The sequence below is a fragment of the Emys orbicularis genome (genome assembly GCF_028017835.1).
Source record: "Emys orbicularis isolate rEmyOrb1 chromosome 1 unlocalized genomic scaffold, rEmyOrb1.hap1 SUPER_1_unloc_1, whole genome shotgun sequence".
Classification (NCBI taxonomy): domain Eukaryota; kingdom Metazoa; phylum Chordata; order Testudines; family Emydidae; genus Emys; species Emys orbicularis.
In genome coordinates, this window is record NW_027045122.1 from 82,798 (window position 1) to 154,886 (window position 72,089).

Here is a 72,089-nt window from a genome sequence, read left to right on the forward strand (position 1 = left end):
AATTTGCTCCAGTGTCGAATTTCTCATTCTCTCTGCGTCATTTTGAATTTTGGTTCAGTCCCTCTCTCAGTTTGCCACACTTTCCAATGTCGGTTTAATCTGAAAATCTGCTCCTGGTTGAATTTATATAAAATAAAAGCACTAAAGAAAGAGAAGAAACTGCCTTGGAGAATGCACAGTGACACTTGAGTGTGGTTGGTTGGTTGGTTGGTTTCCTTTGCTTTTTAATTTGGTTGATCAAAAAGCCAGATGAAACCTTATTGAACTGTATTACAAATATTGATTTTTATATTGTTTTACAATGAATTGAAATTTATACTTCATTTCCATGTCCTGCCAAACAAATCAACAACATTAATTTTTATTGTGTTTAATACAGTGTGGTGTCATATGTATGGCCATATGTAGAGCCAACACTTGATTTTGGAAGTTATGTTGCCTTTAAAGCATTCAGAGTGATGACACTCTTTGCAGTAAACCATATGGAAAAAGAATTCCAATTACATTTGTCCCTTGCTATGCATAACTTATTTTGTGCCTTTCTACCCTTTCTGATTTTGTCCTTACACATATATGCTATTCTTTTGTACTCCACCTTAGTAATTCGTCCACTAGTGCACATTTAATGTTGAGACTAATCACACATATGCACAAGATATCACCTACGATGCAGGACAGGTAGTGCAACTTGTGCATTATTCAGTTACACCTCTTACTGTAATATAAAATTCACCTGTTATCACTATAGGTCTCGGTGAGAACATGCACAACTGGTAAGCTGTGACTCTTACTGATGCATGCTGTCTCTGTGTTTAGCACTTCAACATGCAAGTTCTACACTAAAAAAGCACACTTTTGCTGGAAAAATGAAAGACATGTTTTGCTACCAACTTCAACCTAGGACATGCAACATCTGTACTGGTGCATACCTGTTTAACTGGAATATTCATGCTAATACAAGTTGATTACTGTAGCATTCAATAGTTGCACTAGTACAGATCCTGTTCAGAAATATGCAACACCTTTCTTGGTCAAATGAGTCCTGTTCTAGTTACAAGGTTTATAGGCTTGTACAAATTTTGGAACTGCAGTGCTGATTGTTGCTTAAACATAAAGAACATACCATTCCTGAGTTTCCCAGGTATGAAATACAAAACAATGGTGTGTTCATTTTAGAAAGATGCTGCAGAGTGCACAATTACATCATTCACAGGCCGCATGTGCTTCACAAGCTTGTATTCCACAGCATTTGGAAAATAACTTAAAAGAAGATGCTAACGTTAATACTTTTTGAATTTCCCACATAGTCAATAGCCCCGTTGGAGGGGAAGGAAGATAGAAAAGTGTATGTTTGTACAGGTAGTCGGTTATTTTTATAATGTACTGCATGATAATATAAAGAATATGCCTAAACAGTGTCAAAGTTGTGGGGACACAGACAGCAATCAAGAACATTAAATCTAAGGATGATGTTTTGTCTTTAGCTCATACTTAGAAAAGCTGGGCCCAGCAGAGCCATTCTAGTAGCTCTTCCTTGCTCCTCAGTATAAGGGGTCTGGGTGGGGTGGAGTGGAGTAGGCTCTGGCTGTTCTTGGATGGCTCAGTGCAGCTAGAATATAAATTGAAGCACCTCTGAGGCTGCTCTTTTGTATAGTGGGGACTGGCCAGGCCTGTGAGTTTGGGTGGCACAGAGATGGCACAAAGATCTCTTAGGTTTGAGACAAAACATATACATGTTTTTTTTCTTATATGGAATTTAAAATCCGTATTAATGACCAAACAGCTCTGAATTGCTGTCAAGTGAACCTGAGTTAATGTTTTTGAAGTGATTATTTTTTTGTCCCGTGGTTCATTCAGAAGTCTTGCCAATTTGTTGCATAAAAAGTGCACAATGCAAGACCTTCAGAAACTCTCTTGGAAAGTAGTGACTCTTGTCACCAGCAGCAGCCTTTACTTCAGTTTAATATTTCCATAATTAAACAAAAATCATTTCTTGATCAGTGCCATTTTTATTTGGTGATGTTTTTACAGTGATATAAGCTAGAACAGGTCCGTTATCTTCCATTTACGAGCACTCGTAAAAAAAGTACAAACTAAAATTTCAAAATATGAAACAGAATGTGATTCCAAGATGGATTCCTGGACAAAGTATAACCCCTGTAAATAGAAATTCATAATAGCAGTGCTGCTCACAAGACAGCAACAGCTAGTGCTGCCTTACTGCAACTAACCAAGACATTTTCTGCACCTTGTTTAATCTCTTTCAGGTGGGAAAGGGGGCTGAGGTCTGTGGAGGCTCCCTTTCTTTGCCAGCATTAGCAACCCGCCAGGAGTAAAAAACTGCACCAGATTTATGAAATGAAGGAGGATTTTGCCCCAGAAAATGACTGCTCTCCGAGTGGATGGTTCATCTGGATCTGAGCAGACTCCAAATACTGATACTTATATCTGCACCTTAAGTCAGGGCAGCCCTGGGCAGAAGTAGCACTAGGCCAAAGTTTTAGGTGGGGGCTGTAACTTGTCTCAGCTCTATATGCTAGTAATTCTCCTGAAGTCAATGCAGTTACTCTGGATTTACACAAGTGTAGCTGAAATCAGAAATTGCTTCTGTGACTTCATGTTGCGAGTACCCGTTTAAAATTTCCAAATGGTTGGTGTAAATTTTACATGGTTAGTTTTGGAATAGTTGCTTTTACTTGATCCTGGCCACCAACTAAAATGTTTAAACTCCAGGCTTTTTGTGAAGCCTAAAAATATTCACCAATGAAAAGCTTTTAAACTGGTGTCTTTAAAAGAAGAGTAAAAAAACAAAAAACTGGGGTCAGTACTCTTGGTGCCTTTTCTATAATTGTACCTGGTTTTTAATTACTTCCTTTCACTACCAGCATTGAATTACAATGTATGTGCTATATAGCTCTTTATCAGAATTCTGTACAGTTGTGAACTGCTGCTTTATGACCTGATGCAATAAAAAAAAAATTGTCTGGCTCCCACGCTGTGACCGTGGAAGCCTCAATCTCCATATATTTAATTGAAATGGAACTTTACACATTAAGTATTCCACACAGAAAGAATGGGAACAGAATTTGAAAATAAACTCCTTTGGAATGAACTGGAATGCTCTGTATTAATACTGGAAATACTCTAACATTTTGAAATATAAATGTTTGTCCCATTAACTGGCATTATGACAAATATAATTGATCTTTTCCCAACAAGAGTAATGACCTCAGTGGAAACATTTTAACCTCTTATATTTTTACTTAAAATTTTCAGTAAAATACAGAGCTATTTCAAGTTACCCTTCCAGATCCATGGGCCTGGTGGTGTATCTACTGATAAAGACCCTGATAAAGCAAAATATTTACACACATGCTTAATGTTAGCCATATGAGTAGTTCCATTAACTTAATGGGAATACTCATGCTTAAAGTTAAGTATATCCTTAAGTACTTTGCTGAAGAGAGTTGTAACCTTTCAGTGAATGTGACCACTGATTAGTTAAAAATGTTCTCCCATTGAAAAAGCTTTTCTGCTTACCCCTTTCTTGACTGTGGAACTTATTTCTGATAGAAGATAAGTAAGTGCAGCTTTCTTGGATAATCGGGATTCCCAAGTGCCAGGAGCAGGATGACCTTCTGCCTCCTCAATATGGAATTGCTCCTTTGTGTAACACATTTGACATAAGTAATACCGTGTGAAAGAAATAAAGACTATAACATGACCTCCTTATATGGTTGCACGCTTACAGCAGTTCCACACAGTAGTTAGTGCCCAACAGGGGGTCCCCAAGACTTGCATGTAAAACTAGTATAGATGTCTCTTTTTTGTAAGTTTTATTTTTGTAACTGTGCATGTAAAGCATCACTGAATCAATGGATCTGTTGAAGAACTCAGCTGCTGGAACCATGCAAAATGTTTTGAATTGCCCTTAAAATATGGAAAATGTTTTCTGAATGCTTTATATTCTTTCTGCTGTAAATTAACAACAAAAAATTTCCCCATACTAAGTGTATTTCTTTTAACATTTTCTCTTCCATTTTAATCAAGAAGGAGCTGAAGATTCCTCAAGTAATTATATATATATCCTTGTAAAGTATGGATCTGTGTCACACACTTAGAAGACCTACTTGTAAACTCACATAGTCTCTTAACTGACTGAATTTCAAAGGTAGACAATTTTTTAAAACAAGTTCTGCTTCTAGTGTGTGTACAGCTCCCACTGGATTCGATGGGATCCATGTACTCATGTGAGAGGAGAATGTTGTCCTTAAAACCTATAGTTAACTGTTTCAAACGAGGAAGCTAGGAAATAGGGAACACAGTTATCTAATCAAAATGATCAACAAGAGTGAAAAACTTGAAGTCACTTGGACCTCTCAGCCTGGGTATTGATGATGTACATTATATAGTCACAGTCTTGACTCTTTTCTGTGGTTTTTAATTTATACTCTTAATCAGGCATATTTCAGAGAAGGGACCAAAATAATTTCTAGACCACATCTTTTAGAAAAACATCCAATCTTGATTTTAAAATGGTCAGAGATGGAGAATCCACCACAAGCCTTAGTAAATTGTTCCAGTACATTTCAGAGCTATAGTTGCACTTCAAGTAGTAAAACGGACTTGGCTTTCAGATTCAGGCCTTCATGATAACCCCAAGCTGCATTATAATTACTCAAAAATGCACTGCCTATCCTTTTATTGTTTTAGTTTAAGATGTTTTAAGCTCAGCCCAGAGACTCTCATCATAGTGTTCTGCACCTACCACATGGGGGACTCAGGTACAACTCAGTGGTTCCCGCGTCTTGCTTCCGAGTCTGGCAGCAAGAGGCAAATGCTATGTGAGGCTCCTTTTCCCTTTTTTCTTTCCTTTTCCCAAGGGAAAAGAAATGTTCTTATGACAGTTAAACCAGATTTTACAGCAGAAAGGTAACCAGTTTCTCTCACTCTGGGGTCCCCTCTTGTTCATGTTGCAAATGACAATTTTTAGCAAGATGGATACAATTCACAAAAGCTTAGAAAATCCAACTGTATTTAAATGTAGGGGGGCAAATTATCCCCTCTCTAGCTCAGTGGTGGGCAACCTGTGGCGCATCAGGGTAATTCCAGCCACTGGGAGCTGCGGGCGGCCGTGCCTGCGGATGGTCAATGGAAACACTGTCTCGCGGCCTGCCAGTGGATTACCCTGACAGGCCGTATGCGGGCCACAGGTTATCCACCACTGCTCTAGCTCCTCTAAAGCTAAGAAAATTCAGCAGAGCCTTATGCGAAGATTAGAATCTGTCAAATAATTTATTTTAAATACGTCACAAAACGCCTTGAATAAATCATGATATAAATATATTTGTGAATTATTTGACCAAATGTGTAAGATGATAGAATACCAGTAAAAAAAGATGTCTAATAATGTTTTTGGAAAATAACTCAAAACTGAGCAAATAAATTATTCAATTTATATTATAATAAATTCCCCTAAGGATGAATTTGGCCATTTTAACCCGAGTATGAGAGTCGTACTGAGAAGTGCAATTTCTGTGTGCACTTACAAAATGCTGACCAGGGGAATAGTTAGTTTTCCATTAAACAATAACGCTCCTTCAGAAAAAGGCAATGAAATGTTACATCCAGGAAGATTATAAATGCACAATTTTTATAACCGAATAAAATTAAACAGAAAAAAATAGAAGAACACAAGAAAGTAGGAAGAAATATTTGACCAGCACCTAGCTCAATGGAGCCCCAATTTTGATCAAGACCTCTAGACACAACTGTAACACAAAGATATAATGAAATATATTTCATCAAGCTATTTTCAACTTTCTGAGAGCACAATACTTTCTGTACTTCTTAAATAAGGTACTGTCTGTGAGGGCAGAGACTAAGTCCTGAGTTTCCAACAGAATCCATGAGGCAGTGTGTAATAAATTCCAGAACCCTACGTAGAGGAACAGAATAAAAAGTAATTTTAAAAGTTCCATGAGGCCTTTAGAAACAAAATCCAAAAAGTCATGTTTAACAACAAGGCAGAATTAATTTCTGGTTAATGCATTTAACAGGCATATAAATGGCTTTGAACCAGAGCTGGATAATGTTGTAATATAGTAAACAATTCTTCCTGTCTTTATAAAGCTATTAGAGCGCGCACACACACAAATCTATCTGTTGTGTAAAAGTGCGTGTCATTAATCTCATGATTAACCCATTCAACATATGATAGTAATCAGAGTAAGAACAGTTCCAGGTCAGAGTGTGGCATTTGGATCCTATATTTACCCTAAATTTGCCAACCACCTAGTGGTTGTCATGTGTTCAAGGTAAAAGAAGCTTTGCTATTAACATCGCCAGAAACAGGAGCAGGCCCTTAATGATTCAGTGAATGGGACGTAGGCTCCTAAAAGACCTAGGCATCTTTGAACTTTTTACCCCATTACAATCCATATCCAGCACAAGAAAAATGTAGAGGTCAATAATAAAAGATACAATTGGTTCGTCCCAGAAAGTGAGTGAGTTAAAGTTCCAGCCGCATCCCCCACTTCCTGAGCTGTCAGTCTGGGGAACTGCACAGTCAAGCTCACGAGTGGTAGCTGGACTCCCTTAGTCAGCACCCACCAATTTTTTGAGGTAGTGGCCTGAAGTTGAGGGATGCCACAAACGCTTCAGCTAGAATCAGAATTTGATTTGATGTTGCTATTTGCCTACTGCGGTTAGCTCCAAAACACTTTAGAAAGCCAGTGACATATGAAACTGTTCTTGTACTGATGTTGCCCCATCCTTCCTCCTCTACCATTCTCTTATTAACATCTCCTTGTGTCATGTTAAAAATTAGTCTGTAATCTCCTTGGGGCAGGAATCATATCTTTTGAGTGAATTAGGAGGTGCCTAGTACACTAGTGGGTGCTGATTCTGTGCTCAGCCAACACTCACAGCCTCATATAACACCTGGAATATTAGCTTTCTTGAGTGATGAATTAGGGGCCAGTATCCCACAGTTATCCCTTACTCTTTCTAGAAAAATGACTGAACAAACCAGCTCAAATAGACAACAACAGAAAAGCACCAACCTTGCTTTAGTATCTCTTTTAAATAATCTAGTAATGAAAAGCTTACAGTGAAGGCAAAAGCATGATAGAATGCAAAAAGAATTGATAAAAGAGCATGGAAAATCCTGAAGTTCTGTGTTTCAGGGATCACAGAATCCTAGAAATGTAGGACTGGAAGAGACCTCGAGACATAATCAAGTCCAGTCCCCTGCACTGTGGCAGGACCAAGTAAATATTCTAGACCATCCCTGACAGGTGTTTCCAGAGCTTAACTACCCTAATAGTCAAAGTTTTTCCTAACATCTTATCTAAATCGCCTTTGCTGCAGACTAAGCCCATTTCTTTTTGTTCTACCTCCAGTGGACCTAGAGACCAGTTGATTACTGTTCTCTTTATAGCATGCCTTAACATACTGAAAGCCTATTACCAGGTTTCCCCCTTCAGTCTTTTTTTTCTCAAGACTCAACGTGCCCAGGGATTTTTTTAATCCTTTTCTAATAGGGGAGGTTTTCATATAATTTTTGTTGCTGCCCTCTGGATGCCTTCCAGTTTTGTCCACATCTTTCCTAAACTATAGTGCCCAGAACTGGACACAGTACTCCAACTGGGTCCTCAGCAGTGCTGACTAGAGCAGGAAAATTACCTCCTGTGTCTTACATGCAACATTACTGTTAATACAAACCAGAAGCATATTAGCCTTTTTTGCAGCTGGATCACATTGACCACATATACAGTTTGTGGCCCACTATAACCACCAAATCCTTTTCAGCAGTACTATGACCTAGACAGTTATTCCCCATTTTGTAGTGGTGAATATAGGATAGGATGTGCTCTTAGAATATGACAGGTTTCAGAGTAGCAGCCGTGTTAGTCTGTATCCGCAAAAAGAACAGGAGTACTTGTGGCACCTTAGAGACTAACAGATTTATTTAAGCATAAGCTTTTGTAGGCTACAGCCCACTTCATCGGATGCATAGAATGGAACATATAGGAGGAAGATATATATATACACATACAGAGAACATGAAAAGGTAGAAGTTGCCATACCCATTCTAAGAGGCTACCTATTTCCCCATGTTAAGTATCCTCACACCTTCTTGTCAACTGTCTGATATGGGCCATCTTGATTATCACTACAAAAGTTTTTTTTTCTCCTGCTGCTAATAGATCATCTTAATTAAATAGCCTCTTAGAATGGGTATGGCAACTTCCACCTTTTCATGTTCTCTGTATGTATATCTTCCTCCTATATGTTCCATTCTATGCATCCGATGAAGCGGGCTGTAGCCTACGAAAGCTTATGCTTAAATAAATTTGTTAGCCTCTAAAGTGCCACAAGTACTCCTGTTCTCTTAGAATATAAAAGTCTTCTTTCTGCAACCAGGATTGAAGTCCTGTCAGCAGCCTTTTCTTGTAAGGTGAGTGATTACTCAGTTACATAAACTGGGATGAATCTTAGTCCAGTAGGCTAGCCTAGCTTTTATAGGCACATCCAATCAGTTCGAATGACTAAATAAATAGATACGGTAGATCAAGAGAAGAGTTAGCGCTGAATTAGTCAGTTGGCAAAGAATAATTCATATGATGAATTAACACAATGGGAAAGCTTCAGCCAATAGCCTGGAATGAAGACAGATGCCTACTTACAGCACTAGTGTCATGAACAATCTCTTCATTTGCTGTTTTGAGAAGGGTCAGGCCAGGAGAGAAAATGTCGCTATTGTGAATCTTGTCAGGAAATTAACAGTTGTTGCTGGTGCTTTCTTTAGATGCACGTCCACCAGCAGCTGCCATGCTGGGAGAGGATGGAGTCGGGGCCTGAATGCTGGATATAAGAGAGGTAAGAGAATGGTTTGGCATCAGCATGATGTAAGGTTCAGCTGCATAGCCGTGCAAAGACCAACATCACTGTAGCCTAACTCTGTCCCCGCATCTATGCCCATGAGGCCTCGCTCCATCTGTTGGCACTTCCTGGTAGCCACTCCTGAGAAATGACCTGGAGCAGCTGGATGGAGGATGCCTTGGCCTCCGGAAGCAGGTATGGAGAGATTCAGGTTGCCCTGGTGTGGCTCTCAGTCCCCCCAGTGCCATCCAGGGTAACTTTTATAGCCCTAGACAAAGCACCCACAGATTGCTGAGAGGAGGCAATAGGTGCGACAGGGCACTTTGGAGCTAACTCAGTATGGATTTATTTTCCGAGCACCAGAGGGGGACAGTTTTCTCACAGGGACATGCAGAAACCCACCGTGCCAGAAAAATACACAGTCACCTGCCCTGGAAACCTGCTGCACCCTGTCTCCAGGGAGGCATAAGCACCCACCCCTCCAATGTGCCCCCCTTCCTGCTCCGCTCCCTAGGGACACACAGGAACCTGCCTCCCCTCCCATGGAGACTCAGCAACCTGCCCCTCCACCTTCCCCAGGGACAGCCAGGAACCTGCCCCCCCACATGCTCCCCTCCCTAGGGATACATAGGGATGCCTAGGAACCTGCCCCCCTCCTCAGAGATACACAGGAACCTGCCCCACCCCCCACCATGGAGACCCAAGAGGAAACCAGGCCCCTAAGCCCCGCCCCCAACACACATAGAGCCTCCCCCATGCACCAGGGGGCCGGCAGAAGCGCGCACGCCGTTACTCAAGCGGGTGCGCAACGCGCGGGAACAGGCGTTGTGGGCGGGGCCTGGCCAATCCCCACCCCTGGTCCGTTACAGCTGGGCAGCCGACTGCGGGAGTCGTGGCGGTTTGTGGTTTAGGGCCAGTCGCCCAATTTCGTCCTGCGCTGCCCTCCGCGGAGAGCCTCTCACCTGCCGCCGCCATGTGAATACGGGGGTCCGGGGACGTCTCATGCCAGCTGCCGCCGCCGGGCCGGGCCCACAGGGAGCTCGGGGGGTCAGGCCCCAGGGCGCTGCCCGGTGCCCTCTTCCCAGGCGGCCCTGCGAGGGACTGCGGGCGCCAGGTGGGCGCGGGGCGCGGCGGAGTGGTGAAGGCCCCGTGACAGGCCAGGCCTGGGCGTGTCCCTGAGCCGCTGCTCAGTGCACGGGCTGGGCAGGGTGTGGCCAGGACAAGGGTCACGGTCTGCAGCGTGTGGGCATGAGCCACGGTAGCCCGCAGCATTGCCCGCTCCCCCCGCTGCTGCCAGGCCAGCCGCGGGTGGGCATGGCCGGGCATGGGGACCGGGCACGCACCGCCGTGCGCCGCGGCTGGGCTCGGGGACTGGAGCCAGGGTGGATCCGGACTGGGTCAGGTGGCCCCAAGTCACAACCACTGTACAGACAAAAAGAACAGGAATACTTGTGGCACCTTAGAGACTAACACATTTATGTGAGCATAAGCTTTTGTGGGCTACGGCCCACTTCATCAGATGCATAGAATGGCACATATAGTGAGGAGATACATATACATACAGAGAACATGAAAAGGTGGGAGTTACCCTACCAACTCTAAGAGGCCAATTAATTAAGATGAGCTATTGTCAGCAAGAGGGAAAAAAAACTTTTGTAGGAGTAAAAATGGGCTAACTCCCACCTTTTCATATTCTCTGTATGTATGTATATGTATCTCCTCTCTATATGTTCCATTCTATGCATCCGATGAAGTGGGCTGTAGCCCACGAAAGCTTATGCTCAAATAAATTTGTTAGTCTCTAAGGGTACATCTTCACTACCTGCCGTATCGGTGGGTAGCAATCGATTTATCTGGGATCGAAATATCGCGTCTTGTTAAGACGCGATATATCGATCCCCGAACGCGCTCACCGTCGACTCCGGAACTCCACCAGTGCGAGCGGCGGTAGCGCAGTCGACGGGGCAGCCGCGGCCGTCGATCCCGCGCCGTGTGGACCCCAGGTAATTCGATCCAAGATACTTCGACTATTCGCGTAGCTGAAGTTGCGTATCTTGGATCGATCTCCCCTCCCCCCCCAGTGTAGACCAGCCCTGAGGTGCCACAATTACTCCTGTTCTTTTTGCAGATACAGACTAACACGGCTGCTACTCTGAAAACTGTACAGACAGTGTGTGGCGCGGACCTGCTGCTGCTGCGGGCATGTGGCAGTTCAGCTGGAGTCGGATTTGCACACCCGAGTGTGTCACACAGGGTCCTGCCACCACAGCCAGTCTCTGCTTCCTAACGTGGCAGCTGCTGTCATCTACTTGCTGTGGTCTCTCTTCTAACTCTCGGCAGGAAGCCTCACATGCAGCAGCATTAATTTACCTCTCTGTTTCTTAGTGATTGTTGAGTTGAAAGGGGTTTACTAAGTCACAGAAAACTCATGCTTTTTTGCTGTATGCCTCTTAAGGGTGATAGATGTGACTTCTGTAAGGGCTGCCTTTACACGTTAGGAAGGAGTAAAAGATGAATGGCACTAGAGCTTTCAATTTTTTGTGGGCAGTGTGTTTGGGGACCTTTTCCCCTATCAAAGGACCAGTGCTGCTTTTTTATTTTTAAATGTCTTGTCTCTCAAGGCTATCACCAGACCTCCCCTGAAACTGGGTCAGTAGCCCAAAATAGTCCTCAGTGTCCCAAACACAAAGTCCACCACAGTAACCCCATAGTTCCAACCCATGTCTAATGCTCCTGCTTACCACAGAGCCTTTATTCTTCCAGCTCTGCCTTTCTTCCTCTGTCAGCACATGCCCTTCTCTGAAAGAAAAGGTGGCATATATCCTACCCTCCTGCTAAGCATCCCTCCCGATTGGCGGAAAGAGAGGGGAGTCCTGCCCCCTTCCCCCCCCCCCCCCCACACACTACAGGGCTTCTGATTCAAGGCCCTTAAAATAACAGTGTCCTGGGATCTTCCCATCCCACTGTTAATTCCCCAGGAGTGCTGCCTTTCTTCCAGTTTTGGCTGCTTCCTGAGCCTGGGCTAACACTAACATACCCCTGGGATGGCATCTTCTGCCCCCCTTTAGGTATAAAGGACCAGTACCCCCCATTACAGCTCCTTTTATGAGCAGAGGTGAAGGGGTGGTGTTCTGCTCCAGTGCATTCAGCTGCCATATTGCATGCTTCAGAGCAACTCTCATGCTGTGATTTAGTAATAATATCCAATGCAAAGGTGTCAGTCACTGCACTACCGCAGTTCCGGTTAATCGGTACTGGCACTATGAAAAGAGAACTGAAACGTGTAACAGGATGTTAACCATCAGCATCAATCACAGTTGTTGCAACTGAGGGGTCTGCAAAGCTATTGTTTTCAGACTGAAAACTAGAGCTGGGCAGAGAAGCTGCCTTGTGGATCCCAAAAAGTTAAGGCTAGCTTAAGGTTATAATATCAGAGAAAACATGCAAGCAAACCCCGACTGAGATAGGAAGCTATTTTTATTCATACTGTTTGATTTCCTCTTCCAATTCATCAATCAAAACCAGATGGGAGAGTATGAGCTCTACTAATTCTAAAAATTTGAAAGCTATAGAGCCAGATTTTAAAGGTATTTAGGCACCTAAAGATGCAGATAGGAGCTAGTGGGATTTTCCAAAGTAGCTGTCTAATACCCATTGGTTTCATTGGGGGTTAGGTACCAAACCTGCTTAGGTGGTTTTGAAAAACTCACTAGTCCCCTCTCTGCATTTTTAGGAGTCTAAATGCCTTTAAAAATCTGGCCCATGTTGACCAGAAACAATCTGTCACTTGGCTAACCACAGTTACTACTTCCTTTGGTTAATAAAAGTTAATATTAAATGCAAAACATGTTTTGATAAATAGACTTTTGTTGTTATGTATCCAATACATTTAAGGTAATTTTAACTAATAAAAAAACAATTTTAAAATGCTGGTTTTGTGCATTTTCCATTGAATTCCAATTTGTAATCAAATACAGCTAGCAAATAAGAAATGCATCACTCACCATTTTCTAACATAAAAACAATATAAAAAAGAATCCAAATTATTTTTTAAACTATATAATTGGTTAAAGAGAGATTAATCAATATAGTGTATCCTCATGGTTAGTAAAAAGAAGTACCACATTTAGTGTAAAGTTTATATCTGGTTGCAAATCAACATGTTTTAATGGTTATACCAACCAATGAAAATTAGCCTGTCTTTGGGAAAATAAAAATATACATAAGATTAAAATCAAGTATTTAATCTAGGGTTCCTGCTTGTTGATTTAAATCATGATGAAAATTGGTGACTTAATTCAATCCCCACTGCATGTGTAGGAGTAAAACCTGATTAAAGGTTTTACAACAGTGCAGAGAAAGCTTCCAAATGAAATTTGAGTCATCCAGTTTAAAAAAAAAATGGATATGATTTGACATTCCTGGTTTTTCTAAGCAAAGAACATGCACAAAAAAACTTTCCAGGTCATGCATATACCTCATAAAGAAGCAAAAAGAGAGATGCTATTTTCTTCTCTCTTTAGAGGTCAGTTTTAATCAGTAACCACTTCACCATTTCTGGAAAGACTAGGCAATTGGGAAACATTGAATTATAGAAATGTATTAAATAAAACGTTATGCAACACTTCACAGCCAGGTATTTCCCTTGTGAATGAGTGGTCACTTCTGACCCTCTCACCCTGTCGCTATCTTTGCCAAATAGTCTCTCTTTGGTCTCAGATTTGTCTTTCTTAACTGCTTCCTTCTCCCATATTTACCTTCAATCTCTTGCCACCTAACTTTAAATGTCTCTACCTAAAAGACACTCATCTCAAGTGCTGAAGAACTTCTGCGAAGTTTTACAGAAAGTGCTTAATGAATCTTCCAACATACCCACCTCATTCCCAATGCCCGTATTCTTTTGTGGGTTTACAAAGGCGCACAAGTATTGCCATACTGGATCAGACCCATGGTCCCTCTAGTCCAGTATCCTGTCTTTGACAGGCAAACACTAGATGCTTCAGAGGGAAGCTGCAAGGAACGCCACAGTGGGCAGATATAGGAGAACTTGCTGTCCATGAAAGTCTCATTCTAGATGGGCTTAAATCCTGAAGTAGGAGGGTCAATACCCCTTCAAAAAAATTGTTAGCATTGACTATAATAACTGGATGTTCTTGTGATCCAGAGAAATGCCCAGCCCTTCTTTGAAGTGTGTATATTTATAATAGCATATCTACTTACAAACCAAGTATTTCACGTTCCAGGTCACATTAATCACCCCGGTCCTTTTTTTACCCATCTGTTGAGCTCTTAGGAATTATCTTTTAATGGCTTTTTTTCTTGCTTCACTGAAATCTCTGGAAGCCCATTATCTGTCTGTGGTTACACCTTCATCAGACCAGTCAAACAGGCTTCTTACTGGTGAAACCTTCTTTTACACAAGCTCTATAGGATGCCTTCCACCTAATTAGCATTTCAGTGTTTGACAGGGATGTAACATAGATTCTCCAGAGTGAAATGAGTGGTCAAAGACTCACCTGTGAACAGTACTACAATTATTACAACACGTGCAAAATAAAAATAAGTACAGATACAATCTTTGTGAGAAGCTTTGAGCTGTTTTACAGTGTTCAGATCACTGGCTGATGGAACTAAAATACAGCTACATCTGGCTTTCAAATATCACCATCCACATTAAAAGTGCAGACCTGGGGATGACTTTCATTGGAAATGTATAGGTTAACTAATTCAGACATACGTGGAAAATACATAGAGTTGAGATTCCATCTACTGAAACAATTAACTTAGGCTCTGCATATAGAAATACATGTTCATAACAATGATTCCTAATAATGTAAATATTTTCATTCATAAATTTGAATGGTGCATGATCTACTGCTGGAATTATAGAGCTCAGTGAAGCTGTTGAATTATCCAAAGTATCTTCTTACTCTTGCAGTGAAACCTGTACTTGTGCTCACATGCTATGCTTGGCCATCAAAGGTTAACTCCCTTATTATTTACATTATGGTAGCAGGCCCTAATCAGGAGCCAGGCCCCAAAGCACCTAGCAAAACAGCCCCTGCTCCAAGAGTTTATAATCTTAATTAAGCAGACATGACAAATGAATGTAAGCGACAGTTAGCGCAGAAGTGGCTAAGAATGAGAATGATAATACATGTTTGACATTCACCACACTATATTGGCCAGGCACCTCTTAAAACAGCCAGATCAACTGGGGTGAAGTCCTGCCCTTATTGAAGTCAATGGCAAAACTCCCAGAAGAGGAAGTCCATCAAAACCGTAGAAAGTTCCCCAAAGGAACTTTGGCTGCTTCTGCCTCTGCCAGCTGGAGTCTCTGGCTGGCTCTTTGTAGCTGCTTTCCTCCGAAGCCCACGTGATGGGGGAAAATGGAGACACCTGGTCCTAATGCCCACAGATACATGTTAATGCCTTGGACCCATTCTGTCCAAGCCAAGCATTTTCCAAAGTTATCCCCAAATAAGATACACAGAGCACCATTTTCAGACTTGTTCTAGCTGCTATATGCCCATAGCTATCTGGGAACTCTTCTGCTGCAAGAGGAATCCCGTGCTGGCACAGAGGATTTACCTTGTCCCCTAGTTTGGGGATGGAGCCTGGGAAAGGGGGACAAGTGGCCTCTTGTGTTCAGGTTATTCTCAGCTGCCAGAGTGGACTGCTGTGATAGGGCCCAGAACAGGCCCCAGTGCTGCCAGAATCCAGGGCCCATACAGGTGGCAATTGACCACTTTTGAACATCCCTCCCAACTTCCTCTGCATTGTGCCAAGCACAATTTACATGCGCCTCATCATTGGAGTCTTGATCTCTTGGTGGCAGCTTCTGCAAGAGAGCTTTTCCATTACAAACACTTATGTAACAACAGCCTCTATAACCTTGTGTAGAACTGTGACAAACTTCTTGGCACCTTCTGTGGTACATAGCAGGGAATATAACAAGTTACGCCTAGTCATACAAGTCTACGGTTTACAGTTTGTAATGGGATAAGTTAATTACACTCAAGACAGGTTAAAATGAAATACTTTCAGCTCACATGCTCCACAGACAGCTGACTGGGCATTTTCAGTCCCTCTTTCCATGTTAATTCACATCACCTACAGCTAACTCCTTTTCTTATTTTGTCTTGTCTCTCTAACATGACAGCAACGTTTGGGGTTTACTATGCTAGTGTTCTCCGTTTCACGGCTTTGTTTCTTTGGGTTCAAAATACCAATAGCAAAAAAGTATACTGGGTTTATTTGAGCAGCCCCCTCAGAAAACGCATCTTATCAACCGGGTATCACTAAACAAACTGTGGGGGAAGTTTAGCTTCCCCCAAAGCCTCATTCCAGCCATGGCCAAGAGACAAATGACTATTTACTAAACTCTTGTGAAGGTCTTAGGGCATAATGTCCTGTTGGGGCTACTTGTTCCAGCAACTCTTCAACACTAGCATGAAGTAGGACAGTGAACAGACACAAATATTTCAGTAGGGTTTGATACTGTTAAAAACAGCCCCATACACAGCCAATTCCAAACAAGACAGATTATAAACACTGTAGGGTGCCAAAGATACCCTTGACCATTGGAGAACTTTACAGGGCCTATGAATGACCAAATTAACAAAGAGTGAAAGACTCATGCTGTATCCCCAGACATACACACTTCTAATTTAAAGAAACATAACATTTATTTGGATCTGCGCTTCCACCAAGCACGCGAGCCAGGATACTACAGGGGATTGAGGTATGCGCTAGTCCACTACAGAATTTCAGCAGCTCCAAAAGAACAAGAAAGATGAAGGGAAGAGCACTGTAGGATATGAATGTTCTGTGGTTATATAATAAATAGGCTAAGTGAAAAAACTGGTAATGATTTTTTTAAACACGTTTACCCTCTGCCTCTTCACAAGCTGTCCACAAGTAGCTTGTGATTTTCAAATTTATTCAAAGGCCTTTTTTATTGTTTTTAAACTCAACTTTTGATAAAGTTTGAATTCAAGTGGTGATGCTTAGCAATGATTGGTCAGGTGATTCAAGTGGTATTCAAGTAGCCCTTTTAAAATTAGCATAGGTTATGTGTGTGCACGTGCACAAAACAAACTCATGTTAACATTCCTCTTTCTGCAAACATTTGTGCAAGAAAACTCATTCATTAGATTATTCACGGAAAGCACACACAACCAAATAAAGTTTAAGTGAACATTTCCCCCTTATTCAAACAAACCCAGTAGTCCTGCAAATTGTTCTATATAGGGATTAAGGCAACTTCTTTCATAAAATGTAAATTCCTATAGCAAATCCATTAAGGTGGCTTATTCAGTTTTGTGTATAGATGAAGCAACGAACACTTGCATCACATTAAATGCAGCCAACTCTGTAGGTGTGTCCCATCACCAAATCTCACCATTTGACATCACTCACTTCTCAGCAGAGTTTCATGTCTGTTTGCAGATCTTAGATAACAGTAATAGATGATAATCTTACGTCTTTGCAATAAGCAGTTACATTTTGTTTATAGCCACAGGAAGATAAGAACTGTATATGAAGTGTCCCCACTTGTAATGTGTATTGTGAAAGATTTTCAGCTTGGAAGTGAATCGCAACAGATAGTTTCAGAGTCCCATTCTCTTTTAGTATAGCGATAGTGTTTGAATGGATATTTAAGAGGAAGGGTGTTTGAAAGTCCCATAGGAAATTAGACATTGAATGACAGACGCAGATCCAGTGTCTTAAGTCATTTAGCTAGGGAGAAAGTACCTTTGGGACATGCTATCCAGATCAATGTCTACAATAACTCACAATAATCCTTCCTGTAAGTTTTGGGGATCTCTGTCAGTGGGTGTCCATTGGTGTTGCAGTGAAGCTTGGACCATGTGTGCTGTCACTGCTGAGACAAGTACCACAGGAGTAGGAGCGATACAGGTTCAGGCAATAGCTCAACACTTCTATGTGCATGAGCTGCTTCCATGGCTGGCTTCATTAGAAGCATCTGCAGGAGCAGGTAAGGAAAGCAGTCAGTTTTCAAAGAGATACCCAGTACTTGGCCTGTAGGAGTCAGCAAGCCTGCAGTGATGGACAGAGTGGATTCAGGGTCATGGACCTCTCTCCCCCTCTCTCTACACACCCTCCCCAAGTAGCCTGGCATCTCTCAGGTTGGAAAGTGCTGCTGTAGAGATTAGCGCGGGTCTCTTTTTAAAACAAAACTGATCCACCATTTTGAGTTAGGATGCTTACCAGGATAACATTTTCAGGTTTTTGTTGTTGTTTTTTAAATCAAACTCGCAAGTCAAGGCATTTCTGTAGTATAGTTTCAACAGAGGAGAGAAAATTCCTCACATTTTAACACTTCTTGCTTGTAATAAAAATCTGACAAGGTTAAAAGAGTTTTTCAATCTTGTTTATTGTCTCTACATTGCATGCAAAGTTACATATGGGAATTGTCAACTTGTCAAATATAAAATAACAATAATAATAATAATAATAATAATAAAAACTTAAGTTCAGAAACAAGAGTAAAAAACCAGTAGCAGCAAAATATTAATGATGGCATTAACATACACTTAAACTGATCACATTAAAAACTATTTTCTGTCAGGATAGGTATTCAAGCATAATATTCAAACCTTATTCTTTTTTTAAAAAGTCACATTAAAAAATGTTAACATGGCAGGATGATTTAAAAATACCAATGTTTAAAACAACATTATCCAACCTGTAGACAGACACCATATGTATCTGTATCTAGTTTCTTCAGAGGTATACACAGAAACCTGCGTGCCTCTTCATAGTAATCCAGTCTCACATCGCCACAGATGGAGCTTCCGAAAACATCCTCCGAGCAGCTATTCTCAGACATTTGGGGCACTCTCCAGACTTGAAACACTGATTGTGGAAGCACGCTTTGCAAACTGTTTACACACACAAGCAGGTGGGAAAAATTGCATCAGTAATTGTATTCCTTGTAGGATGGTAGTTTATCCAGATATGAAAGTAACTGAAGACAACTCATGACCAGGACAATGAAGCACAAAGTAACAAGGTTAATTCCATATTTTGATCGCAAGCCAATGAACCTTGAAGTCAGTTGGAGTCTTTCCATTGACTTCAATGGGCACTGGATTAGGTCCAGAAAAATCCGATGTAACAGTAATACATTTGCTATTTCAAACTCAAACTGAGATATGTAAACCCATACCAAGAACACACTTGAATTTTGTTTTAACTTACATTCAGACGACATAGCCAAGTTTTCAAATATACAATAAACTCACTGCGACAAGACAGTTTGAAATCAGTGGGACTAGTCACGTGCTTACAATTAGGCACGTGCTTAAGCACCTTGCGGAATCAGGGCCTGAAACATTATACATGCATGCGTGCACACGCTCACAAGAAAGCAATAGATTTGGGCTGGAACATACCTGTACATCTTTTACATGTGGCAATCTGAAATGGGAAGAGTACATCTGAGCTCTGGCAAAATTCACAAATAAATCCCTTGGCTTGACAAAGCTAGAAGAATTGAAAGAGTTCATTACTTTTTTGATGTTTATTAAAAGTTTATATTTATAAAAATATATGGTCGGTTGTGGCTATTCTTCAGGCTATACACCAGACACAGAGATTTCCTTACCTCACAGTTTTCTACATGAGATATGGAGCTTTTTAGAATATCCCTGAGAAGAGGCACTAACAACCCTCGTTTAATCTTCACCAAGTCATCCATTGAGAACAGATGCAGCTCTGTCGTCAGGTGGCTGGAGACCTGTTCAAATTCTTTCAATACACTACAGATTTAAAAAAAAATGTTAAATTATGAAGTGACATGTTTATTGAGAGCATGTTTAGCAAAACATGTAAGTAAGTGGAGACAGCTAAGTCTAATCAACCAGGAAGAACATAAAATTGATATCTCTATACACAGCAGAACTTAGTTTAACGGAGTTAAACTTGTGAATTTTGCAAAAAGCCTGAAAGTTATAATTCCCCCCCCCTGCTTCTTAACTAACCTTAGAAGAAAGAATATTAAGTTTTGCCTACCCAGTTTCTGCTGGAGTGTTCGTTGGAAGGCTACAGTGAGAACTTTCTTGACTTGTGGGCGAGGGTGTATGGGGGTCATTATTTAACATAGCTTTTTCTCCCAAAGTTTGAGTTCAATAAGTATTTAAACTAAAAAAAAAATCTGTTCTCAATTGTTTAGGCATCAATCTTGTCATATGCAATAATCCCACCAATTCACTGATCATCCATAGAATGCTCACACAGAAACAGCATAGATAACTTGCTAGTTTAATGCATAAAAAAGCAGTAGGTTGTTGTTGGTTTTGATTTGTTTTGGGGGGGTTTGGGGGTGGGGGTGTATTAAAAAGCCTTTTAGACTATACAGCCATTGCAACAAGCGCAAGATGACCACTATTGTACATTTTAACTTTCATTTGCTAACCATAACTGGATGGAGAAGGAGTGCATCAAAAATGCTTAGTTTTGACAATAATATTTTCATCAGTCATCGAATCATTATTGTCCCTAGCCCTATAGTAGAGAGAGAGAGACTAAAAGTTTACTTTAAAAAAAAAAATATTTACTTGCCTGGTTTATAAAAGACCTCTAATTCTGTGGGTGTAAGCAATAGCATTTAGATGTCTTGCCTAGAACTCAGCTCAATGTCCAAGTGCTATCATATGCACCCACAACTAATTGCAGGTGCAAAACAGAGGTCCATTGTTTTTCCATTGTATAGTTATTACATTAAGCATTGCAGGCAAGCGTTTGATTTAGACAAAAAATAATAAAATTTGCTGGAAGAACATCTTACTTTTCTTTAAACGCACCAATGTTCCCTAAAACCACAGAGAAGTTAGGCTGATTGTGCAATGAGAGAAAGTAGTCAGAGCTGCCTAACTCAGGCAGAATATGCACATTTTCTACAGCTTGGTTTGTGTCATTAGTTAAATGAAGATGGAATGAATACAGTCTACTAAAGAGCCATCATTTGAGCAACATATGGAATAACAACTCTAGTCACCTTAGAAAAACGTTGAACAGAAATTACATTGCTGAGCAAGGACACTCACATTGTTCCTCCAAGAGGAATAGTATCAGAAGGATGAAAAAAAATTCTGCCAAAAATAATTACACACATCTAATCATTAATCAAGTCTCATAGGGGTTTCTACAAAGGCACTGGGGGGAAAAAACAAGCTGCCTTATACAATACACTATCACTTGACATTTGCAATAGATACATTTGCGGGAGAAAGGAAGATGATATCAGAATATTTGATGATCATATGGAACTAACGTCCTTAAAAAGTGCGTGATTAAAAATTTTTCTGGAGGGGGAAGCTCCATGAACAACTATTGTACTTTTACCAAGTATTTACTATGCTTAATCATGCTCCATACCTTTCAGCAAACCTGCAGGTTTTCAGTAGTTTTTTAATATGCAAAAGCTGTTCCTGTATCTCCTAAAGGATGAAGGGTAGGAAAATGTAGTATTTAAAATGAAAAGCAGAGCAGCATACTTAAACATTCCGAAGTGTTTAAGAGCACTCATTTAGACAGTGATATTTAAACACTAGCATTTCACCAATACAGCAGGTTTAGTTTAAAATTAGGAAAAATACAGCAGAGGGTTAGACAGATCAGCTATATAATGCACCCAAAGGCCTGCCCCACAAGTGAGTATGCATGGCCAAAATATACAACCCGAAGCTGCAAGTTGTTCCTGCAGGATCAAAGACTATATAGAACCAATTGCTATGCCCCAGGGAAGGGTTTATAAGCCCTTCCCTTGGGTACACAAGAGCCAATAGACTTGTGCTGCACCCTTCTGTCCAGCCACAGAGACACCCTCCTCTCCCCAACCCACAGGGAGGTCAGTGTGCCCACAAGAAGGGCAGGGGGGAGTGTGAAATCCTTAGAGGAGCCAACTGTTTTCTTTCCCCAGCTGGCCAGACACAGCTGCTTCATGGGCAGAGAGCGGCAGCCAATCAAACTGCTGGTGTCTCCTGGTGGCAGGTACTTGTTCAACAGGGCATCCAATTCCCTGATAAACCGAAATTGGAAGTGGATTAGGAGAGGGCATCTCTTAAACAAGATGGGAAATAGGTTTGGGGCTCCTAATGTCTGGTACAGAAAGGAGAAAACCCCCTCTTCCCCATCCCTTTAACCCTCATAGGAGTGGACGGTGCTAGTACCAGGTGGATTGGAACAGCGGGAGAAAAGGGAGGCTGGTAGCAGTCCTCCTGCCCCGCAGGTGGTACAGCTAACAAATGAAGAATGGCCTGCACTGGATGAGTTATTGCCAGATAGTTCCCAGATATGTTACTTAATAAAGTGGCAACCTAATTAAACCAGATTCCTGGGGTCTAGTCATTCTTCTGGCAGTGTGCAGGACAATGCCACACACTTCAATTACAAAGAAGCTGCACTTACCCTGACTCTGTTCAGTTCCTTTGCTTTTGTATAGAGGGTTTTGTTGATACACGACACATTGAAGATGGGGTTTTGCCATATGCTGAGCAGGAGGTGTTTGGAGAAGTTACAGACATAGTACTTTCTGAAGTCCCATTTCATCAATATTCGGGCAGGGATGGAAGTTTGCGCATAACTATGGCAACAGTCGCAGAAGTACTTCCCCAGGTAATCACAATAGCGGAGTCTCCTGATGTATTCTGTGGAAGGTCAACAATGAAGATAGTTTTTAGAAGAATGGTTCTTTAAAGAATTACGGTATTGCCTTTTAACTGCGTCAATCCAGTAATAAATAATTCAGATCTACAGAAAAACAGGCTGGGGGGGGGAGTTGTTTTTTTAAGAGGTAGACTCATGGTCAGATTTAGTATTCGGAATTAAATATGGAAACCTCTCTTTTGCCTATGCAAGACTGATCATAGTTATCACCATCAAAATTTACACAGATCCTTACTGGAAACACTTTTGGCTGCTTCCCGCAAAACAAGTTCAGGACTGGGTCTTCTGGTTACAGGTGTAACCTCACTAATTCCTTTGCATAGTTATTGTTAATGATTCTCTGAGTCCCTGATGTCAACTCAAATATTAATTTTGTTCTGCCAGGCATGAGCGAATGCCTCTCTTTGTATAATGGACCCAGTATAGGGCTTTACACTCATTTCAGAGATTTCCCATGCAATGAGACCCGATGAAGTGGATACATCTGAACATTACAATGCATTAAGCAGTTTGTGAAAAAAAGTATCCCAAAGTTTCTTATAACTTCAACAGGGTTTTGTGGTCAAGCCTTTAAAAATAAGAAAACTACTTATACACCCCCTTTCTTTTTAAGACCAGTTGACAGTATCAATTGGTAAGGATTACGAATTCGATTTCAAAAGAATTTTCTAATTAAGATTTATGATTTGCAGCTTAGAGACTTATATTTTACTATTAGCCTACTTTAAAAAAATCAAGCTATTTTACAACATCATAAATAATGCTTCCAGTTTTATTGTTGAAAGTCACCACTTCTAACTGTGGATAAGTAGGAGTGCTATGAAGTAACCTACAGCTGATGGAGAAGGGCGTTGTGTTCAGGCTGTAATAACATTTCAGGTGGTGATATGATCCTATTGTGCATTGTGCTACGTGCATCCCCAACCCCTGGAGTGCTTTCTTCTAGTTAAGGTATTGCCAGAACTGCAAAATATATCCTGTCAACAACTGGGGGTTGCTTGGTGTGGTATGTCTGGAGGGTTGTGTTTGTGTTTCAATACTTACTGAGTTCTATTGGGGTTCCACAACCAGCACAAGTAAAGTTTTGTGCAGCTACAACGGCATCTCTCCTGTACAGACAGACAAAATTAAATCAGACTATCCAAAAGCATATCTGATCAGTTACATTCTCCCAGAATGACAGACAGCTGCACTAATACTTATGAATATTTTCAACTTGGAAGTCTGATCATGTTTCTCAAAAAAAACCCACAATGTAGGAAGAGAAGTCAGTTGTAAAAGAGAAGTTCTGTATGCTATTTTACAGTGGAACTCTAAGCTAATCTTTGTAGAATATGCAGACACTGGTACCAGAGATCATGGTATGCCAGAAGTATGACACTTCCCTATTCTTTCTTTAAGAAAGCTTAAAGGGATACTGTCGACCCGGAAAAAAGTCACATTTGTCTGAACATTTTGTACCCGTTATTAATTACAAGTAACACCCAAGATTGTTTTAACAGAAGTTGGCAGAAAAAAAAAGTTATTAGTTTGTTTACTTTGTGCATTTGACAGCACTTTAAGTAGAGCGAGATTCATAATTCTTCTGCGTAGTCTTTTGCTTGCTGAAAAAAAGTCTTGAGCCAGCAGGGAAGCAAAAAACCAAAACCCCACAACCCTCAAAAAAAGTAACTCACCATACTGAGTAACAGTATAAGACAGTGTTAGTCAGGACATAATGACTCAGCAAAAGTAGGCATTACTACATAACTTCCAATGAAACACTGGAGAACAAGGTACTGAACAATAGGCCTGATCCCAAGCCCAATGAAATCAACAGCAATCTTTTCACTGATCTCAACAGGCTTTGGACTGGGCTTAGTGTATAACAGAAACAAAATGACTAGTCCCACAGACAGACAAGTACTTGAGACTTACTTGAGTGATGGGTGAATACTAAATATTATTTGAAACCTAGGTGGGGCCCAGTCTGCGGTTCCTCTTAATCTTGCTTTGACCTTTATTTCTTCTGCCAGATTCCCACTAGACTCAAGTTCCTTTGGAATCTTTTCTTTATTTGCATACGATTGAAGACAGAAAGATAGACTTAAGTGTGGAATTTAACCTGCAACCTAGTAGTTGAACAGAAGCTAACATGCTTTGCAGACTATGCAATGAAATGTCACCTTCAACACTCCAACAGCTGTCAGTACAATCACAGTTTTGATACCCAAAGTCATGTTTAGTAGCAACTCTTGAAGGACTTCTTGTGTTCACAGAGATCCCGTTTACATGATTGTCCTACATTGCATTAAATGCATTACAGTTTTCTAACCAAGACAGACTCCCCCACTTCCCCCGCCTCAAATTGCTTAAAAATAACCAAACCCTGAACACACATTTATATCATTCTAAGCATCCTCCTTCTCCCCATGCCAATGAGGCAGCTGCACTGAACACTCTGAATAATAAGCACATTGTTTTCTGTTCAAAGACTTACTTTCGCCTTAGTTTTGTTCAGGCACCTAGACAGCTGAACGTTAGTTTCTGTCTGTAACCAATGTTTCCTGAACTCTCGGTAAAGCTTCTGTGCTGTTACTTCAGCAGAATTGTAGCCCAGATCAAAAGATAACCTGAAAATTAAGCAAGCCAAATGGCAGCATTTCATAAGTAGATTTGTGTCCTCCACATCCCTGAAGATTCCTCACACTTCTTCCCTCCTCCCCCCCACTTTGATTCACCTACGCCCTTTAGGACCCTTGTGCCACAGCCATCAAACAAACTATGTTCCCTTCCTGCCTCTCTTAGGAGAATCACAATATGGCAGGGAAGAGTATTGCCACCCGGCTATGTACTAAGTTATGAGAAATACAAAAAGTTACCTTTTATCTAGAGATGCTGCAATATTTTCCAAGTCTTCAAGTTCTGCAGAAAAGGAGGAAAAATTTGTTAGCCCTACAAAAGCAAAAACCTCCACCTCCTACCATTGTATTCTATCTACTTTAGGTTCTTATATGGCTCCCATTACCGTAGTATCTGAGCACCTGACAATCCTTAATATATTTATCTTCACAAGAGCGCTGTCAGGTAAGAAAGTGCTATTATCCCATTTTCATCAATCATCATCATCACTCCCATAACCGCATTGGTCGTTGGGGCACCATCACTGATGAGCAATCAACCAATTGTCTCCACCCCTGATGATTGTGGGTCAGTGCTTGAGTCTCCCCAAAGTCCATTCCTGTCCACTCTTTTATGTTGTCAGTCCATGTCTTCTTCTGTCTACCTCTTCTCCTCCTCCCCTGTACTGTCCCTTGGAGGATGATCTTGGATAGGCCAGATGATCTTGTTACATGGCCGTACCACTTCAGCTTGTGCTTCTTCACGGTTGTCAGGAGGTCTTCATATGACCCAGTGCATTGGGTGATGATGTTGTGGACCTCTTCATTAGTGACGTGGTTGAAGTAGGAGATGCCCAGGATTTTAGGGAAGTATCTCATCTCTACCACCTGTATTTTCCGTTCAAGTTCTGCCATAAGGGCCCATGTCTCGCATGCATACAGAAAAATGGAGATGACCAGTGCGTGCAGCAGTTTCAGTTTGTTTTCCAGGGAGATGTTCTTATTCCTCCAAATTGGCTTTAGCTTTGCCACTGTTGCTGTTGTTTGCGCAGTTCTTGCCAGAATTTCTGCCTTTGATCCTTCATCAGTGATGATTGCCCCCAAATACTTAAACTGTTTCACTGTCTCCAGCTCTTGTCCACTGACAGTGATATGTGAGCTGATCCCAATGTCATCAGCAAACCGAAGATTTGAGATTGTTCGCCCCCCCCAGTGCTGACTGTGCATATGTGATCTTCTAGGGCATCAGTCATTATGCGCTCCAAGTAGATATTGAACAGTGTGGGCAAAAGAAGGCAACCTTGCCGGACTCCAACAGTGGTGCGAAACCACTCTCCTATTGTGCCATTGACGAGAACTGCACTGCTGGCCTTGGCATACAGTTGTTTAATGGTAAGAATAAGCTTACAACCAACATTGTATTTCTTCATGGTTGCCCAGAGCGCTTCGTGCCGTACTCAATGCTTTCTTGAAGTCAGCAAAGACATGGTAGATGTCCTGCTGGTGTTGTAAGTACTTCTCACATAGAACACAAAGATTGAAAATCTGTTCTGTGGTACTTCTTCCAGCACGAAAGCCAGCCTGTTCTTCAGCGATGATATTCTCCACTTCAGTCTGTTCAATATGACTTTCAACATCACTTTGCTGGGATGGCTAAATAAGCTTATGGTCCAGTAATTTTGATACAATTGCCTTTCTTTGGCAGAGTGATGATTAGTGACTATGTCCACGTGGAAGGCCACTCATCGGTCTGCCAGATCTTGTTGCAGATCTTGGTGAGTACATCTATTACTATTTCTCCTCCGAATTTCATCAGTTCAGCTGGGATATTGTCAATACTTGTAGCCTTTCCATTCTTGAGTGATTTCACAGCTGTCTCCACTTCTTCACGCAGTATTGGAAAGTAATCCTCCCCTGTTGAATCTAGGCTGTCTACACTAGGATCTCCATTTGTCTGGTGGTTTTATAGATCAGAGCAGTAATTTGTCCACCTATTGATGATGTCCCTTTCTTCTGTAAGACTGTTCCCTTCTTTGTCTTGAATTGCGTTAGCTTTTCAGATTTTTTACAGATGGGTAATGGAAGCACAGAGATGCTAAATGACTTGCCCAAGATCACACACGAAACCTGTGGCAAAGCAGGGAATTGAACTCCGGTGTCTCAGCGGCTATATGGGGAATCTGTGGTGTGTGCACTTTGGGCACTACCACATACATTGCATGTGCACGTTAATATACACGTCAACCACTGGAAAGTATTCTTGCTGTAGAAATGAACTCCTGTATTATTATTATTATGTATGATAGAGTTTTAGCACTTATGAAAAGCTATTTCAACTTTTCCTATTAGTAGTGCATGATTACCAAGAGAGAAATTTTATCATACACCTGTGAGTTTGTACTATAAAATACATACTATGGCAACATGTAGCTCTGGAAAAGTGGCATTGAAGTAGTTAGTAAATCTATCCAGACTCATTGTAAGTTGCAGCTGCATAGTTTGAAAGTCTTACCAATAATTACAAATTCATCGTCTGAGTCACTATCGCAGTGAAATCTACCGGCCTCATGATGTGACGATGGATTTACTGATGAGCTGACCTGCAGCACAGCACAACCTTTAACAAAGTAAATGATCCATTAATAAGAGTTTCATGGAGGGATTAATATATTTAGATCTGTGCACTATTTTAAACATTCTGTCACTGTCTTCTCCTCCCTCTCCATCAAACAAAAGCCACACACTAAATGTAGAATGAACTTTTAGGTTGTATGTTCTTTGGGGGAGGGACTGTCATTTCTTTTGTATTTGTAAAGTGCCTGACACAATGGGGCCTAAGCTGATTGAAGCCTGTATTAGCTATTGCAATTATAAATATTTAATAGTAATGTGCTTCCCCCACTCCACACACTTCTACTTCAGTGATTTCCCCCCCAAGAAGTTACATCATTTAGATTCATGTTATCCTATGTATTAAAATCCCTTTTGGGACATGTCCATTTTACAAATTCATGTACTGTACAGTGTTACAATATCATAAGCCTTTGTTACCCTGACTCATACTACATGTGCACAAATACTGCTTGAGATTTCATCCTACTCAAATGTCTAGTGACTGATCCATGAACTAATGAAGTAAGTTATAAAGCAAATGATGATAGTCAGACTCCATATCCCGTAATACAAAAAAGGAAGATGAAGAAACCACACATTACAAACGTTGCACTTGAAGGTGGGTTTTTGTGTTTTTTTTTAAATCCTAACTTGACAGTTTCACTAACAAGGAACATGAACTACAATTTCTAGTGAATCACAGTCCAGCACAAAGAACTACATATATCCCCGGGCACACTCCAAAGAGAGATACAAACCATAAAAAAGATACGCAGATGTGAATATTAAAGAAAAACTGGCAAGCATGGGAATCATTTGGAGAATCAAATTTATCAGGGATACATCTCATAGGACAAGCGACCTTTTATTTTTGACAGCCTGTCTGGGGAGTCAGTGAAGATTAGACAGGACAAGGAATTCACTTATGAGAAACACCCATCCCAACTCTTTCTGTAGGGTAATCACACAAAGGCAGGCAAGAAGCACTGCATTATGGGTTAAAATTAAATAACTTGCCTTCATAGCCACTGTCTGAAGAAGCAGAAGAAGCGGATTGTGTCTTTACTCTGGTATAAGAGGATATTTCTGAATCAGTCTGATAGCTGCCTAGTGATCCACTGGTTTCCTCTGTATTCCAGGGCTCTGCATGTTGACTTAGGATACTGCACTTCATTTTTTCCAAAGATGCTATGATCATATCTGCAACAAAGAAGTGTGCATTCTCCTGGACACAGAAAAGAGGAATGTTTATTACTAATTTACTTCTTAGTGTAATTAGTGTCAGCTTCTCTTCCCAACATTAACAAGCCAAGAAATGCATACTTAAAGCATACCTGGCCTTTAATTTAAGAAGCTGCAGGAAATTAAAATAAAACAATGCGGGTAAAAGGTACAGTATCCAAGAAACTCAATTTATGTCTGTCTTAATTTTTTTAAAGCGTATTTGTTGCATTTATTTTCTTTCCCTCTTTTAAATCAAAAGGAAGAAACCTAAAATGCTTAATTGAGTACTCTCTTGGCAGGTGTGTATATTTAGGCATTTTTAAGGGCTTATTCCCAAGATTACAACATAAATTTTAGTAAGCATATTTTAAACCATGTAGCATATTTACTAGGATTTAATTAAAGGAGTGAGGTATATATAGACACATTAGTGTGCATATTAATTTTGAAGTGGCGAGGTGTGGCAGGCTTTAATACTACTTTGAGATTCTCAGATGAGGGATGATAACAGAAGTGCAAAAGCACTTGCCTATCTCACTGACTTAATTCTTTAATGTTTGCAAAGTATAATTAACCCCATTTTACAGGTGGAAAAATGGAAACTTGCGTGACTAGCTTAAAAGGTCACGCAGGAAATTGTTGATAAAGCCGGGGACGGAACACAGATCCCCTGGCTCCCACGGTGCAGTTGCTTGCTTGCTTGCTTACATGCAACTTCAAGGTCTGATAGGAAAGCTCATTGCTTAAAAATACCCTCAGGATCTAGTGTTGCAACTTGTGAATGCAGATATCAAATAATCCACTAAAAAATTGAGTTACTGCTCTAAAAATGGCACCAGTTGTAACTGCAACATTCTTCACAACAGTGTACTGGAAAGCTGTAGTAATAAGCTCTATTAAATTATCATCACTTAAGAACAATTAAAAATGAAAACTTCAGTAGACATTCTTCAACTTTTTAACCGTCTTTAGGACAAAGAGGTGAACAACAGATTTTATTTCTAAACAATTCCAATAAAATGGCATTTTCTCCACAGTACAGGCCCTCATATAACGTCTCAAGAAGTTCACATGGGGGCCTGAAGAAACTGTATCTTAAACTACATGTTGTTCGATTATCACTACTTCTTTGGTTAACAGTTTGCCACAGAAACCTTTCAACAAGATTTAGGACATACCATTAAAAAAGGAAAGAGAATTAAACAGTCATTTTTTCCTGGAGGGGAAATACTGATAGCAAGGTGGTTCAGAGAAAGTTTGATAGATGCTGAATGGGGGTTAATACCTGGTCACTGGCAGATCTCAGAATACTGCCATGTCCAATGGTTAAGAACTTTCCTGCAAGACTTTGCGTTGCCAAGTGGGTACTTGCATATTGAGGAACTTACATAAGCAATCAGACTGCATTTACATGAACTCTGCTCTCACCCCTTTTTCGCCACCTTCCTTTTATACACTGAGCTCCTTCCCTTTAGGAAACAGCTCAGGGTCATAGAAGAAAGGTGGAGAAGACCTATTAGGTCATCTATTCCCTCTCCCTCCTAGGGCAGGATTGTAACCTTCAATACATAGATTAGTGCTTTGTCCAATCTTCTACCAGTTCCCCTGGGAGACTACTCCGTCGTCTAATAGAGGTCAACTGTCAGGACGTTTTCTCCTGATATTCATCTTATTTCCCCCCTCTTAGTTTTATCCCATTACTTCTAGTTAAACCCCTTGTACCATCCCTGGTGTCTGAACCCTTTACTATTTGTTATATTGTCCCCTCTCCCTTTCATAATGACTGAGCACTTTGATCTTTCCTCTAAGATGACAGACTCCTGATCATTTGTATAGAGAGGGCAGTGCTGCCTAGTGGACAGAGCACTGGATTGGAATTCAAGAGACCTGGGTTCTATTCCCTGCTTTGCCACTGATAGGCAGGATGACAAAATGATGGGGTCTAAATTAGCTGCTACCAATCAGGAAAGAGCTCTTGGAGTCATGGTGGATAGTTCTCTGAAAACATCTGCTAAAAATGCAGCAGCAGTCAAAAAAGCTATCAGAATGTTAGGAACCATTAGGAAAGGGCTAGATAATAAAACAGAATATATCATAATGTCTCTATATAAATCCATGGCATGCCTGCACCTTGAATACTGCATGCAGTTCTGGTCACCCCATCTAAAAAGATATATTAGAATGGGAAAAAGTACTGAGAAAGACAACCAAACTGATTCGGTGTATGGAACAGCTTCCATATGAGGAGAGATTAAAAAAACTTGGACCTTTCAGCTTGGAAAAGAGATGACTAGGAGGGGATATGATAGAGGTCTATAAAATCTTGACTGGTGTGGAGAAAGTGAATAAGGAAGTGTTATTTACTCCTTCACATAACACAAGCACAAAACAAATCCTGTGCTATACTTTCACAGAATAGCATGAAATAATGCAGATAAAATGGAGGTTTAGGAAAGGGGAAAACGTTGTTTGGAAAATGTTTGGAATGAAAAGGGAGTATCTTTAAAGTATTACATTCCCTGGAGTGAGTGAAAGGAGGGTGTGTAGATGGGGCAATATTGAAAAGTTTGGGCTGAATTTTCATTTGTAAGAATGCTCATCCTAAAACAGAATAAAAAAGAAAAAACAGCAAGTTGTAAAAGACTAATTTTGGCATCACTAAAGTTTGTTTTTCTAAAGCCGATCAGAAGGAATCAGTTCTATGTAGACTGACTAGCAAACAATCAAGTGTAATTATTCATCAGTGATTATTCTGTACTAGAATATTGGTGCAATAGATCCAGGACAGCGATGCTCTCACCTTCTCCACATCTACAGGAAGCATGAAGATATCCTGCAAGGAACGGTTCAAGGAAATAGCTCCTATGCTTAAAGATGAAGTAGCACCTGTAGGCATAACAATAAGCATTATTATTAGTTATTTGTTTCTTTGCACTAGCCACAATGTGTTAAGTGCTTTCCAAGAGAAAAACTTGCCCTTGTTTTCCAAAACTGTCATCGGATGTGGGAGGGGGAAGAATTATCAAAGGTAGAGACAGTTTGAGAGGCCTTTGTCTTTTGAAAATACAGACAGTACTTAAGTTATCCAGGCAACCTGGAGAAAGTATGTCAAGTTTAGGGGAAACAAAGCTTAAATACACTGCAACACATAACTTCATTGTAAACCTGCCTCGGAATTCTAAGCAAAACCCAAAGCTGTTCATTTAGTACACTACCAAACACATAAAATACCACCACACTGAACTACAAACAGAGGAGTGTGGACCCGAGCAGTTAAGAAAAGCCACATGGCAAAGCCAGGGCACTCCATATGCTACCCTTGGAAAACTTCATGTGTTATTACAGTAAGCACATGAAAAGTTAATGGTGCTCAGAACTGTTAGCCACTGGCTGGAAGATAAGACTCACACTAGCACAATACATGTTTCAGTGGGGGTCTAATCATACAGGGGCCAGCTGCAGACAGTGTGGGTGCTGGTTTCATATGAATGCAAGAAGTTCAGAAAAGTTTGCTGTATATTTCCATATTTCCTGAATCCCTACTGCATGATAGCATATGTAGGACCACCATACGTAGAGACGCAGCATTTCTCGTTTTACAACGTAGCAGCTGCTGTTTTCATTTTTACAGTGCTTACTGGTGATTTTGATTAATATAGAAAACAAAAGCACTATCTCATCCCTTTCAGCACCTTTTTATGACAGAGCAGAGCATACTTTTGTTTCTCTATAGCTCTTGAGTACCTACATTCAATCACATCAACATGATGTGCTGGAATGGGTCTTAATTCTTGTTGAAATTAAAGCCTCACCTTCATTAAAATGAGTTGGCTCATATTCTAATACGTATTTTATATTCAAATCCTTAAGAACCACTACTACAAGAAATTAGCCAACTAATATTGACAAGATAGAGGGGCAAGGGGATAGTTTATACAGTCATAACAAATATATTATATATTTAATTTATTTATTTATTTTAAAGGAGCATATGATAATAAGACCTGTGCTTACCACCACCTTGACCACTTTGCTTGTATATTGTTTCTCTCTTCCCTACCTTGCATGTATTGACTTGTTTCAGTTAAAAAGACTTTGGGGCAGGGCCTGGCTTCTTATGTACTCACACAGCATCTGGCACATTCTGGGTATACCACAATATAAAATGATTTAGAACATCCAGATGACAAGCAAACAGTCTGTCTTTTTCAAACTAGACCATCTCCACCACAGACTTTCTGCTTAAAATGATAAACTATCATGAACAGAGAGAGACTCCCGAAAACACATAAGAATAGTTTATGCAAGTCATCCCTTCCAACTAATTAGCACTGAACATTTCTCAATTCGTTAAGTGTTTTTATTTGGCTATAATTGGACACTTCACCTTGAATGGTCCTTTAGAATGTGTTAACTATAATATGTGCTAACTACTTATGCTAAACTGTTTGATCTTGTATTTAGCTGTAACACAGACCTGAAGAAGAGCTCTGTTTAAGTTCCAAAGCTTGTCTCTCTCATCAACACAAGTTGGTCCAATAAAGATATTAACTCACCCACCTTGTCTATCTGGAACTCACACGGCTACAACAACACTGCATACATTGAAGATAAAGTAATCCTGTCCTCCCCATCTTACTACAAAAGGGTTCCATTTCTCGCTGAAGGAACTTAGTTAGGATAAGGCGGGGGAAGACAAAAAGACCTAACACAGGATCACACTAAGTAAGAGTGAGTATTTTCCTCTTTAGAAGTCTGCCTTCTCATTCAAGTTTTAACTCAGCCAAGTTTCACCAAAACTTTTGATTAAACTTATAACAATCTAAAAATTTTCCTTCCTTTTCAGATTTTAACATCTTTGCAGCCTCAACTTACATCTGCAACAGATCACTGTATGCACCATTGCAGTATGAGAGCTAGCCATACTTTGTAGCTACCAAGTAGGATAAACGTCCACCTGCCTAGTCAGGTAAAGGTGTGGAAGGAGAGAACTGTGCCAGCTGGCTATAACAGCAGGGATGCACACACAGTCTGTAGGAGGAAGCTAGGTGGGGCCTGACAGCAACATGTTGCAAACTGTGACAGATAAAACTGTATGCAGTGTTGTAGCCATGTGGCTCCCAGGATATTAGAGAGAGAAGGTGGGTGAGATAATATCTTTTATTGGACCAACTTCTGTTAGTGAAAGAGAGAGAGAGAGAGAAGGTGGTAAAATACAAGAAATTACCTCACCCACTTGGACAAAATTGTCAGTTTGCTTGCTAGGCACTGTGCATCGCTGCTCTAACCCTGGTGGGGTCTGGGAAAGGACATTTCAGACAGTCACATTAGGAAACTGGTTACTTTGAGTAGCCTAGGCAAAAAATTAAAGCTAAAGGGAAGTAACAGCCATTTTGCTTGCCACACACCTATCACCTCAAAGACCAGGAAAAGCAATTCATTTAAATAGTTACCTAGCAAAGGTAGAGATTTGCATTTAAAATTAAACTGTACTGAAGTCCTGGGAGTGGGGGGGGCGGGGGGGGGACGGACCTTAGTGTGGCCCTTTTAAATCAGAGATTATTGGAGGGGTCCTTAGAGGAAGTTTCACAGGATAAGTAGAAACAGCTTCATAGTTAAAAAGCAAATTCCATTAAAAACCAGTTTGTCTGGATTTAAACATCAAGCCTTTCATTTTCCTGGTTTTTTTCCTTAGCAATGGGAGACAGGGCAGCAGGAATCACACCAACATTTAAATAGTGGGGGTGGATTTGAGAGAGGGATGAATCTTGCTTTCAGGTAGGAATCTAGCTGACAATTAATGGAATGCCAACCAGAAAACACTCTGGTATAATTCCCACTCTAAAATTAAGCAGTTAATTTCTGGTCTTTCGGCTTCCTGCTCTCTTCTACTGTCCCCTTTCTCCTGCCTCAGTGCAATTTCACAGTCACAGTTCCAGTGAGGGAAGAAGCTCTCTCATACCACTCTCTGCCCTAGGCCACTAGCCAGTGGTTTAACTGACTGAAGAGAGGAACAGAGGCCTGAAGTTGAGGATTTTGGAAGTTGCATGATCTCTGAGATGGCACAGTAAGTTTAAAGCTCTAAGCATAGTATAAAGAATCAAAGCAAATGGCAAATTTTAAAATCAAGAGGGGTTTTTTTTGTTTTGTTTTTTTAAAGATGCTTTAGGAATTATTTTGGGGAAGTTCTTTGGCCTGTGTCACACAGGAGGTCAGACTAGATGATCACAGTGGTTCCTTCTGGCTTTGGAATCTATGAATCTATTTTCTTTGCCAGAGCTGAATGAGGTGCTTCCCTCCCCCACCCCCAAAAAATCTCTCAGGTTTAACAAAATAAAGTCCCTAATCCTGCAATGATCTTTTCTCAAACTTGGCCCAGTCCACATTCTGACGGACACCAGCTGGTTGTGAAGGAACCTAACTACTGAATCGCATGTGCTTCTAAGCCACCTGGGTCTCGGGAAAACCTGGTTACTGTTCCTAGCACGCTCCCAGGCCCAGATCTTGCCTTGTTTTGATACCCATGGGCGGCAGGCATCAAAGGCAGGAGAAGGCGGAGCCACCCCAAACTGCCTGCGTGGCCCCGCCCACACTCCACCCCTAGACTCTCCATCTTCCCACCGTGCTCTGCTGTGGCTCTTCCTTCCCCTGTGGCTGAGGCCCCAGGCCAGGGGTGCCGGAACCAGAGGGGCTAGGAGGCCAGGGCCCTCTCACTTTTTGAAAGGGGGGGGGGCCTGGCCCATCCACTTTTCACTGGGGCAGACCCCACCCCCTTCCCCTTCCCTTCCCCCCAAGGCCCCACCTGCCCTGGGTGGGGGACCTGGGAGGCAGAGACACGGGCCGGGTCTGCTTGTGCCCCCTACACTGCGGGCAGGTGTAGGGTCCGCCACAGCTGCCTGCCCAGCTCTTATCATGGCTGGGCTGTGGCTCTGAGGGCCCCGTCCAGAGCCGGATCAGGGAGAACTGTGCGGGCAGCTGTGGGGAGCCTGAGACCCTCCACCTGAACTGGGCAGGGGGCCTGAGACACAGGCAAGGGGCTGCCTTTGCCTCCATCTCAGGCAGTGGGGGAGGGGCGGGGGGCCCTGGCCTCCCCACATTTGGGAGTACTCCGGCGCCCTTGCCCTGGGCGGAGGCTGGGGCTAGTGGGAGCCGGCCTGCAGCCAGGGACTCTGGGCGGCTGGAGCCAGTGCTCGTGCTGCCTGCCCGCCTGGTGGGGGATGCTCAGGTAGCCTGGGGCTGGTGACGGGGCGACTCTGGGCGGTGGGGGGTAGGGGGGGGTGCGGAGGGGCAGGGCCCCAGGTAGAAGTAACCGGCCAGCCGAGGGCTAGCTTCCCCAAGCCCCCCGGTTCACCCGCCGCCCATGTCTGAGCCCTTCCTTTGGAGGTGGGACTGCCTCCCCCAGACCTTGGAACCAGTCCCTCAGCCTCCAGAGCCCTTAAGTCGCTGACACATTCCCTCAGAATTGCACCTACTCTCTGGTCATTCTTGGCTTTTAGTTTAATCCCTTTGGGGACAACATGGCAGAAAGGCAAGGAGCACAGGTTCAGCAAAGGAAGTTTTTTAAGCACAGTCACTTTACTTTAACAAGCACTAGAAAATTACATATCTTTGCAAAACAACAAATGGTGTGTGTGTGTGTGTGTGTGTGTGTGTGAGAGAGAGAGATACACACCAGTCCTCCAATCTTATCTCATCCCTCTGAGAATCAAAGGTATGCTCAGCATTCAGGCTAGGCAGAGAGTCCCTCTCTCTCCCCCTCCCTCCAGATATTCTTGGAAGTGGTAGTGAACGGCCCTGCTCCACTGAGAAACACCCCTTCTTAAATACAGTCTATGCTTTTTTTCCAGGTGCCCAAACTGAGACATTCCAGCCCCTTCCCCCAGTCAGACTTCTGAGTAGAGAGTTCATTATTCCATGGGATTGGGTGCAGTTGCAAGACAGTCAAAATTGATGATCTGGGGGCTTTTAAATTATAGTCACTCAACAAGGTGTCAAGCATCTTTCCTGGGCTGGGCACCAGTCTGGAATGCAGCGCAACAGACTGCCCTTGACAACGTTTTTCCAGCACAGAATGCAAAACTCTAGTCAGCACACAGAATGGAAGAGATTGCAAAAACAGAAGTCATAATTTGACAAAGACCTATTCCACTATGCCTGATAGGTAGAGCCCTGCATAGATACAAAATTTGTATTCGCATCCGATCCGCAATCTGCAAAAATGGTCCGCATATATACACACATCTACATCCACAGATATGGATATCCATGGATTTGCAGGGCTCAAATGGTAGGACCCTAGCACCTCTGAGGACTAACTGATGGGGGGGAGGAGGGGGAATTAGGATCTACAGTAAATAATGTTTTCACCCCTCAGTATTAACACAGGCAAGGACATTTTTAGAGTGTTTACTTCATCTTTAGCACCCCTCAACCCATTCTGGCATTTGTTTTCCAGATGACCACTACACTAGCCAACATCATCAGACTCATGAGACATGCCAAAAGCCTACATTGTTTGCAATAAGACAGATAGTTCCATGCAACTTTAATGCATAACAATCCCTGGCAACAGTTTGGAGACTTGGCCAGGACTGAACTATCCAAACCTGCATGACTAGCTGTACTTGGTTACAAACATGGGTGAGTTTGTTTCTTCCCTTGTCTATTCCAGACACAGGGGCGGCTCTAGCTTTTTTGCCGCCCCAAGCACGGCACACAGGCTGCCTTCGGTGGCTTGCCTGCGGGAGGTCGCTGGTCCCGCGGCTTCGGCGTACCTGCCGCCAAATTGCTGCCGAATCCGCGGGACCGGCGGACCTCCTGCAGGCATGCCGCCGAAGGCTCCCTGACTGCCGCCCTCACAGGGACCGGCAGGGCGCCCCCCCGCAGTTTGCCACCCCAGGCACGCGCTTGGAGCGCTGGTGCCGCCGCTGTCCAGACAGGATCCAAATACATTGTGCCTGGTTCAGTGAACAAAGCGCCTAACTGGAGCAAACCACAATCGTCATGGCCACATTAATCAACTGCTCACAGTGTTTATGAAACTAGATGTCCCAAATAACTAATTATTGTTCAAGTCCCTGATCCTGCAATGGGGTCTGCCCATTAAGGAGCTCACTGCAGGATCAAGACATGTTTTGAATTAACATGACATTAGCCATTTACAGATGAGAGAGACTACAGTACTTGAGGGTGGAGCCACAGAGTCTGTCACATGTGCAATGTTGATTTTAGAGTAACAAAAACAGAAACAAATGTGTTTGAGGGGTTTTTTCAGGGGTTGGGGGAGCAGTTATTTATGATACCAAGGCAGCCTGATTTTCCCACCCTTACACCAGAAATTCACACCTTGTCAACCTTATGTTTCCTGGATAACTGAGGAGCTAATAAGATTATGATATCAGATACCAATGAAAGGAAACCCAATTCACTGAGGGCTGGGGATGACTTTTACTCACATTGTTACCTTTTGTTTAATCCAAAATGCCTGACAAACTATGGAACTGAAAGTATTTTTGGTGAAGATTCAGCACCTCCACCATTTCATTTAATAACCGAAGACCTGATCCAAAGCCCACTGAAATTAATTGGAGTCTTCATTAACTCCAATGGGTTTTGGAGCATGCCTTGAGGGAATGCCCAATCCATGTTTCTGGCTCCTCGGAGACCTTCAGCAAAACAGGGTACAAAAGATTTGACATTCCTGAGATTTCTAAGGTAAAAACAGAAAAAAATCAAATTCTGAAGAGAAAAGCCTGACATTTCAAGCCTTTTTTCTAATCACAAAGAAGGGGAAGAGAGCACAAACCCCCATTCTCTCCACCTTCAGGTCTCCTTTAAGTAGAAATCAAATCAGTTACCATTTTAGTAACCTGTATTAGAGTAGCAGACAGATGTCTTAACTGAGATTGGGCCCCATTGTGCTAGGCACTGTACAAACACATGAGAAGAGACAGTCCTTGCTGCAAATAGCAGCTTACTATCTAAAGGACAATACAGACAAACGATGGGAGGGGAAACGGGCATGAAGCAACTTGCCCAAACACACACAGGAGGCCAGTGGCAGAGACAGAAAGAGACCCAGGTCTGACTCCTAGTTCAGTGCCCTGTCCACTAGACTAGACCATGCCATCTCCCCTAATGTCACTACTTGTCCTGCACCTTCATAATAGAGACCTTTATTTTCCATTGATGACAATTTGGGACTGTACCATTCATATGACTAAACAAACAAAAACTGAAGCTTATCAGCAGCAATGTTGCTCACACTATATTTAGAACAAGGGGCTCCTGCAAAACTCTTCTCCCTGATCCTGTTTATGTGCTCACAAAGAACAGTGGGGAGTAACTGATGAGAAAATAGATTCCTATAAAACAGAAGTTCTTTATCATAACAATTCCAGGAGGCGATGCTCCAGAACAAGCAAACTTACTATATGCACTTTCTTAGGAATAAATATGGTGTGGGCTTTTTTTTTAGGAACAAAATATGAGTATATTGCAAATACAGCACAGTGTTAAGATTTGTATCATTTGAAGGAGGTGGATGACAAATGAAGAGCTTTTGGTGTATGTCTGGAGAGCCGCGCCGCCTGGCTGGAGCCAGCCACGCCACTGCGCAGCACAGAGCGGGTCAGGCCCTGGCTCTGCAGCTGCGCTGCCCCAGGAGCTTGCAGCCCCGCTGCCCAGAGCATTGCACCGGCAGCAGGGCAAGCTGAGGCTGCGGGGAGGGGGAACAGCAGGGGAGGGGCCGGAGGCTAGCCTCCCGGGGCAGGAGCTCAGGGGCTGGGCAGGAGGGTCCCGCGGGCCGGAGTTTGCCCACCTCTGGTCTACACTGTAGCATTTCAAGTGTAGACAAGTCTTAAGTGGCAGTGTTTGCGTGGTCAGTTATCACCACAATGAGACCAGTTTCATTTGGGTCTATCCCCTAGTACTACAAAAGTAGTAACAGGAAAAGGTTTGGAAGTGATTAAATGAAAGTTACCTTGCTGATCAGAGGGCACTGACTGTGAACGCGGGTGGAAAGCATTGCTGCCCTCATCTCTGAGTGGCATGGGTTCTGAAGTCTCAGAATTTCTAAATGCTGCTGACAGCTCATTAGCTATTGAATCTGGAGAGATTCCTTTAAAAGCCAAAGGCTGGTCTGGTGAACTTGAAGAGTTTTTAAGATCTTTTTCTGAACACGTAATAGCAGAGTTCGCCAATGATGTGATAGTGCCTCCAGTTAAAGTCACTTGGGTAAAGTAATCACATTTCAGAGGAGACACTTCCAAACGGGATGAGCTATTTAAAGCCGAAGTGATGGGGCTTCTGCCAGGATAAAGTGGGCATGATGAGGAATCCAGTGAAGATTTAGAAGAACTACACGGAGTATTATCCCAAGATGCCTTATGCCTCATAAATCTAATGTCCATTTGTGTAGAAGCAACATTGTGATGTGTATAATCTGGGTCACTGTCATCATTAGAATCACCATCAGTACTCTCCTCCCAGTGTTCCATATCGCTGTCTGGACCTTCAGTTGTCTGCAATACCGTTTTCTCTGGTAGTGAAGATGGTTTAATACCAGATGCATTTAGAACAGATGCAAGAATTTCTTTGATGGCTGCAGTACTGTCCAGGAATGATCTAAAATTTCCTGCATGCCCAATCACTGCTGGCCTTGAGTACTCATCTGTTTAGGAAAAGTAAGGGATCAAGAGGTTAGGAAGTCATCAAAAAAAGGTTCCTAGTTACAGCATGAGTAGAGAATACATTCAATGGGGAAAAAAATCCAAACAAACCCCCCAACACTACCTCCACTGGAAGGTTAGGGATCTTGTCTCCTGCAACCTGGAAATGTTTCTATTGTTGATCGATCAATAGTAAAGTAAGACATTCCTAGCCAAGCATGTATACTTAGTAAACATTTAAACTGTGGTTGGTTGTCCCAGTATGTTCCCATGTGTCATTGTTGGAAACTACATGTGAGCTCAAAAGAAAGAGCCTTCAGGAAATTCTGAACAGGGAAAAACAAACAACAAAAACCCACTCACACTGCTCCAGTCTTTACACTATCTCCTGCATTAAGGCAAGAATGGAACATAACAGTTTAGCAAGGCAGAGGAATACAGATTACTACAAAAGGCAAAGGAGTCATATACTTTGTGTCAAAAAAGAAGTGCTAGAGTCTTCACCGGCAGGACTTAGGCTTGGTCTACACTACAGACTTATGTCGATATAACTATGTTGCTCAGGGGTATGGAATATCCATCCCTTGGCAATGCAGTTATATTAATCTAATCCCCAGTGCAGACAGCTCTATGTCGACAGGAGGGCTTCTCCCATCGACATAGCTACTGTCTCCTGGGGAGGTGGAGTACCTATGCTGATGGGAGAAGTTCTCCCACTACAGCCACTGCAGCACTATAAGTGTAGACAAGCAGGCAAGAAAGATTCCCACTAAACAAAGAGGGTAATGAAAGGTGTCATATTTATAATTTAAACTTTCATTTATATCCTTTACAGTTGCAAACGTCATTTTTACAAAGACTCTTATTGAGTCTGCAAATAGATGGAAACAAGCACCAAGTTGAGATCTTTATAAGGAATTATTTTTGAAGCATAAAATATGACAGAAGCCACTTAAAAAAAAAAAGCAGCAATGGATACCTACAGAATGCTTTTACAAGAACCTTCACATTTTTGATTTGCTTTCTTTCATAGAAAAAATTACCATTCTTGAAGCATTTCCCCACTCACTGATACTCCTGCTGGATCCAGACAAGACCCTAGCTGGTGGGGACAGAAAGCAAGGGCATATGGCGCTTTCACTGCAGGCAGCCTTCGCACTCACTCATACTCCTGCTGGATCCAGAGGAGATACCAACTGAAAGTATGGGCCCAATACTGGCTCAGCCAGCTTAGCACAGGTTAAAGAATACACTGCTCGGCCTACACTAAGTTATGTGTACCTTTCAATCCCAGACAAGACAAGGCCAAAATGACCATGAATCCATTATTCAGAATGGCAGCAGCATTTTGTCTGGACCCTCAACAAACAACTGTAACACACAGAGTTCCTTGGAAGGAATCAAAAGCTCTATATTCTACAATTTCACAATTTTAAGTGAATTACTGCAAAGTTGGAGATCAACAGAACAGGTAAGAATTTGGTTAAGATTTTTAAAAGCAGGTCTGACATCATGAATATGATGTACTAGTATGCACTGCAATCAGTAACTTCAAATTATGGAATTGTAGAACCAGACATTTCTTCATCAAGAAATTTAGGAAAAACTTACCATCAGTCATGAAATGAAGGGCTTTGTCATGTGGTTGATGTTACAAGATAAGTTATCAGACCTCACATGACAAAGAAATGGGCATGTGTATCATTGACGGCAGATAAGTTGATTGTGAAAGTCTGAGAATAGGTGCAAACAACAAGATTCATATCCAGAGCAAAGGGTGATTTATTAGGACCAGAGGGAATGCCAAGAACCACAAGCGGAACAAAGTGGCAAGTCTGGGAGACCTTTGTCCAGGAGTTGTCTCCTTGGACATTGTCAGGAAATGAATCTCAACTAAAAACAACTGGCAACAAATCTCACTAAGGCCCACTCAACTGGGAGCCAGTATGTGCTGGAATTGTTTGTTAGATAAGAGAGTTCACTAATTTAGGGACTCAAAGAAAAACCCCAGCCACTTTGCTCAGCCTAGCAGCCTCAATATTGTAAAAGCATGTCTCAAAAAGAGAAATCTAAGGTGCATCTGAAAAACTGCTAAACATTAATGAACTGATCCCACAGCTTGTGGAAATCACGTTGCTAGTGATTTGTTACTTAAGCAGCATAGACTCAAAGCTAAAAGACTTTCAGAAACAAATAAAAGGGGCAGTACAGTAGAACCTCAGAGTTACAAACACCAGAGTTACGAACTGACCAGTTAACCACCCACCTCATTTGGAACCGGAAGTACACAATCTGGCAGCGGCAGAGAGACACACACACACACAAAAAGCAAATACAGTACAGTACTGTGTTAAACGTAAACTACTAAAAAAATAAAGGGAAAGCAGCATTTTTCCTCTGCATAGTAAAGTTTTAAAACTGTATTAAGTCAATGTTCACTTGTAAACTTTTGAAAGAACAACCATAGCATTTTGTTCAGAGTTGCAAACATTTCAGAGTTATGAACAGCCTCCATTCCCGAGATGTTCAGAACGTTGAGGTTCTACTGATTTGTTTTCCGGGGGGAAGAGGGGAAAGTAGTTTGATAACTTTAATAGGTTGCACTTGCATGTCTCCCTCCCCAAATGCACATCATCCTTCATATAAGACAAAACATTCAAAACACAGCCTCTCCTCTACCTTTGACTCTTTTGCCAGTCTTTCCAATCGCAAGTTCTGCCTGCCAACCCCCAGCCCTGGCTCACCCCCTCCCCCCCCCACACACACATCCTCTTCCTCCAATCCTGCTTTTGCGCTGTGGAGCATCTCGGGTGAAAATCCCAATGACCAGGCTGACTTCCTCCACTATAAATTCGTTCTCTCCTCCTTCAGTTCTGCCATCATCCTAAGTAAACAGCTGTACTTATCCAATTTAATTGAATCCCACACCCACAATCCTAGCTGCCTTTTTGTCATCTTTGACTCACTCCTCAAACCTTCTCCTCCTCCCTCTACTTCTTGCCCCATACAAGATCTCACCAATGTAGAGAAAATTAACTACATATGACATGGCCTTACCCTTTCCCCTCCTACAGCTCTCTCCACCTTCTCCTCTGTAACAGACGTAGGTTTTTGCCTACTCACCTCCCCCACTCTCTCCACTTCCATGAGTAACCCCACCCTATCCCATCTTCTGGTAGCCCTTACCCCCACTCATCTCCTTCCTTACTCTTCTCCTTAACCTCTCACTTTCACTGGTTCTTTCCACTCACAATACAAACATGCTTTAGTCTCTCCCACCCTTCGCCCCATTTTTCTCTCCAACTACTGCCCCATCTCCCTTCCCCCATTCATCTCTATACTCATTGAACCTGCTGTCTGTACAACTGCTGTCTGGAGCTCTTCTCCCCCAATTCCATCTCAAGATCTTTTCAAATTTGGTTTTTGCTCCTTGCACTCCACTGAAACCTCTCTCAAAGTCTCTAATGGCCTCTTCTTAGACAAATCTCAGAACTAACTAATTCCATCCTCATTCTCCTTGGCCTGTCAGTAGCAGTGGCGGATTTAGAATTAGTGGAACCCTGTCTGCAGCTTCATTTTCGGGGCCCACCCAAGAAAAATAAGATTCTCTCTTCTCTCCCCCCCCCCCCCCATGACCTTTTTCATTCTTTTTTTCTTCATCCTCCTCCTCATTGGGGCAGGGGGTTGGGGTGCAGGAGGAGGGGCAGGCACTGGGAGGAAGTTTGGGTGCAGGCTCTGGGCTGAGGGACAGTGCTTACCTCAGGCGGCACGGCTCCCAAAGCGACTGGCACACACACCCCTCTGGCACCGGCTCTTAACCACAGGCGCCGCCCACGCAGCTCCCATTGGCCGCAGTTCCCGGCTGCTCTGTAGTCAGCGTTCGGGGTGGGGACAGCGCGCGGAGACACACACACACACACACACACACCCCAAGGGCTACAGGGACATGCTGGCTGCTTCTGGGAGTGAAGCGGCGTGGAGGGAGGGAGGCAGAGCAGGCAGGGAGCCGCCTTAGCTCTGCTGCTGGCATGTCTCTGTGCGCCCCTTGGGGGAAAGGGGGCAGCGCGTCTCCGTGCTCTGCCCAGGACGGGGGCAGCGCATGGAGCCGCCTCCGCCCCCCACCAGGGGTGCGCAGAGATGTGCCAGCAGCCAGCCGCTTCCAGGGGCGGCGTGGGGCCACCGGGCACAGCATGCAGGCAGCCTGCCTGCCTGAGCCCTGCTGCGTCGCCGGCCGAGACTCGGGGGCAGGTTGTCAGATATTTGTCCTGCATTTTGGGGGCCCCATGCCACTGCATGGTTTGTTTCATGGTAAATCCGCTCCTGGTCAGTAGCCTTCAAGATAGCCAGCCATGTTGTTCTTGAAACATTTTCCTCATTTGGCTTCCATGACTCCATCTTTTCCTTTTACTTCTCTAATCACTCATTCAATGTGCCCTTTGGAGGATCTGCCTCATCCTCCCTTCCAACTTTCCACTGGAGTTCCACAGGGTCCTGTCCTGAGTCCCTTTCTGTTCTTCTTTATCTCTGGGTCATCTCATCTGCCAACATGAATGCAACTATCATCTTGATGTTAATGACTCACAGCTCAACCTCAATCCACACCTGCCTCCTTCTATCCAAACTAAAATCTCAGGCTGTCTCTGACATCTCCTCATGGATGTCTAACAGTCAGCTGAAGCTCAACATGGCTAAAAGAGAGTTCTTAATCGTCTCACACCCACCCCCAACCATCCTCTCGCACTTTCTTGATTGCTATGGACAACACCATCATTCCACCTGTCATTTAGGCCTGGTTATCATCTGTGACTTGGACTTCTCTCCAGGTCCTCATATCCAGGCTATGTCTAAATCGTTCAGATTTTTTCTGTGTAATATCTCTTAAAATAAGGTTTTTCCTATCCATGCAAACAGCTAAAATTTTCATCCCAGCTCTTATCATCTCACGCCTCAATTACTGCAACATTCTTCTCTCTGTCCTTGAGAAATGCAACCTTGCCCCACTCATATCTATTCAGAATGCTGCCACAAAGATCATTCTCCTAAACGGTCGCTTTGACCATATTATCCCTCCACTGGCACCTCCTTCTCCCCTGCAGGCATGAACTGCTTGTCTTCACTTTCAAGGCCCTTTGCGGTCTACACTTCCTCCTACCTATCATCTCTCATTTACTATTGACATAAAATCATAGAACTGGAAGGGACCTCGAGAAGTCATCTAGTCCAGTCCCCTGCACCCATGGCAGGACTAAATATTAGCTAGACCATCCCTGACAGGTGTTTGTCCAACCTGCTCTTAAAAATCTCCAATGATGGAGATTCCACAACCTCCCTTGACAATTTATTCCAGTGCTTAACCACCCTGACAGTTAGGAAGTTTTTCCTAATGTCCAATCTAAACCTCCCTTGCTGCAATTTAAGCCCATTGCTTCTTGTCCTATCCTTAGAGGTTAAGAAGAACATTTTTTCTCCCTCCTGGTAACAACCTTTTATGTACTTGAAAACTGTTATGTCCCCTCTCAGTCTTCTCTTTTCCAAACTAAACAAACACAATTTTTTCAATGTTCCCTCATATGTAGGTCAAATTTTCATAGACCTTTAATCATTTTTGTTGCTCTTCTCTGGACTTTCTCCAATTTGTCCACATCTTTCCTGAAATGTGACACCCAGAATTGGACACAATACTACAGTTGAGCCCTAATCAGCGTGGAGTAGAACAGAATTATTTCTCATGTCTTGCTTATAACACTCCTGCTAATACGTCCCAGAATGATGTTAGCTTTTTTTGCAACAGTGTTACACTGTTGACTCATATTTACCTTGTGATCCACTAAGACCCCCAGATCCCTTTCTGCAGTACTCCTTTTTAGGCAGTCATTTCCCATTTTGCATGTGTGCAACTGAGTGTTCCTTCCTAAATGGAGTACTTTGCATTTGTCCTTATTGAATTTCATCCTATTTACTTCAGACCGTTTCTCCAGTTTGTCCAGATCATTTTGATTTTTAATCCTATCCTCCAAAGCACTTGCAACCCCTTCCAGCTTGGTATCATCTGCAAACTTTATAAGTGTACTCTCTATGCCATTATCTAAATCACTGATGAAGATATTGAACAGAACCAGACCCAGAACTGATCCCTGCGGGGCCCCACTTGTTATGCCCCTCCAGCATGACTGTGAACCACTGATAACTATTCTCTGGGGACGGTTTTCCAACCATATTGATTCCTGCATCCAATCGGCCCGTAATATCAGCTTCTATAATCCACTTGTTAAAGTTTCAAACAAGAACTTTTGTGCTTTCCCCCATGCTGCTGCTCATGCTCGGGAGGAGCTCCCCATAAACATGTGCAAAGCTACCACCTTAAAACTCTTAGCCAGGATGCCTACAAAAAAACAGTTAGGCCACTGGTACCACTACCTATTACACTGACCAATGTTGTCTCATTGTTTCTTTCTACTCCCAGATGTTTCTTGTCTTATACTTAGATTGTAAACTCTTTGGGTAAGGACTGTCTTTTCATTCTGTGTTTTTACAGTGCCTGGTACAATGGAGTCCTGCCCATAAGTAGGACTCCTAGGCACTAAAGTAATAATGACAAAGATTATTTTGCCTTCTGAGGCTTTCAATGTTCTCTATTGATTTCTCCAGCTTTCTATCCACATCATTTAAAGCAAAGCTTAAGTGAACAATGGAAGGGACTGTCCAAGTAGAAGTAATGTGATTGTTGCCTCAAAATTGAGTGTTTCCAATGGTTGGGTTTTATTCTGGGTCAGCACTGGCTAAAATCCTAGACTGGCTAACCCACCATCATAAACTTTCATCTTTACTCTGGGCTCCTATGTTGCCAACATCAGAAGTGTTACTTTAAGCTCAAATTTTGAAATTACAACTAATATATTCCTACTAATGGCTTCATCTTGCAAATTGTATTCAAGCTAGTAGCCTGTTGAAGTCAACAACATTATTATTATTTGCATGAGTAAGGGCAAAGTCTTTATTTTCAAATACCATTCAGATTATTAATGGGAAGAAGCATTCATTTTAGCTTTTGAGCACTCAGATTGCTGTTCTGACCAGAAAGGATGGCAGTTCTTCTCAAGGCAAGGAAGTGAGGCAGAGTGAAGGAGGTACTTTTGTACTGACTCATCTCAACAGCCAACAAATAAATTTTCAATTTCAGTCAGTTAGCTCTTGGTAATTAAAGGACCATACAAATCTCTACCATTTCTATTAACAGGCTGACTATCATGCCATGCAATCAACAATTAAGACTATAAATTAGAAAATCGATTATAAAAGTCATACCTGAGAGATCTGAAATTTGAGGTGTCTGAGCAAGACAGCTAACCCTTGCTGGAGCAAACACTGTAGCATTCGATGAATACACTGACTTGGAGACAGTTACCTTATTGCTTTGCTTGGTCAACTAAGACAAAAAACCAAAACAAATAAAAAAAGACAATCGGATTATGGAGTTCTCTCAGGAGAACACTGCACAATGTTTTATTAAGCACTGCAGAGAAAGACAGAGTTTAGTCAAACCTGTATTACAAAAATGCTCTAATCTCTCACTGTAATATTGTTGCATTTCCATTGTTTAGGTCACAACAACATAACAGTTCAGTACTGGCAACAAAAAGTGATATGCTTCACAAATGTAATGGCCAATACAACTATTTTATTTTTAGTTATTTTTGAGAAAACAAAGTTACTAAAATACCTTGGGGGGGAGGGGGAGCAAAATATCTAAGGGGAAGAGGAAGAAATCCTGTTTTCTTAGGCCCCAATGCTGCTGACACTTATGCACATCCTAATTCTACTGCCATGAATATTATTTATTTCAATGTAACTACTCGTGGTAAAATTAAGCATGTGCCATTTACAGGAATAGGTCCTTAGTTTGTGTTGAATTAAGATGTTTAAACACACTGGCATAACACTGAAAGTGTTAAGAAAAGAAAAAGGAACTGTAATTCTTGTAAACTAATAGTTGGAAGGGAGAAGCTGCTTAGATACGTACTGTTTTTAAACTAAACAAGCTGCACAAGAGCTTGACAGCAGACAACAGTCCCGTTAGTTTAAAGATCAGAGCAAAGCTCCTTTGGAATCTGGGAAGGAATAGGTATCCAAATCAAAACTGAAGTATTTCCATTTTAGCTGGAGAATAGTTACTGGGGACAACCATATATTATTTTATGCTTGACACATTTAGAATTCAATAACCTAAAAGGTTAGGAAAATATTCTGTTAAACATCAGATTTGCTTTAGACCCTTTTTCACAAGATACATTTTTAAAAACCTGACATTTCCAAACTTGTCATATTTAATACATACATACACACACACTATAAACTAGCACTATCGAGACCAACATTTCTTATAGGAACATAAATATTTAGCAACCAGTTCATTTGATTAAAACTTATTTTTGAGTACTCATTATTAATCAGTTATGCAATAAAGAAGTGCTGCCTTTTAGGACACTAATGCCCTAATTATCACACAAGTCAACACCACACCTTACCACAAGTATTCTACAACTATAACATTTACACTGAATATATTTTTACTCTAAGATGCTGCCTGTTAGATCTTATCAGAAGCAGTTACTAGTCTCAGAACGTAGATAAGAGATTTTAATTACTTTCAAAACAACTCCATATTAAATGAGATAATATTTCAGGTTTTGGAAAAAGCTTGAAAAGGGAAACTCTCTTAGATATGTTTAATTATCAAACAAATATTTTAGTTAGATACAATTTTACTGTAAAGTCATAAATGAGTTATCTGAAGTCAATGTCCAAACCTAACAGAGGTATACAATGCACAGTTGTAATCAAAACTAACTAGTCACAACCAATTTTAGTTTTTCATAAAATAAATAATACATTTGGTTTTCAATTTGTGTTGGGCTTAAAGTCCAAGTTCATCATGAAACCAACAGCAGTTTAAGGATAAAGCATCTACTGCACCTAAATTAAACGAAAAGCGATAAGATAAGATGATTTCCAGTTAATAAAAAAAAGGAACCAAGAACATCTTGCTTTACCTCTTGAGCACTTAACTGTCTGAAGGCCTGTGTTCTAACGTAGCTCGTTAGTGATCCTGTGTGGAGAGACATGATGGGAAAATCTTCATTTTTTTAAATTACCTGGAAGCAATTGAGAAAAGGTGATAACAATTACTAAATTAATCATGCTTTCATTTTGTTTTGCAGTCTTTAATTCAGACAAATCTTTATGTACTGTTAACGCTTAACTGTTGTGCAGTTTCTAACCTTCCCATTTACTACCAAGCACAATTTAGAACCTGCCTGGGCTAAGAGATAGAAAAAAACGTATTGGAACAGCCAGTCTCTTTCCCTCTAACATCTATTATTCTAGAAACAACTGTTTGTTGTGTATTTCAACTCTTGCTTTTTTGCCCAGGATATCTGTAAATAAGATTTTGTGCTTCTTTAAGATTTAGCAGTTTTAGCTATCTTTTCCCCATCTGCACTCACAGTATTCATACATAATATAAACTGCAGTTCAGAACAGATATACCATGCAATTGTTAATATACTGTCCACCAAACTACAGTAGCACTCCCAGCAAGTACCAGGACTGGATTAAGGAATAGGCATTACAGGGCCCTGTCTCCTAGAGTCACATGAAGAGATCAGTCCCCATTTTCACATTAGAAAAATGTTTCTAGTCCTCCTGATAGCAAAGAAAAGCTTGAAAATGTGACCTGGTGTAATTAATGCCTGCAAAGAGCTAAAACAATAGCTCCAAGTGGTCTGAATAGCCCCCCTCATCTTAATTCTGAAACCTACTTCCATACCCATGTGGAATGTGCCCAAGGTGCTAGATTGCCTTAATTCAGCCTCGTTTGCTATCACATGTGGACAGCATCGATGTTACAACAGTGGAAAATTTTTAGGAAAAAAAAAATCTATTGTGGACAAAGCCTTAGGGCACTATTGTGTCATATCTATTGAACTCGGAACACCCTAGTACATCCAATGAGGGTCTGTTTAAAAAAATAAGTCTGTGGCATGATAACGATTTTTTTTAAAAAAAAAAACCCTTTATATTATATATAAATATATATGGCTTGGAAGGATTAGATTTTTGTTAGTAAATGTCGATTTTACCGTGTACACACAAACTGACAAAATTATTTCCATCGATGATAATCAAAATTTACAGATAGGCAAAATAAGAAAAATGCTGCTTGAGAATTTATTAGAGTTTTATTTAAGAATATTTACTTTGTATATCTTGACAAGATGTCCACAATTTGTGTTTTAACGGTTACAAAGCTTTAACTTTTTGAATCTCAATGTCTACTCTCAGGAAATAATTATTGTCTGACTCCTCACTGATTTCCCACAACTGCGAAAATGTAAAATCAATAAAAACAAATGCTTAAAAGTAAACATCAATATTATCCATCTAAAAAATAAAAATCCAATTCTGCCACCCACATATGTATTCCACAGTACTACGTAGCCCTTTAAGTGAACCTCACCAACCTTACAAGAAGCCATTAGATGATAGATCATGTTCCAATAAAAATGTTTTAAATAAATTATTAGAGAGACAAAGTAGGTGAGGTAGTATCTTTTATTGTATCAACATCTGTTGGAGAGAGACACGAACTTTCGGGCTTACAGAAGTCTTCTTCAGGTCTGGGAAAGAAGACCTGAAGAAGAGCTTTGTGTAAGTTCAAAAGCTTGTTTATTTTATAGTTAAACAGGATAATATAATCTTTACTTTACATACAATAGAATAGAAAGTAAGAATATTGGAAGTCTTAGAAACACTGATGAAGATTGAATTAAACCAGATCAACTGCTATGCTCCAGTATTTATTAATATTTGTACAGTACCACAGATGTGTGCTGTCTTTTACAATTAAATTCAAACAGTTTCAAGACTTGAGATTACAAATCTAGGACCATGATGCTTATATAAATGCATAACTTTACCCACCGGCTTCAAATAACTATTCAAATACATATAATTAAATGTTCATAAGTATTTGCAGGATCAGGGCCCTAAAAAAGCTAACTTAAGAAAATGCTGTTGCAGACATATCCTCTGATATATGCGTAAGTATCTTCTGATAAGGATCACTGTTCATCTTTATAAAGCAGATTAGGCCAGATTCAGCCCTGGTATAAAGCAGGTGCTACTTCAGTAGTCAGACCTGCTTACACAGCAGCATGTATAGTCCAATGTTTGTTCATGCAAATAATGAGCCTACTATAGATGTGTATGAAACATTTATAATAAAATGGAAAAATACTCAAATAAGGAATTCTTAAATATCATTATGTATGTGAAAATTTACTCGGGGCCCAATTCCACCATGTGTCTCATGCTGAATACTTTACTTCTATGAGTAGTCAAATTAAGTCAACAGGACTACTTGTCAAAGGAAGGTACTATTCATGAATAAGAGTAGCAGAATTGGGCCCTTACTTTTTTTGTGAATTCCTTTCACTAAAAACTGACCTCCACATTAAATAAATATATATATTATCACGTAGAATAAGATCCATTTTGAAGTGAAGGCAGCTTTGCAGTGGACATGCTTTCAATGTGCAAATAGCCATTTTACTGAATTTCATGGGGAGGGGGGGGGTGGAGAAACTGGCTAAAAAGAAAGTGAATATTTTTTCTTACACTTTCAGTTATCTAAAGAAGTTTTCTGCATATCTGTTTGTAAATGTAATATTTGGGATTTTTTTTCCAGGTTTTCCCATGAACCTTGCCATTTATGCTGCACTCATCCCATGGAATCTGAGCACCTAAAATGAGGAGGAGACAGCAGCTCTTTAAGCATAATTTTGGAAGAGGCTTATTTTTTTCTTCTGTTAAACATTTTAGTTATAACATATTGATCAAAGTAATTGCTGAAACACTACTCACAACTGATTTAACCAGCATATCAAATTTACCAGAAACACATACTAGGCAGAGGCTGATATGAAAGATGAGGGAACCCCACGTACAAGGAGCAGAAGCAATGCCCTGGAGAAACCCTACCCAATATTTGCCTTGGTGGTTCTGAGATTCTCTCAGGAAGAGGACCCCATTTTTTGTATCCACCTTTAGCTAACAGATGAATGAAGCTTGAAATCCCAGCTCTTGGAAGTAAACAGGTTTCTCATCCTCTACTTCCCACAGGGTCCCATCTGACAGGGCCATCTTGAGGAAGAATTTCTGGACAAGTATACCAGAAAACCAGTGATATAGCTGAGATATATCAATGATATGCTCATCCTCTGTACAGATGACCTAAACTCACTCAGATTTCCACTACAACGTCAACATCCACCACCCATCTATCAAACTCTCTCTAGAACACTCCCGAACCATCATCAACTTCCTGGACACCACAATCAGCTTCAGCAATAGAACCCTACAGACAACTATATACAAGAAACTCACAGATAACCACACTTATCTTCACAGATCCAGTAACCACCCAAACACACCAAGAAATCTTATCTACAGACAGGCACTCGGATACCACAGAATATGTTTTGAGGAGAACCTCTGGGACACAAACCTAAACACACTTAAAACTGCATTCACCAAATAAGGACACTCTACTAGAGAAGTAGATCACATCGTGGAACAGGCCATCCAATACCCCAGAGAGAACCTTCTTCAATACAAGGGGTGTGGGATCGGAGGCTTTTTTCCCCTAGTTGTCACCTACCACACTGGGATCCATGTGAGGTATCATTAAACAATTACAACCCATACTCGACGGGAACTACATCCTGAAAGAAATCTTTCCCGAACCCCCTCTTTTTGCCTTCAAACAACCCCCCAGTTTCATCATCAAGAGCAAGCTCTCTACAGACACAGACCCACCAACTCAAAGTGGCACCATACCCTGGCATAACAACAGATGCAAAACCTGCAGCCATATCTCCACTGCTATAATGATCATTACCACACACAATACATCTTTCAAGTTCCACGGGTCCTACACATGCCTATCACAATATGTGGTATACTTCCTCCAGTGCTCTAAATGCCCCAATAACTACTATTGGATGAAGCCAGACAATCACTATCCTGTTGAATGAATTCACACAGAAAAAATGATAAAAGACAAAAACACCATATTACCCGTGGAAAAACACTTCACAAAACGACCACTCCATATCTGATCTGCCAGTCCACATCCTCAAAGGAAACCTGCACAATACACCTCTACCTCGATATAACGCTGTCCTCGGGAGCCAAAAAATCTTACCACCTTATAGGTGAAACCGCGTTATATTGAACTTGCTTCGATCCACTGGAGTGCGCAACCCCGCCCCCCCAGAGTACTGCTTTACCGCGTTATATCCGAATTCGTGTTATATCGGGTCGCGTTATATTGAGGTAGCAGCGTACCTTCAAAAACGAGCCTGGGAAATTAAATTCATAACTCTGCTACACACTAAAAATCAGTTTTAATAAAGATACTAGATTTGTGTCTCATTACAACGTTCTCTAAACCACCAGCCCCTCTTTTTTGTCCTATGACTGCCAGGATGTTAATGGGCCATTTCACCTTGAATGGTCCCTTAGGATATGCGTTAACTATTTATGCTAAATAAACTTTGTGTTTAGCTGTGACACTCAGTACCTTTCCCAGACCTGATCAGAAGTTGGTCCAATAAAAGATATTACCTCACCCACCTTGTGTCTCAGAGAAAAAGGAGGGTGTGTTTTTTTCAATCCTGTTAGTTTAACTCAATTGGAAGCCATATCTGGCTTCCAAATTGGGGGAGGGATAGCTCAGTGGTTTGAGCATTGGCTTGCTAAACCCAGGGTTGTGAGTTCAATCCTTGAGGGGGCCATTTGGGGATCTGGGGCAAAATCAGTACTTGGTCCTGCTAGTGAAGGCAGGGGGCTGGACTCGATGACCTGTCAAGGTCCCTTCCAGTTCTAGGAGATGGGATATCTCCATTAAAAAAAAAAAAAAAAAAAAGCCCTCTTAACCCTGGTTAAGATGCAAGCTAACGTGTGGAAGCAGTGTTAGCTTCTATATTCTAGCCTAGACCTTCCCTCCCCCCCACCACACACACACCTTTTGGCAACAACAGGGCAGCTAAGAGGGCATCAAGCATGTTAGTGGTGCAGCTTAACTAGTAACAAAGAGGGCTTCTCAATTATGTTAAGCAAACTTGAGTGAAAATGCACCTTTTTGCCTGTCCAAACAGGGCTTTAGAGAGTGTAGTTCCAACTGCTCGTACCTCACCCTCATTTTCCTGTGAATAAATGCAGGCTTTGTCTATGCTAGGGAAAATGTGGTTCTCTCAACCAGCTAATACATTTTAAAACTACAACTGCCTTGTCTACACTAGGACTTTTTAAACACGTGTTAGCTACTAGCATGTATTAAACACATCCTTTTTTGTAGTGTGGATACACCCTCAGAGCTTGACTCTGCTACACTTCATAAGCTCACAGAGTGACACTGATGTGATTCTTGATGGTTTCACTACTGTCAAAAGATTCTGAGCAGCAGCACTTAAAGCTGACTAAATTAGGCCAGTTTGTCTTTGCTGCCCTTAGGAAAGCAACAGCCACCAGTAGGACTGGAAATGTCCGCAGACTTAGGAAGACAGCCCCATACCCATTCACATTCTTTGCAACCAAAAAGGCAAAAATAAAATTTAAAAAATGGGGCAGGGGGCTTAAATTCTTCAGAAATTGACAGCTCAAGCCCACAAACGCACTTGACTGGTAAAGTTTCCTACTTGCCACTTGTATTTTTTTCTCCCGAGCACTGAGTTAACATTAACTGATTCTAGAGATATGGAATATTGAGTAGGCCTATTATGCCCCCAGAGAAAGCCACTAACTTTGCATAAAACAGAGTAAGTTAGGGGGAAAGCCACATAAAAGCATTAAATAAATTCCTCTGTATCTTACTGCCAAAAGATATTCAAACTCTAAACAGCCAAAAACATGTGGTCTCCTGCAAGAAAGTTATAAAAATACTTACAGGCTAAAGTAAAAAATAATTACAGAGAAAACTAATTTAAATTTTACCCTTAGTGTTCCTGTAACACTTCTGATTCAGTTAACACGTATACTGTTTGCAGTCAGAGCTACCTCAGGTATATCCTTTGGGAGTCTGGTTGGTGGGATTTTTGTTTGTTTGTTTGTTTTTTAATAAGAACAGGTTTAGTCTCACACAAGTATTGCATGTTTCTTATGACCGATTCTCCCAGCATCCACTCCTGACTACTTATTAGCTGATGCAATCTATTTACAAGTATACCAGGGGAGTCACTCTGTGCAACATCTGAATGACAATCTGGCTGTGACTGTTTATCTTAAGCCCTCCGTTATCCAGCCCCTCCAGTGCAGAAAGAGCCCCGGCCCTGGTTCAGGTCAGAACAGGCTTTGATCAGTACTGGCAATAGGAAATCGAGGGCTTGGGGAAAGTACCAGGTTAGGCTGACAAGGACAGAAAGAGGCTTGGAAGCCGGAGCTGCCCTTGATGTTCCCAGTCCCAGCCATGGCCCGCACTACTCGGGATGGGGCCGAAGGAGCGATTCAGCGCCGCTCCCCCCAATAGTCTGTTTTCGCTCTTCGCAATGGGGGATGCGGCAGGATCATTTCAAAACCTAACCCTAGGAGCAGCCCGCCTCTTCCCGGCTCCCTCCGTGCGCACCAGCAGCAGCCCGGGGAACTGTAACTGCAGGGCCGGTGTCCTCATGCCACAGGCTCTATGCAGCGCTCGCCACACCTCTGTGCGGCCACATGGTGCCCACTCACAACCCGCATCTCCATCCCCACAGCGCAGTAATAATCAGCGCCCCCTCCCCAGCAACCAGCGCCCCCTCCACCTGCCTCCCCAGCAACCAGCGCCCCTCCACCTGTCCCCGCCCCCCCCATTAACCAGCACCCCCCTCCAGCAACCAGCGCCCCCTTATATGTCCCCAGTCACACACTCCCTCCACAACGCCGGTCCCACGGTCTGTCTGTCGGATTAGCAGCACCCCATTGCCGCGCTCCCAGCCCGCTCTGCCCGCCGCCCGGCCCGGCCCGGGCCGGCCCTTACCCCTGAGGCTGGGGAGCGCAGGGCGTTCCGCCCCGCGCGCAGGCTGGTGATTGTTCGCGCCGCGCCGCCCCGGGGGCCGCCTGCCCGGGAGGAGGCGAGCGCCCTGCTCTGCCCGGGCTGTGGCGGCGGCTGTCGGGCTGGGGAAGGGCGGGCTCACGTCGCTGCCCGGCGGAGTTACAGCTACTAGCTGCGGCGCCGGGCGGGAAAGCGAAAGACGCTGGTTGCAGCTTCCAGCCCTAGCTCGGTCTTCTTCCTACCACCTGCCCCCGAGGGGGTGGGAATAGGGCAGGGGCTGTCCCCGTACGAGCGGGCGCACGCCCAGCCAACAGCGTGAGAGGAAATCCCACGCCCAGGGAGCCTTCTGTGTCCCCGCTCACAGGCTGGGTGGGCTGAGGGCATGGCTGCAATGTCACTGACTGCGGGGCCCCAGCGGTCCTGTTATAACACACGCACCCTGTCATACCCTATCCTTCTGTTCTAACCCAGCCAGGCAACTATGTCATCAATCCTGAAACATACTTCAAAGTTTTAGGCAGGGTGGATTAAATCACTAGTCAGGAAGACTCGATTTAATCATGGTTTTCTACATAAAAGTGCATGCTTGTTGGTTGTTATAACCTTAATACATATTCTTCACAACTCAGAGATAGATGTAAGTTTCATTTTTAGAAGGTACACACTGTACATTTTTAAAGTGATTTATTTTGAACACTTTTCAGATTAGTTTTACAGCTATATCAGAAAATGAATGATTGTTTGGTTATTTCATTTACCAAAGGTAATTGAAGCAGATATTTATAAAGTCATTGGGAGGTAAACTATCTCCAATTCAACAGGTTAATCATTAATATTTGGAGGATTTTCTTGCCATGCTGTATTAGAAAGAGAACATCACCAGACAGACATTTAAATTGTTTTATTTAACTAAAACAATGTTATGTATTCTGGATTTTTTTCTTCAACAGAAAACAGATAATATTTTAACAAAACAAGCATATGAATTTTTGAATTTAGTTAAACATTCAAGTTTTTTTAAAATCAGGTTTGTTTTTGTTAAAATTATTTTTAACTAAAATAGTTAAATGAAATATTTAAAAAACAATAATTAAACCGACTGTGTCAGCCAGGTCAACACGAGAAACTTAAAATATTGGCTTCTGCAGCTAACTCAGTCGTCTTCACCTTCATTTTCCTGTTTGTTCATAATCTGGAAAAGAAAAATAAGCTTTTCTGCTTTTTCAGGTCCCAAACGATTTCTCAATTTGGAATGAATTAGTTGGGGATTGGTCCTGCTTTGAGCAGCAGGTTGGGCTAGATGACCTCCTGAGGTCCCTTCCAACCCTGATATTCTAGGATTCTATGAAAATATTCTTAACAGTAGTTAAAAGTGAGATTATCACTTCAACAGTCTCTGAATCCAAGTGCTTAAGTGACTTCCACCAGTTCGCTGGTGTGACTTTCTTTAAAACAAACATATATTTCTTGAATGGTTCTTATTCCTAAACTGGGTCTCATTTACGGCCTGCTGCCATTATAGGTTTTCCCTTCTAGTAAGAAAATGGTATGGTAGATCTCAAATCAATGAAGAAAGACCTCAAGACTTCTGGGTTATGCTGCTCAAACAGTTTCACTTTTGTTTCTACTGCCTGTCCCTCCCATCTCACATTTATCTCCAGACTTCTTCTCCTTGTCCAGAGCTATTCAGCCTCCAACAATCTTCTATTCATTGAACTTTTTTGAAACTTTACACTTTTAGAGAGACGTAAGGGATTGACTCTGTACACAAATTTGCAGAGGGACAATAGGGTTGAGGTCTGTTATTTCTCACTTTTATTTATTTGAAAACATTTTTGCTGTTAACAAGCATGTTATCTCTGGAGACACAAATCCACAGTTTGAGAACTGCAAAACTAAGCATCTCTGATGGTATCTTCTAGACTGAGCACTGAGTCCCATTGGGTAGATAGAAAGATTAACCTAAATAACCTATACAGAAGCCCTTGGAACCCCATAAGATTGGGTCCCTAATCCATGAACTATTGGAATTTATTTACAAAACTTTTCTTAAACATTACATGAATATATTGTCTCATACTATAGAATTAGAATTTATAATCCCTATTCCATGATGAGATATCTTTGAGCTATAATGTATCTTAATTAAAACTATCTTTAGATAGGTTTTTCCTCAAAAAGCATTTTATCAAAAAAATCCATTTTTTTTAAATCATGGATTTTTATCCACCCTGGTTTTAGGTGTCTCCTAATGTATAGTACACAGGACCAACAGGGGATCTTGCCTCATTTCTCATTGGCTAGCGCTTACCACATAGCCATTAGTGGAAATAAATAATAATTAAGCCTATAGAGATTCATGTTTTTAATATCAGTGGGTAGCCATGTTAGTCTGTATCTACAAAAACAACAAGGAGTCTGGTGGCACCTTAAAGACTAACAGATTTATTTGGGCATAAGCTTTCGTGGGTAAAAACCTCACCTAGATTATAAATTCTAATTCTATAGTATGAGACAATATATGCATCCAAAGAAGTGAGGTTTTTACCCACGAAAGCTTATGCCCAAATAAATCTGTTAGCCTTTAAGGTGCCACCAGACTCCTTCATGTTTTTAATACTACATTTCAGTTTTCTTTGTGTAATGGCCATATGATGTTATACTCTCCAATTATTGGTTTTATTGTATACACAAATGTATGTATGTACAGTAGCTGGTACAATGGGGCCCTGATTTTAATAAGGGTCTTTTGGTGTTTCCACAATATAAATAATAGTAATAGCCCAATGTTATCCCTTTGAAGTGAAATTTTTTAAAAAAGAATTTATTCTGAAGATCGTTTGCCTGCTACATAATAAGTGTGGTTACTCAAACATCTAGTCAAAAGATCACCTTATTAAAATACATGCAGCGGTGTACTGGTTGATCTGTATCCAAGAACCCTATGACATCTGCTAATATATAAAGATCCATTAATACTGCATGGAGGCTTTGGGAAAGAGTAATTTACCTTGATTTCAGTAAGGCATTTGATACGGTTCCACATAGGGAATTATTAGCTAAACTGGAAAAGATGGGGACCAATATGAAAATTGAAAGGTGGATACGGAACTGGTTAAGGGGGAGACTACAACGGGTCATACTGAAAGGTGCCCTGTCAGGCTGGAAGGAGGTTACTAGTGGAGTTCCTCAGGGATCAGTTTTGGGACCAATCTTATTTAATCTTTTTATTACTGACCTCGGCACAAAAAGTGGAAATGTGCTAATAAAGTTTGCGGATGACACGAAGCTGGGAGGTATTGCTAATACAGAGAGGGACCAGGATAACCTACAGGAAGATCTGAATGATCTTGTAAACTGGAATAATAGTAATAGGATGAAATTTAATAGTGAAAAGTGCAAGGTCATGCATTTAGGGATTAATAACAAGAATTTTTGCTATAAACTAGGGACGCATCACTTGGAAGTAACAGAGGAGAAGAAGGACCTCGCAGTATTGGTTGATCACAGGACGACTATGAACCGCCAATGTGATATGGCTGTGAAAAAAGCTAATGCGGTCTTGGGATGCATCAGGCGAGGTATTTCCAGTAGAGATAAGGAGGTGTTAGTACCGTTGTGCAAGGCACTGGTGAGACCTCATCTGGAATATTGTGTGCAGTTCTGGTCTCCCATGTTTAAGAAGGATGAATTCAAACTGGAACAGGTACAGAGAAGGGCTACTAGGATGATCCGAGGAATGGAAAACCTGTCTTATGAAAGGAGACTCAAAGACCTCGGCTTGTTTAGCCTAACCAAAAGAAGGCAGGGGGGAGATATGATTGCTCTCTATAAATATATCAGAGGGATAAATACCAGGGAGGGAGAGGAATTATTTAAGCTCAGTACCAATGTGGACCCAAGAACAAATGGATATAAACTGGCCATCAAGAAGTTTAGACTTGAAATTAGACAAAGGTTTCTAACCATCAGAGGAGTGAAGTTCTGTAACAGCCTTCCAAGGGGAGCAGTGGGGGCAAAAGACATATCTGGCTTCAAGACTAAGCTTGATAAGTTTATGGAAGGGATGGTATGATGGGATAGCCTAATTTTGGCAATTAATTGATCTTTGACTATTAGTGGTAAATATGCCCAATGGCCTGGGGTGGGATCTGAGTTACTACAGAGAATTCTTTTCTAGGTGTCTGGCTGGTGAGTCTTGCCCACATGCTCAGGGTTTAGCTGATCACCATATTTGAGGTCGGGAAGGAATTTTCCTCCAGGGCAGATTGGAAGAGGCCCTGGGGGGTTTTCACCTTCCTCTGCAGCGTGGGGCACGGGCCACTTGCTGAAGGATTCTCTGCACCTTGAAGTCTTTAAACCACAAGTTGAGGACTTCAGTAGCTCAGACATAGGTCAGGGGTTTGTTACAGGAGTGGGTGGGTGAGATTCTGTGGCCTGTGTTGTGCAGGAGGTCAGACTAGAAGATCATAATGGTCCCTTCTGACCTTAAAGTCTATAAGTCTAAGAGCAAACATCTGCTAGTCAGCTCTCAGAATCAGCTTTATTAAAGTGGCACTAAAATTAACAAACTGCAATTCTGATAGTCTCAGTCAGTGCTAAAAATAAAGCCAAGAAAAACAGAGCCGAAGTCATGGTTTTAAAAACTTGTTGATAGTATGTAAAGTGATAATGTATATACAAAAAAGGAAGGAAACTACTAGCAACTCAAGCACCAGAGAGGACACAGAAGGCAGTGTAAATTATAGAGGAATAATTGGGAGCAGTAAACAGAAGGCCAAAGCTGAGCTGTGGCTAAAAATTTGGGCTTTCAGCATTGGGAGTCATTCAGGAAGATGAAGTGGGCTGGAATTCTGGAGACCTTGGTTCAATCCCTAGTTTGGTTGCAGACTTCCTGTGTGACCGTTGGCCAAGTTATTTAATGTACCTTATGCTTCAGTTCCCCGGCTGAAGAACTGAGGTAATATTTCCCTACCTCACAGGGGCGTTGTGAGGATAAAATCCATTCATGATTATGAGTGGCAAATAAATATGAACGAAGACAGAAGGGCATATAGGTCTATTTCTGGTTCGGCCAGACTTTCTGTGTGACCTTGGGCAAGTCAGTTAATATTTCTGTTCTTCAGTACTTATGCCTGTAAAATAATCATATTGCCCTACCTTACAGGCATACTGAGGCTCAATTCGTTCTTGAAAAGTCCTCTGATATTTTGGATTATATAATTGCAAAATATCAGTATATCAAAGAGCAAAACAGAGCTGAAGAAGGGTAGTGGCATTTTAAAGACTTTCAGAGCACTTCAGTGCATCTTACACTACTCTCTTTTAAAAAGAGGTTAGTGTGTTCTAAGTAGTGTAGGATGTTTGTCACAAAGCATCTTTGAAAAACAAATCATGTCTGAGTCATACTGCACAACTGATAAAATCACAAATTTGTAGCTATTTGTGATTCATCTTGCTTCATTTTTCAAAAATCTTTCCATCTCCTATTTCATGCTCCTTCCCTAACCTTCTGTGCCTTCAGCAGCACCCCTTTCACAACCATCCTCTAGTGACCCAGTTAAGGCCTTTCTGCTGATGGCATTGATAGGTGTGGTGGACAACTAGGCAAATGAAGAATAAGTAAGTCCCATTCTTCATTGAACAACAGAGGGAAATAAACCCATGTTTGTGAAGTGGATGACCAAGATCAGTCCCCCAGCCATACAAGTTCAAGTTGTCTGGCTTGTGCTCCAAAAATGTGTCAGAGGAAACCTGCTCCAGGAGCCTTTTCAAGAAAAGTGTAAGAAAGCTTGGGGAAGAGTTGTGTAGTGGACATGGGTGCATTAGAAATGCCTTGGATAGAAAGTTCTGCTATCCAGGAAGAGGTTAAGGCTTGTAACTGGAGCTGGGAAATGGGTCTTTTGAAATGTAGAAGTTCAACTATAACCAAGCAAGTTGCGGCATCTGGACATCTTCAGCAAATGAAAGAGTCAGGGTGACAGAGCTTCTCAGTGTAGGTGTGCCTGAGAAGGGTTTGTAGGCAGGAACAGGAGTCAGACATTTATCTCTAATTTATTAAATACATTTCTTCCAATATGTTCAAGGCACTGGCCCTCACTGCAGACTAGGTATATGCTAAATGTGTAGCGATTATATCATGCTGTGCTCATGTGTGTGGAGAAACTACTTTGTTCTTTAAAAGGAGGAATAGATAAGGCTTTTTCAACACATAACTTTAAAAAATAAAAGAGCTTAAAGGATTTTTTTTTAACTTTATAAATAACATGCTTGGGCTAAGTTTACGAGAGAAACTGCCTAAAAGGTGCTTTTTGCTGCTGCTGCTGTTAAATTAGAAGGAAGTGAAAGTGGAGGCCAGAGTAAACGCATCCTCAACTTTAACTGTGGCGATATTATCACACTTTCTCAATTCCCAGATAAAAACTACATGAAAATGGAGTTGAAGATTGAAAGTACATATTGTCAATGTAAGGGTTAAAAAAAAAAAAAAAGGAATTACAGGAATGTTATAGTTACCCCCAAACCAAGCAAGTCCAGGAGATTCAGAGACAAGGTTGACCTTTGAAGAAATCCAAACCTGTTAATATATGGGAATGCACAGTTAAAGTACCCAAACAATTTTAACTTTGCCCTGTAGTAACACCATGCAAGAACATAGAAAGATGATTAATGCATATTAGTTTCTGTGATTCCCTGATTAGATTAAATTAATTTTAAAGAGACATTACAGTGTTGGGGGGTGTCACTACAAGGCAGGGTTAAGTTTGTATCTAGGTGGTTTTCGAGCCAATGGAATTAACAGTGCAAAGGAAGGACAGAGTAGAGCCTAATAGGGGTGAACATCTGGTACTAGAAGTATGTGGGGAGAGTGGTTAGAAGAGTTTACTGCTTTTCACTCGTGGTGGTTGCTGAGGTTTTCATGTATGATCCATTACAGGGATGATGGGAATACTTGGCATAATGGAGGAAGAATAAGCCTTGAGGCCACAATTTGAATATCAGAAGCAGCTGAGAAAACATGATTGTAAATTCTCTGAGTCATTGAGTTTAAGGCCAGAAGGGACCACCAGATCATTTAGTCTGACCTCCTGATCACAGGCACCAACCCCACCCAGCACCCACACACTAAACTCAACAACCAAAATATTACAGCCCATAGGAGACTAAATTATTATGTGCCACAGGCAGAGAATAGAAGGGAATGAAGTGCACCCATGCCCAAGGGCCCTACAGTGGCAGGAAACTGATTAAGTGAGATACACCCAGATAATCCCAGGACTCCATGCTGCAGAGGAAGGCAGCACCCCTCCCAATCTCATCTGGGGGAAAATTCCTGGCAATCAGACCCTTAGCATGTGAGCAAAAACCAGCCAGCCAAGCACCTGAGAGAAAGAATGCTCAGTGCCACCTCAGAGTACTGGCCCACCCCATCCAGTGTCCAATCTGCATAGATACAGCTTCTGAGGCAGAGATCATAGTGGTCTTTGAAAAGTCTGTAATGCACATGTGTACCTGTAAATGTAAACAACTTTTGTTTCTATCCTGTTGCATTGCTACAGAATAGGGCTGTCAAGTGATTAAAAAAATTAATTGTGATTAATTGCACTGTGAAACAATAATAGAATACCATTTATTTAAATATTTTGGATGTTTTCTACATTTTCAGATATATTGTTTTCAATTACAACACAGAGTACAAAGCGTACAGTGCTCACTTTATATTTATTACAAATATTTTCACTGTAAAAAACAAAAGAAATAGTATATTTCACTTCACCTAATACAAGTACTCTAGTGCAATCTCTTTATAATGAAAGTTGAACTTACATATGTAGAATCATGTACAAAAAATAACTGCATTCAAAAATAAAACAATTGTAAAACTTTAGAACCTACAAGTCCACTCAGTCCTACTTCAGCCAATTGCTCAGACAAACAAGTTTGGTTACAATTTGCAGGAGATAATGCTGCCCACATCTTGTTTACAATGTCACCTGAAAGTGAGAACAGGCATTCGCATGGCACTGTTGTAGCTGGAGTCGCAAGATATTTATGTGCCAGATGCGCTAAAGATTCATATGTCCCTTCATGCTTCAACCACCATTCCAGAATACATGCGTCCATGCTGATGACGGGTTCTGCTCGATAACGATCCAAAGCAGAGCGGACCGAGGCATGTTCATTTTCATCATCTGAGTCAGATGCCACCAGCAGACGGTTGATTTTCTTTTTTGGTGGTTCAGGTTCTGTAGTTTCAGCATCAGAGTGTTGCTCTTTTAAGACATCTGAAAGCATGCTCCACACCTCGTCCCTCTCAGAATTTGGAAGGCACTCCAGATTCTTAAACCTTGGGTCGAGTGCTGTATCTATCCTTAGAAATCTCACATTGGTACCTTCTTTGCGTTTTGTCAAATCTGCTGTGAAAGTGTTCTTAAAACGAACATGTTCTGGGCCATCATCCAAGACTGCTATAACATGAAATATATGGCAGAATGGGGGTAAAACAGAACAGGAGACATACAATTCTCCCCCAAGGATATCAGTCGCAAATTTAATTAATGCATTATTTTTTTAACGAGCATCTTCAGCATGGAAACATGTCCTCTGGAATGGTGGCCGAAGCATGAAGGGGCATATGAATGTTTAGCGTATCTAGCACGTAAATATCTTGCAACGCCAGCTATGAAAGTGCCATGTGAACGCCTGTTCTCACTTTCAGGTGACATTGTAAATAAGAAGCAGTCAGCAGTATCTCCCGTCAATGTAAACAAACTTGTTCGTCTTAGCAATTGGCTGAACAAGAAGTAGGACTGAGTGGACTTGTATGCTCTAAAGTTTTACATTGTTTTGTTTTTGAGTGCAGTTAGGTAACAAAAAAATTTACATTTGTAAGTTACACTTTCACGATAAAGAGATTGCACTACAGTACTTGCATGAGGTGAATTGAAATATACTATTTATTTTGTTATTCATTTTTACAGTGCAAATATTTGTAATAAAAAATAATAATATAGAGTGAGCACTGTACACTTTGCATTCTGTGTTGTAATAGAAATCAATATATTTGAAAATGTAGAAAAACATCCAAAAATATTTGATACATTTACATGGGTATTCTATTGTTTAACAATGCAATTAATTGCAGTTAATTTTTTTGAGTTAATCGCATGAGTTAACTGCGATTAATCAACGGCCCTATTACAGAACATAAAAAATTCTGTATGCACGCTTTAAAAAATACAACCACCTAAAAACAAGACTCGCATAGCTATTTGGGGGTTGGAGAATTATGAGAGAGAGAGAGAGAGAGAGAGAGAGAGAGAGAGGATAAAGTAGAAAGAAGGGGCAGGGTGATCATATAATAACGGTAAAGGTACAAGAAATCCAGATTCTTAAGAGCCAAGAATTAAGGCCCTTTTATGCTGCTCTGGTGATATAAATGAACAGGAAACAGACTCCAGAGTGCTCTCCCAGGACCCCCACCAGTGTACACATCCTAACCCTGAGCATACAGATGGATTGGGGCAGAGAGGGACCAGGAGAGGGGGTGTGGTCAGATTGCTATTTTATTTCCTTTGAGGCCATGGCCCATAGTAAAGCAGGCCTAACACTCTAACTGCTGTGAGGAGCAGCACTGGCCCCAGAATGAAGTGGAGAAAGGTGAGTTTGCCTCCCTCCTTCCTTCTTATGACCAACACCGGGATAGAAAAACTGACAATCAGAACCTTAACATCTCAGACAAGGTCTACACTACAAAGTGTTTTTGCCATAGCTATGTCAGCCAGAGGTATGTAAAAACTACATCCCCTAGCCAATTTAGCTATGCCAGCACAGCTGTGCTGATAGAAGAACACTTCTGTTGGCATAACTTTTGGGAAAGAGGTGTGTCATAACTATAAAGGGAAGGGTAACAGCTCTCCTGTGTACAGTACTAAAATCCCTCCTGGTCAGAGACTCCAAAATCCTTTTACCTGTAAAGGGTTAAGAAGCTCGGGTAACCTGGCTGACACCTGACCCAGAGGACCAATAAGGGGACAAGATACTTTCAAATCTTGGGGGGGGGGGGAAAGGCTTTTGTGTGTGCTCTTTGTTTTAAGGGGTGGTTCGCTCTTGGGACTGAGAGGGACCAGACATCAATCCAGGTTCTCCCCATCTTTCTAAACAAGTCTCTCTTATTTCAAAATTGTAAGTAAAAGCCAGGCAAGGCGTCTTAGATTTACTTTGTTTTCTCAACTTGTAAATGTACCTTTTACTAGAGTGCTTATCTTTGTTTGCTATACTTTGAACCTAAGACAGAGGGGGTTCCTCTGAGCTCTTTAAGTTTGATTACCCTGTAAAGTTATTTTCCATACTGATTTTACAGAGATGATTTTTACCTTTTTCTTTAATTAAAAGCCTTCTTTTTAAGAACCTGATTGATTTCTCCTTGTTTTAAGATCCAAAAGGGGTTTGGATCTGTATTCACCAGGAGTTGGTGAAAGGAAGGAGGGGGGAAGGGTCAATTTCTCCTTGTTTAAGATCCAAGGAGTTTGGATCTGTATTCACCAGGGAATTGGTGAAAGGTTTCTCAAGGCTTCCCAGGGAGGGAATTCTTGAGATGGTGGCAGCGGACCAGAGCTAAGCTGGTAGATAAGCTTAGAAGTTTTCATGCAGGCCCCTACATTTGTACCCTAAAGTTCAAAGTGGGGATACAGCCTTGACATGGTGGCACAGCGGTGGAGATCGTTTTAAACCCAAAAGCCAGTAAGAGATTTTTTTTCCCTTCTAGCTGCTTGGAAAGCAGAGCTGAAGGTAGATGCATATCTTATCTCTCCTTGCCTGAAGGCAGAGGTGTTAAGTTTTTTTTAACAAGGGGCTTTGTTAAGAGAAGTGTTCAAATAAGCAAACAAACTTTGAACTGGTAAAGATAATTTACAAGCTGAATTGTGTTTTTTTTCTTTTTTACATCCTCAGAAGTAGCTAGTTAGAAAGTCTCTGTTAACTCAGCAGCACTCAGCAGGAGCCTGAGCTAAGTACATCCCAGTTTCAGTCAACTGCAGAGGGGTGTGACCCAGCACAAGAAAACCAGGAAAATGACTACCAAAGAAGAAAAAGAGGAGGCCCACAAGAGAGCTATGGAGCGGAAAGAAAAAGAGATAGAGCTGAGAGACAGAGAAGAGAAAGCCAAAGAGGGGGCCCACAAGAGAGAGATGGAGCTGAGAGACAGAGAAGAGAAAGCCAAAGAGGAGGCCCACAAGAGAGAAATGGAGCTGGAAAAAGCCAAACAGGAGGCCCATGAAAGAGAAGAAAAAGCCAAACAGGAGGCCCATAAAAGAGAGATGGAGCTGAAAGAAAAAGAGATGGAACTGGAAGCAGCAAGGACTAGGCAGGGTGCATCAGACCATCCTAACAACTCCTCTCCAGGTACCACTTCCCATCCCAGGAAATTCCCTACCTACAAGGCAGGCGATGATACTGAGGCCTTCTTAGAAAATTTTGAAAGGGCCTGCCTTGGATACAACATCCCTCCAACCCAGTACATGGTAGAGCTGAGGCCGCAGCTCAGTGGACCCTTAGCAGAGGTGGCGGCTGAAATGCCTAAGGAACACATGAACAGTTATGAACTTTTTAAAAACAAGGCCAGAATCAGAATGGGGCTAACACCTGAGCATGCCCGTCGGCGGTTCAGAGCCCTAAGGTGGAAACCTGATGTGTCATTTACCCGACATGCCTACCACATTGGGAAAAATTGGGATGCCTGGATATCAGGAGCAAATGTTAAATCTACGGAAGAGTTGCCCTTCCTATTGCAAATGGAGCAGTTTTTAGAGGGTGTTCCTGAGGAAATAGAAAGGTACATCCTAGATGGGAAGCCCAAAACTGTAACCGAGGCGGGGGAGATTGGAGCCAAATGGGTGGAGGTGACAGAAAAGAAAAAAGCTAGTAGCAGTTGGAGCGAATATCAGAAGGGGCAAGCCAAAACAAAACCTTATCACCGGGGACAACCCAAGGCCCCACGCACATCCCAAGGGAAACCCCAGACGCCTTCTCACCCCACCACACCAGTCTCCATCAACCAACATCGCCCCGGTGATACCTTAGCAGGGCGATGTTTTAAATGTAATGAACTGGGGCATATAAAGGCTCACTGCCCCAAGAACCCCAACCAATTACAGTTCATTACACCCCAATCACACCAAAGATCCCCAGACCCAGATGCCTCTGTCATACCCTCGGAGCGAAGGGAAACCTTGAGAGTGGGCGGAAAGAAGGTTATCGCTTGGAGGGACACTGGGGCACAAGTGTCAACTATCCACCAATCCCTAGTGGACCCCAAACTCATCAACCCTGAGGCTACAGTGACAATTCAACCCTTCGTGTCACAGTCTGTAACCTTGCCTACAGCCCAGTTGCATGTCCAGTACAAGGGCTGGTCAGGAATGTGGACTTTTGCAGTCTATGACAATTATCCCATTCCCATGCTGCTGGGGGAAGACTTGGCCAACCATGTGAAGCTAGCCAAGAGGGTGGGAATAGTCACCCGCAGCCAGGCTAAGCAAGCTTTCACCCCCATCCCTGTTCCTGAGCCATCCACCAGGGCCCCATCTGTGTTACCAGAGACCCAAACAACGGTGGTGGAACCGGATCCCCTGCCAACGACTGCAACAGCCGTAGTGGATCCAATCCCAGAGACCCAGCCAAAGCCAGTCCCAGAACCGGAACTGGCAACGCACCCAGCACCAGAACCATTGCCAGCACTGAGTCCAGCGCTTGCAAGGCCGTCTACAACTCCAATGCCAGAGGGCACCAGCGAGTCTGAACTGGTGGAAGCAGCAGATAACCCTACCCAAGAGGCTCAGCCAGAGCCTGAAATACCACATAGTGCACCAGCGGACAGCGGTTCACAGTCAATGGAAACAGCCCCAACACCTGCATCGCTTCCAGAGGGACCAAGCCTCAGTCCAGAGTCCAAGGAGGAACTGATGTCTCCAGCATCAAGGGAACAGTTCCAGGCCGAGCAGGAAGCAGATGACAGCCTTCAGAAAGCTTGGGCGGCGGCACGGAGCACCCCACCGCCTCTCAGCTCTTCTAACCGATCCCGGTTTGTTGTAGAACAAGGACTTTTATACAAGGAGACTCTTTCTGGTGGGCACCAGGAAGACTGGCATCCTCAAAGACAGTTGGTAGTTCCCACTAAGTATTGGGTAAAGCTCTTGAGCTTAGCCCATGATCATCCCAGTGGCCATTCTGGGGTGAACAGAACCAAAGACCGGTTGGGGAAGTCCTTCCACTGGGAGGGAATGGGCAAGGACGTTGCTAATTATGTCCGGTCTTGTGAGGTGTGCCAACGAGTGGGAAAGCCCCAAGACCAGGTTAAAGCCCCTCTCCAGCCCCTACCCATAATTGAGGTCCCATTTCAGCGAGTAGCTGTGGATATTCTGGGTCCTTTCCCAAAAAAGACACCCAGAGGAAAGCAGTACGTACTGACTTTCATGGATTTTGCTACCCGATGGCTGGAAGCTGTACCCTTAAGCAACACCAGGTCTAACAGTGTGTGCCAGGCATTAGCAGACATTTTTGCCAGGGTAGGGTGGCCCTCTGACATACTTACAGATTCGGGAACTAATTTCCTGGCAGGGAACATGAAAAACCTGTGGAAAGCTCATGGGGTGAATCACTTGGTTGCCACCCCTCATCACCATCAAACCAATGGTCTGGTGGAGAGGTTTAATGGAACTTTGGGGGCCATGATACGTAAATTCGTAAATGAACACTCCAATGATTGGGACCTAGTGTTGCAGCAGTTGCTTTTTGCCTACAGGGCTGTACCACATCCCAGTTTAGGGTTTTCACCATTTGAACTTGTGTATGGCCGCGAGGTTAAGGGGCCATTACAGTTGGTGAAGCAGCAATGGGAGGGGTTTACGCCTTCTCCAGGAACTAACATTCTAGACTTTGTAAGCAACCTACAAAGCACCCTCCGACACTCTTTAGCCCTTGCTAAAGAAAACCTAAAGGATGCTCAGGAAGAGCAAAAGGCCTGGTATGATAAACATTCCAGACAACGGTGCTTCAAAGTAGGAGACCAAGTCATGGTCTTAAAGGCGCTCCAGGCCCATAAAATGGAAGCGTCGTGGGAAGGACCATTCACGGTCCAGGAGCGCCTAGGAGCTGTTAACTATCGCATAGCCTCCCCCACCTCCAACATAAAGCCTAAGGTATACCATGTTAATTCTCTTAAGCCCTTTTATTCTAGAGAATTAAACATTTGCCAGTTTACAGCCCAGGAAACTGATGACGCGGAGTGGCCTGCAGGTGTCTACTATGAAGGAAAAAGGAATGGTGGCGTGGAAGAGGTGAACCTCTCCACGACCCTGGGACGTCTGCAGCGACAGCAGATCAAGGAGCTGTGCACAAGCTTTGCACCGATTTTCTCAGCCACTCCAGGACGGACCGAACGGGCATACCACTCCATTGACACAGGTAATGCTCACCCAATTAGAACCCCACCCTACCGGGAGTCACCTCATGCCCAAGCGGCTATACAAAGGGAGATCCAGGACATGCTACAGATGGGTATAATCCGCCCCTCTAGCAGTGCATGGGCATCTCCAGTGGTTCTAGTTCCCAAACCAGATGGGGAAATACGCTTTTGCGTGGACTACCGTAAGCTAAATGCTGTAACTCGTCCTGACAACTATCCAATGCCATGCACAGATGAGCTATTGGAGAAATTGGGACATGCCCAATTCATCTCTACTTTAGACTTAACCAAGGGGTACTGGCAAGTACCACTAGATGAACCCGCTAAGGAAAGGTCCGCCTTCGTCACCCAGGCAGGGGTGTATGAATTCAATGTACTTCCTTTCGGGTTGCGAAATGCAACCTTCCAAAGACTTGTAGATGGTCTCTTAGCGGGATTGGGAGAATCTGCAGTTGCCTACCTCGATGATGTGGCCATTTTTTCTGATTCATGGACAGAACACCTGGAGCACCTGAAAAAAGTCTTCGAGCGCATCCAGCAGGCAGGACTAACTGTTAAGGCTAAAAAGTGTCAAATAGGCCAAAACAGAGTGACGTACCTGGGGCACCAGGTGGGTCAAGGAACTATAAATCCCCTACAGGCCAAAGTGGATGCTATCCAAAAGTGGCCGGTTCCAAAGTCAAAGAAACAGGTCCAATCCTTCTTAGGCTTGGCCGGATATTATAGGCGATTTGTACCACACTACAGCCAAATCGCCGCCCCGCTGACAGACCTAACCAGAAAGAAACAGCCAAATGCAGTTCAGTGGACTGATAAGTGTCAAAAGGCCTTTAACCAGCTTAAGGCAACAC

General features: G+C 42.1%; 1 protein-coding gene across 1 annotated transcript; it reads right to left on the reverse strand.

Annotated features, from left to right (window-relative positions):
* Positions 1–18,291: 18,291 nt before the first annotated feature.
* LOC135894759 (protein associated with UVRAG as autophagy enhancer-like) lies at positions 18,292–49,835 on the reverse strand. The gene is made up of 15 exons (XM_065422856.1): positions 49,738–49,835; positions 47,993–48,113; positions 40,000–40,689; positions 31,819–31,904; positions 28,812–29,019; positions 27,694–27,798; positions 25,443–25,485; positions 25,062–25,193; positions 24,499–24,645; positions 23,626–23,690; positions 22,324–22,562; positions 21,292–21,353; positions 19,520–19,673; positions 19,308–19,398; positions 18,292–18,794 (listed from the first exon to the last, which is right to left on the reverse strand). Exons 1-15 carry the CDS (start codon positions 49,807–49,809, stop codon positions 18,685–18,687), a joined length of 2,325 nt encoding a protein of 774 aa, XP_065278928.1. The 5' UTR covers positions 49,810–49,835; the 3' UTR covers positions 18,292–18,684.
* Between the last annotated feature and the right edge of the window lie 22,254 nt (positions 49,836–72,089).

Excerpts from the sequence above, each read along its gene's own strand:
- LOC135894759 (XM_065422856.1), bottom strand. The coding sequence starts at position 49,809 with ATGTCTCTCCACACAGGATCACTAACGAGCTACGTTAGAACACAGGCC. Across the intron at positions 19,674-21,291 it reads ACCTGCAGGTTTGCTGAAAG|TGTATTGAAAGAATTTGAAC; the intron begins GTATGGAGCATG and ends TTAAATCTGTAG. Across the intron at positions 18,795-19,307 it reads CACATGTAAAAGATGTACAG|TTTGCAAAGCGTGCTTCCAC; the intron begins GTATGTTCCAGC and ends GTGTGTAAACAG.